At 45.5% G+C, this 72,089-nt stretch overlaps 1 protein-coding gene, 2 long non-coding RNA genes and 2 pseudogenes across 3 annotated transcripts; 3 read left to right on the top strand and 2 right to left on the bottom strand.

Moving 5' to 3' along the window:
• The first annotated feature begins 42,167 nt into the window (after positions 1 to 42,167).
• Positions 42,168 to 46,781, top strand: LOC135049845 (serine/arginine repetitive matrix protein 1-like). Its single transcript, XM_063955777.1, has 7 exons — positions 42,168 to 42,305; positions 43,636 to 43,814; positions 43,984 to 44,503; positions 44,581 to 45,087; positions 45,175 to 45,300; positions 45,376 to 46,457; positions 46,740 to 46,781. Exons 2-6 carry the CDS (start codon positions 43,638 to 43,640, stop codon positions 46,059 to 46,061), a joined length of 2,016 nt encoding a protein of 671 aa, XP_063811847.1. The 5' UTR covers positions 42,168 to 42,305; positions 43,636 to 43,637; the 3' UTR covers positions 46,062 to 46,457; positions 46,740 to 46,781.
• Positions 46,782 to 46,833: 52 nt separating this feature from the next.
• On the bottom strand, positions 46,834 to 47,962 carry LOC135051300 (uncharacterized). The gene is made up of 3 exons (XR_010242171.1): positions 47,663 to 47,962; positions 47,255 to 47,380; positions 46,834 to 46,974 (listed from the first exon to the last, which is right to left on the bottom strand). It is a non-coding gene; the product is annotated as an uncharacterized LOC135051300 (long non-coding RNA).
• Positions 47,963 to 48,449: 487 nt separating this feature from the next.
• Positions 48,450 to 50,606, bottom strand: LOC135051301 (uncharacterized). Its single transcript, XR_010242172.1, has 3 exons — positions 50,399 to 50,606; positions 48,887 to 49,012; positions 48,450 to 48,604 (listed from the first exon to the last, which is right to left on the bottom strand). It is a non-coding gene; the product is annotated as an uncharacterized LOC135051301 (long non-coding RNA).
• A 14,195-nt stretch (positions 50,607 to 64,801) lies between these two features.
• Positions 64,802 to 64,919, top strand: LOC135053924 (5S ribosomal RNA; annotated as a pseudogene).
• Positions 64,920 to 65,088: 169 nt separating this feature from the next.
• On the top strand, positions 65,089 to 65,206 carry LOC135052740 (5S ribosomal RNA; annotated as a pseudogene).
• The last annotated feature ends 6,883 nt before the right edge of the window (positions 65,207 to 72,089 follow it).

The following is a 72,089-nucleotide window of genomic DNA, read 5'->3' as shown; positions in this document are numbered from 1 at the left end:
ATAGAATCCGAGTCTCGCGATAGAATCCGAGCCTCGCGAGAATCTGACAGCGGGATGATGACGTTCGGGCGCGCTCGGGTTAACCGAGCAAGGCGGGAAGATCCGAGTCGCTCGGACCCGTGTAAAAAAACATGAAGTTCGGGCGGGTTCGGATTCAGAGGAACCGAACCCGCTCATCCCTAATAACTATATACACACACAGTATATGTCAACTTATACACCAACGTTTCGGGGCTTCCCGTGCTGCCCCACCACCACCCTCAGTCCTTCTCCACACAGCCTCTTCCTCCGCACCATGCCGACCACAGCCTCCGCATCCACTGCACCGCAGACCACAGCATCCTCAGCACTGCCGCTACTAAAGAGGTAATCTTACTCTGCTGCCTTTCTCTCTCCCTAGTCCCTACTGTATGCCCTTGCTGTCCCTCTCTCTGTCACTCTCCCTGTCCATATGTCCCTGCTGTTACTTTCCCTGTCCCTCTGTCACTCTCCCTGTCCCTGCTGTCACTTTCCCTGTCCCTCTGTCACACGCCCTGTCCCTGTGTCCCTGCTGTCACTTTCCCTGTCCCTCTGTCACACGCCCTGTCCCTGTGTCCCTGCTGTCACTTTCCCTGTCCCTCTGTCACTTTCCCTGTCCCTGCTGTCACTCTCACTGTCGCTATGTCCCTGCTGTCACTTTCCCTGTCCCTCTGTCACTCTCCCTGTCCCTGTGTCCCTGCTGTCACTTTCCCTGTCCCTCTGTCACCCTCCCTGTCCCTGCTGTCACTTTCCCTGTCCCTATGTCCCTGCTGTCACTTTCCCTGTCCCTCTGGCACTCTCCCTGTTCCTGCTGTCACTCTCACTGTCCCTATGTCCCTGCTGTCTCTTTCCCTGTCCCTCTGTCACTCTTCCTGTGTCCCTGCTGTCACTTTCCCTGTCCCTCTGTCACCCTCCCTGTCCCTGCTGTCACTTTCCCTGTCCCTATGTCCATGCTGTCACTCTCCCTGAATTTTGCCTCATTCCATGTGGCATAATGTGAATTCCGGCTCATTCAGTGTGCTATAATGTGAATTTCGGCTCATACAGTGTGCTATAATGTGAATTTTAGCTCATTCAGTGTGCTATAATGTGAATTTCGGCTCATACAGTGTGCTATAATGTGAATTTTAGCTCATTCAGTGTGCTATAATGTGAATTTCGGCTCATACAGTGTGCTATAATGTGAATTTCGGCTCATACTGTGTGCTATAATGTGAATTTCGGCTCATACTTCAAATTTACCACCCAATTGTAATTTTCTTTGCAGTAATTAAAGACGTTATGATTTTAATTTGAGATTTTAGGGCCCCACTCTCTTAAGTACCCTGGGCCCCCCGAAGCCTTAATCCAGCTCTGGGTGACCTTGCCCTGTGCTGGGTGCCCCCCCCCCCCCTCCCCCTCCTCCCTCATGCTAGACAGAGAAGTTGTAGTTATGCGAATTAGGCCTTAATTTCATGAAACAGCAATAACATTTTCTGTAACTGTTCTGTATCTCACGATAATCAACTTTAACCATTTCCAGGTACAGTACATGGGCCATGCACAAATGTCTCTACTAGCTAGGAAAACATATGAACTGTTGACAAGCAGTTTTGAATCCTAATCTTTTAAAATGAGAAAATAAAGCCTACTGTACCTACAAACCCACCTCACTCCCGTCTTGCCTGATAGTTTGACACTAATTTTTCAGCTTCTAATATGTCAGGCCAGATGTAAAGATGCTTGACTTCTGCTGCCATGCGAGATGCCGGACGAACACAGACTTTTTTTTAAAGGGGCAATAATTTACAAGTCAAAAACGTCCACCGAACTCGGGCGTCATTACATCTGACCCGTCTACTCCTTTTCCACCTCTACACTAACACCTTAACAGGGTTAGACTATCCCACAGGGGGTACATGGGACCCCCCCGGTGGGCTCCACTGCCTGAGGACCCACCTCCTCCTCTAGGGATTAGGTTCCAGACTAATTATACATGTTACATATGTTACACTGCACAGGACTATGGTGTATTCACTACATTGCATTAATCTGATAAACTATCATGCATTGAATAGAATTTATTTATAAAAATTAGCCAAGTCTCTGTGTTGGCTGGCCACTCCACCTCTGGAGTCTGGCCACACCCCTAAGCATGAGTCCCTACCACTGCATTCCGCCAGTGGACCCTTTATGCCCCAGCCCGGCACTGCACCTAAAGATATATCAAGTTTCTTTGTGCATTTGACTGATAAATGAGGATTTGTTCCTTATGTGGATATACTCATACAGGCTATATAATACTTATAAACATGTGACAGTTTTTCCATATATATCTTGGGTCCTGTATGGCTTATTTCCACAGCATAACCTTCATAGCGCACCCAATATGGCTGCATCCTTCTAACATTTTCTCATTCAGTCACTACAACCACCAATTTTGTGTAATTTCTTCCGGGCATGACCTATTCCACCCAGGGTACTCCTCCGTAGTGCGCGTAACATGAATGGGTTCACTACGGCTGGCCGGCGGTCGGGCTCCCGGTGACCAGCATCCCGGCGCCGGGAGCCCGACCGCCGGCTTACCGACAGCTTGGCGAGCGCAAATGAGCCCCTTGCGGGCTCGCTGCGCTCGCCACGCTACGGGCACGGTGGCGCGCTACGCGCGCCACACTATTTTATTCTCCCTCTATGGGGGTCGTGGACCCCCACGAGGGAAAATAATTGTCGGTATTCCGGCTGTCGGGCTCCCGGCGCCGGTATACTGAGCGCCGGGAGCCCGACCGCCGGCAAACAGAAGACCACCCACATGAATGCCTCATCTCATACATTACCTTTCATGGGTGGAATATATAATCCTTAAAAATTATTACCCAAAATGTTATGCACCTACCGTGCATTATGCCTATTTGTGCTCTCTGGGTTTAGGTGGTCTTAATTAGTTCTAGTGATGTGCGCCAACCCCCGTGTTTTGGTTTTGGATCTTAATCTCCTTCGTGTTGTGGATCTGTATTTGGTATTGACAAAATCACCCTTGTGGGTTTTGGTTTTGATTTTGGATCTGTAGATACAGCTAAAATCAAATAATGTTGACCTGTTTTTGTTCCTACAGTATTAATAACATCAATAACATTAATTTTCAGTCATTTCCATTCAAGTTTTATCCCCTCACAGCTCACAATATTGTTTTCATCCAGTTTAGGACAAAATGTTGCACCAAAGGGGCGGCACAAACGGTATCCGGACTCCAGGTCGACAACAAAAAGGTCGACACACCTTAGGTCGACACCAATTGGTCGACACACCTTAGGTCGACATGGACAAAATGTCTACAGGAACAAGGTCGACATGGAAAAAGGTCGACATGAGTTTTTCACAATTTTTTTCTTTTTTGGAACCTTTTCATACTTAACGATCCACGTGGACTACGATTGGAACGGTAATCTGTGCCGAGCGAAGCGAAGGCACCATGCCCGAAGCATAGCGAGTGAAGCGAGCCATGCGAGGGGACGCGGTGCACTAATTGGGGTTCCCGGTCACTCTACGAAGAAAACTACACAAAAAAAAACATAAAAAACTAATGTCAACCTTTTTCCATGTCGACCTTGTTCCTGTCGACCTTTTGTCCATGTCGACATAAGGTGTGTCGACCTTTTTAGTGTCGACCTGGAGTCCCAGACCCGGCACAAACATATGGCACATAAACTTCCAACATGGCACTTCTAGGAAACACCTAGTGGCACTTCAGTGGCAGACAAGGTGTCAGTTTAATAAACTATAAAAAAGTTTGTTGTATACACAAGAAGACCGTCAGCAATTCTCCAAACAGTGCATAATGCAAAGAAAAGAGGTGCAAGATGGAATTGTCCTTGGGCCCTCTCACACACCCTTATGTTGTATATATTTAACAGGACATATTTAACGAACCAATCACTTCAGCGACAGGGACTGCCACTTGTGGCTGAAATGATTGGTTTGTTTGGGCCCCTACAAAACAAGCTACCAATGGGCAGTGGACATTGCTGGCAATGATCTATATACGTGCACAGACTGGCTCTACATAGGCAAGATGTTATCATTGTGATCATCATCTTTTTCTTCACCCTCATCAGTGTGTACATCATCTTCTTCACAAAATATTAATTAATCCGCACTGGAAACCACCATTACTGGTGCCTCTGTATTTTTTTCATGGGATTGCCGGTAAAGGCCTTCCTTGTGGAATTTGTAATTAATTTTGATGAACATGCTCTTTTCCACAACTAACCTCCTATGGTGATAGCTGATAAGGTTCCTGACTGCCCTGAAAACTCTTTCTGAGTACACACTGGAGGGTGGGCAACTTAAGTAAAGCAAAGCCAGTTTGTGCAAGAGCCTCTAAATTGCCTTTTTATCCTGCCAGTAGTGAAATGGACTGTCTGACATGCCTATTTGGATGCTATCACTAAAGTAATCGTCAACCATGAATATTGAGGTATGGCATGCAGCATGAAAGTAATTTTATGCATATTACACTGGTGTATGGCCTGCAGCATCACAGTAGTTGTATGGATATTACACTGCAGTATGGCCTACAGTGTCACAATACTTGTATACAATTGGGGTACGTTCTGCAGCATCACAAAACTTGTATGAATATATATTACACTGCAGTACAACCTACCACTTCACAATACTTGAATGAAATTGGGGTACGAGCTACAGCGTCACAATATGTGTATGAATATTACATTGCGGTCTGACCTGCAGCATCACAATAAATGTATGAATATTACACTGTGGTACGACCTAAAGTGTCACAATATTTGTATGAAATTGGGATATGCCCTGCAGCATCACAATACTTGTATGAATATTACACTGCGGTATGACCTGCAGCGTCACAATACTTGTATGAAATTGGGGTACAACCTACAGCATCACAATACATGTATGAATATTACACTGTGTTACAACCTGCAGCGTCACCATACTTGTATGCATATTACACTACAGCGCCAACTACATCATCACAATACTTGTATGAAATAGGGGCATGGCCTACAGCATCACAGTATGTGTATTAGTATTAAGCTGTGGTCTGACCTACAGCATCACAATACATATAGATACAATACTGTACAGTATATGAATATTAAGCAGCCCCTGGATGGACACAGTCAGCAGCCCCTGAATGGGCACAGCAGCCCCTGGATGGACACAGCACCCCTGGATAGATACCACCCCTGGATGGACACAGCACCCGTGGAAGTACTGCACTGTTGAAGCTCCACAGCCGGAGTAAAGTTGCACGTCAATCACCAGGGACCATTATGCAATCCAAAAACCCATGAGAATCTGAGAGCAGGAGGATGATGACGTTTTGCCTTATTGTGGGATCTGAGACAGGCAGGAAACCCCGAACCAGACTTCGATTCCGTCTCGGAATGGTAAGTTAGGGTGGGTACGGTTCTCTGAGAACCAGACCTGCACATCTCTAATTATTTCTATATGGTTATTAACTTGCTGTAATTCTTATGCGTTTGTACAGTGTAAATAAGCTTGGATAAAAGATTTGGCGACAAAAAATCAAACTCCTCTTGATTATTAGTGCTTGAAATACAAGCTCTGATACTAAATATTTAGTTCATTCCTGTCAAACTCAGATTGGATCCAGAGACATCACTAGGCGGGGTGCGAGCTGCTCCCAGATGTCACCATCCTTGTTACACCAAAATGTCAGCTTCTCCTCAGTGACAGGAGCTGGCTGCTGCAATGTAACATTATGTGCAGCACTCGTCTGATATAACAGTGGGAAGTGGGGGCAGCCCATCATCTCCCGGACATCCGGTGTGATGAAAATTGGGGTCAGGCCGAGAGGTCACATCCTCATCCTTCAAGGACACACCCCATATTTTACTAACCTTTCAGCGCATGCACAGGGAACTTACAGCACTCTGCATGTCACAGGGCATAGGGATGCCCCTGACTGGATCTCACACAAGGGCAGATTGAAAACTTTAAGGTCTACTAGAAAAAAGTATGAAAGTGGCATCATATAGGCAGGACTTAGGGGTCTATTTACTAAGCTTAGGATGGAGGTAAAGTTAATGGATATAAAGCACCAGCCAATCGGCTCCTAACTGTCATTTTTCAAGCACAGCCCGTGGCATGGCAGTTAGGAGCCAATTGGCTGGTACTTTATCTCCGTCGACTTTATCTCAATCTAAGGCTTAGTAAATAGAGCCCTAAATCAATTGTACTTTTGGACAAAACAAAAGGTGTATATACTGTATATATACGAAAGCCCTCCCTCACTCCCTCTCTCACTGACTCATCACTTCTCTTACTTCCTGATTTGTTGGGAAGCTGAGGTTTAACATAAGAATTCTTCAGGTGGGAAATAGGAAAACTACGTAATTTGAATTTTAATAAACCTCCCTTAAGGGGATGAATAGGGGGTTGACATAACGACATCATCACCATTGCATGGCCTGCGTTGCATAAACGATAATGCCCAAACGGACAATTGGATCAAAATTTGGATTGCACCTCCAGTCTGTAGAATTTAATACATTTACCTACAAAAATGGTCCTGTCACTTTTTACTGTATCTGCTACGGGTGCTCCTCGTGTAACGCCAAGAACCATGGATTAATAATTACTTACATTAAAACGTCTCAGATTTACAGCTCTACAGATTTACCAAATTTTTAACATTTTATTTACAACCGTGAAAATCAGAAACTCCTGGGTGAAGAATGGGTAGAACAGCTAGTCATAGATAAAGTACATTTTTCCTTACTACTGAAGAAGAAAAAAATAATAATAACTTTCTCTCCCTACCTGTACTCAAAAATGACAGCATGCTAGTGATAATACAGATAGCATTCTAGTGACCAATACACAATACAGAGAAAATTCTATTAATTAATTCACAATACTTGCATCTTTGTGACCTCCATGCAATACTGAAAGCAACCGGGTGAATGATACACAAAACAGAGAGCATCCCAGTGATCACTGTACAATACAGAGGACATCTCTGAAACAAACCTATATTAAATTCCTCATAATTAATTAACCCCTCAACAGAATTGTTGACTCATTCAGTGGCATCATCTTTATTATTTACTACTCCCCACATGAACAATTAATTGTTTTCATATTCATTAATCCAGTCATTACCTTCCTTAATCAAAACACTGTAAGGAGTGCCCAATGTATCAGGTCCTGTAAATGTGTACCCATCATTTCTGTCTCTATCAACGTGTGCCCAAGGTGCATGTTCCTAAATGTGTCTCACAATGCCAAATCCCTATAAATGTGTGCTTGGCATGTCTGTCCCTATAAGTGTGTGTCCAAAGCAGGGCCAAAGCCAGTACTTTGTGGGCCCTATAGCAACATTTTGAAGGGGCCCCCATCCCAATGCTTCTTGAGAGATACCTCTCTGCAGCAGTTAATTTTATGCAGATAATATTATTATTATTACCAATTATTTATATAGCGCACACACATTCCGCAGCACTTTACAGAGAATATTTGCCCATTCACATCAGTCCCTGCCCCAGTGGGCTTACAATCCATATTCCCCATCACATGTACACACAGACACATTCACGCTAGGGTTAATTTTTGTTGGGAGCCAATTAACCTACTAGTATATTTCTGAACCATAGTAGCGCCCTATTTCACATTATGTTACACAGTAAAGCTGCCAACACACATAATGCAACACAGTAAGAACAGTAAGGATTTGGAATTCTCTGCCAGATAAGGTAGTCAATCAATAAGTTTAAAAATGGATTAGATAAATTCCTAGCTAGCTGATAGTTATACTAGTGACCACCAGTTTTATTTATTATTTAAAATCCGTTCTCTGCCTGAAAAAAAACGATACACAGTCACATACCATATCTGTGCTCAGCCTCAGTGTGCTGCATGATAATATCATCTATGTATATCTGACTGTGCTGAGTGCTCACTGCTCACACAGCTTAATTGTGGGGGAGACTGGGGAGCAGTTATAGCAGGAGTACATAACAGTGCACACTTTTGCTGCCAGTGTGACTGACCAGTGACCACCAGTATATTGTCTGCCTGAAAAAGTTAAACACTCGTGTGGTGTTTTTTTTTTTTATTCTATAAACGCATTCTGCTGACAGACAGTGTCCAGCAGGTCCGTCATTCATTATATTATAATATATACCTGCAGTAGTGATATATATATATTTTTTATATCATTATCATCCAGTCTATACTAGCAGACGCAGTACGGTAGTCCACGGCTGTAGCTACCTCTGTGTCGGCAGTGCTCGTCCATAATTGTATACCTACCTGTGGTGTTTTTTTTTTTTTTTCTATCTTCTTCATACTAGTAGTTTAGGAGTCTGCTGCTGACAGTGTCCAGCAGGTCCGTTATTATATAATATATACCTGTCCAGCAGTAGTGATATATATATATTTTTTATATCATTATCATCCAGTCTATACTAGCAGACGCAGTACGGTAGTCCACGGCTGTAGCTACCTCTGTGTCGGCAGTGCTCGTCCATAATTGTATACCTACCTGTGGTGGTTTTTTTTTTTCTATCTTCTTCATACTAGTAGTTTAGGAGTCTGCTGCTGACAGTGTCCAGCAGGTCCGTCATTATATAATATATACCTGTCCTGCAGTAGTGATATATATATATATATTTTTTATATCATTATCATCCAGTCTATACTAGCAGACACAGTACGGTAGTCCACGGCTGTAGCTACCTCTGTGTCGGCAGTGCTCGTCCATAATTGTATACCTACCTGTGGTGGCTTTTTTTTTTCTATCTTCTTCATACTAGTAGTTTAGGAGTCTGCTGCTGACAGTGTCCAGCAGGTCCGTCATTATATAATATATACCTGTCCTGCAGTAGTGATATATATATATTTTTTATATCTTTATCATTCAGTCTATACGAGCAGACGCAGTATGGTAGTCCATGGCTGTAGCTACCTCTGTGTCGGCAGTCACTCGTCATCCATAAATATACTAGTATCCATCCATCTCCATTGTTTACCTGAGGTGCCTTTCAGTTGTGCCTATTAAAATATGGAGAACAAAAATGTTGAGGTTCCAAAAATAGGGAAAGATCAAGATTGACTTCCACCTCGTGCTGAAGCTGCTGCCACTAGTCATGGCCGAGACGATGAAATGCCATCAACGTCGTCTGCCAAGGCCGATGCCCAATGTCATAGTACAGAGCATGTAAAATCCAAAACACCAAATATCAGTAAAAAAAGGACTCAAAAATCTAAAATAAAATCGTCGGAGAAGCGTAAACTTGCCAATATGCCATTTACCACACGGAGTGGCAAGGAACGGCTGAGGCCCTGGCCTATGTTCATGGCTAGTGGTTCAGCTTCACATGAGGATGGAAGCACTCAGCCTCTTGCTAGAAAAATGAAAAGACTTAAGCTGGCAAAAGCACAGCAAAGAACTGTGCGTTCTTCAAAATCACAAATCCACAGGGAGAGTCCAATTGTGTCGGTTGCGATGCCTGACCTTCCCGACACTGGACGTGAAGAGCATGCGCCTTCCACCATTTGCACGCCCCCTGCAAGTGCTGGAAGGAGCACCCGCAGTCCAGTTCCTGATAGTCAGATTGAAGATGTCAGTGTTGAAGTACACCAGGATGAGGAGGATATGGGTGTTGCTGGCGCTGGGGAGGAAATTGACCAGGAGGATTCTGATGGTGAGGTGGTTTGTTTAAGTCAGGCACCCGGGGAGACACCTATTGTCATTGGGAGGAATATGGCCATTGACATGCCTGGTGAAAATACCAAAAAAATCAGCTCTTCGGTGTGGAAGTATTTAAACAGAAATGCGGACAACATTTGTCAAGCCGTGTGTTGCCTTTGTCAAGCTGTAATAAGTAGGGGTAAGGACGTTAACCACCTCGGAACATCCTCCCTTATACGTCACCTGCAGCGCATTCATCATAAGTCAGTGACAAGTTCAAAAACTTTGGGCGACAGCGGAAGCAGTCCACTGACCAGTAAATCCCTTCCTCTTGTAACCAAGCTCACGCAAACCACCCCACCAACTCCCTCAGTGTCAATTTCCTCCTTCCCCAGGAATGCCAATAGTCCTGCAGGCCATGTCACTGGCAATTCTGATGAGTCCTCTCCTGCCTGGGATTCCTCCGATGCATCCATGCGTGTAACGCCTACTGCTGCTGGCGCTGCTGTTGTTGCTGCTGGGAGTCGATGGTCATCCCAGAGGGGAAGTCGTAAGACCACTTTTACTACTTCCACCAAGCAATTGACTGTCCAACAGTCCTTTGCGAGGAAGATGAAATATCACAGCAGTCATCCTGCTGCAAAGCAGATAACTGAGGCCTTGGCATCCTGGGCGGTGAGAAACGTGGTTCCGGTATCCATCATTACTGCAGAGCCAACTATAGACTTGTTTGAGGTACTGTGTCCCCGGTACCAAATACCATCTAGGTTCCATTTCTCTAGGCAGGCGATACCGAAAATGTACACAGACCTCAGAAAAAGACTCACCAGTGTCCTAAAAAATGCAGTTGTACCCAATGTCCACTTAACCACGGACATGTGGACAAGTGGAGCAGGGCAGACTCAGGACTATATGACTGTGACAGCCCACTGGGTAGATGTATGGACTCCCGCCGCAAGAACAGCAGCCGCGGCACCAGTAGCAGCATCTCGCAAACGCCAACTCTTTCCTAGGCAGGCTACGCTTTGTATCACCGCTTTCCAGAATACGCACACAGCTAAAAACCTCTTACGGCAACTGAGGAAGATCATCGCAGAATGGCTTACCCCAATTGGACTCTCCTGTGGATTTGTGGCATCGGACAACGCCAGCAATATTGTGTGTGCATTAAATCTGGGCAAATTCCAGCACGTCCCATGTTTTGCACATACCTTGAATTTGGTGGTGCAGAATTATTTAAAAAACGAGAGGGGCGTGCAAGAGATGCTGTCGGTGGCCAGAAGAATTGCGGGACACTTTCGGCGTACAGGCACCACGTACAGAAGACTGGAGCAACACCAAAAACGCCTGAACCTGCCCTGCCATCATCTGAAGCAAGAAGTGGTAACGAGGTGGAATTCAACCCTCTATATGCTTCAGAGGTTGGAGGAGCAGCAAAAGGCCATTCAAGCCTATACAACTGAGCACGATATAGGAGGTGGAATGCACCTGTCTCAAGCGCAGTGGAGAATGATTTCAACGTTGTGCAAGGTTCTGCAACCTTTTGAACTTGCCACACGTGAAGTCAGTTCAGACACTGCCAGCCTGAGTCAGGTCATTCCCCTCATCAGGCTTTTGCAGAAGAAGCTGGAGACATTGAAGGAGGAGCTAACACAGAGCGATTCCGCTAGGCATGTGGGACTTGTGGATGGAGCCCTTAATTCGCTTAACAAGGATTCACGGGTGGTCAATCTGTTGAAATCAGAGCACTACATTTTGGCCACCGTGCTCGATCCTAGATTTAAAACCTACCTTGGATCTCTCTTTCCGGCAGACACAAGTCTGCAGGGGTTCAAAGAACTGCTGGTGAGAAAATTGTCAAGTCAAGCGGAACGCGACCTGTCAACATCTCCTCCTTCACATTCTCCCGCAACTGGGGGTGCGAGGAAAAGGCTCAGAATTCCGAGCCCACCCGCTGGCGGTGATGCAGGGCAGTCTGGAGCGACTGCTGATGCTGACATCTGGTCCGGACTGAAGGACCTGCCAACGATTACGGACATGTCGTCTACTGTCACTGCATATGATTCTCTCCCCATTGAAAGAATGGTGGAGGATTATATGAGTGACCGCATCCAAGTAGGCACGTCAGACAGTCCGTACGTATACTGGCAGGAAAAAGAGGCAATTTGGAGGCCCTTGCACAAACTGGCTTTATTCTACCTAAGTTGCCCTCCCACAAGTGTGTACTCCGAAAGAGTGTTTAGTGCCGCCGCTCACCTTGTCAGCAATCGGCGTACGAGGTTACTTCCAGAAAATGTGGAGAAGATGATGTTCATTAAAATGAATTATAATCAATTCCTCCATGGAGACATTCACCAGCAGCAATTGCCTCCACAAAGTACACAGGGAGCTGTGATGGTGGATTCCAGTGGGGACGAATTGATAATCTGTGAGGAGGGGGATGTACACGGTGATGAATCGGAGGATGATGATGAGGTGGACATCTTGCCTCTGTAGAGCCAGTTTGTGCAAGGAGAGATTAATTGCTTCTTTTTTGGTGGGGGTCCAAACCAACCCGTCATTTCAGTCACAGTCGTGTGGCAGACCCTGTCACTGAAATGATGGGTTGGTTAAAGTGTGCATGTCCTGTTTATACAACATAAGGGTGGGTGAGAGGGCCCAAGGACAATTCCATCTTGCACCTCTTTTTTCTTTCATTTTTCTTTGCGTCATGTGCTGTTTGGGGAGTGTTTTTTGGAAGGGCCAGCCTGCGTGACACTTTAGTGCCACTCCTAGATGGGCCAGGTGTTTGTGTCGGCCACTAGGGTCGCTTAGCTTACTCACACAGCTACCTCATTGCGCCTCTTTTTTTCTTTGCGTCATGTGCTGTTTGGGGAGTATTTTTTTGAAGGGCCATCCTGCCTGACACTGCAGTGCCACTCCTAGATGGGCGAGGTGTTTGTGTCGGCCACTTGGGTCGCTGAGCTTAGTCACACAGCTACCTCATTGTGCCTCTTTTTTTCTTTGCGTCATGTGCTGTTTGGGGAGTGTTTTTTTGAAGGGCCATCCTGCGTGACACTGCAGTGCCACTCCTAGATGGGCCAGGTGTTTGTGTCGGCCACTAGGGTCGCTTAGCTTACTCACACAGCTACCTCATTGTGCCTCTTTTTTTCTTTGCGTCATGTGCTGTTTGGGGAGTGTTTTTTTGAAGGGCCATCCTGCGTGACACTGCAGTGCCACTCCTAGATGGGCCAGGTGTTTGTGTCGGCCACTAGGGTCGCTGAGCTTACTCACACAGCTACCTCATTGCGCCTCTTTTTTTCTTTGCGTCATGTGCTGTTTGGGGAGTGTTTTTTGGAAGGGCCATCCTGCCTGACACTGCAGTGCCACTCCTAGATGGGCCAGGTGTTTGTGGTGGCCACTAGGGTCGCTGAGCTTACTCACACAGCTACCTCATTGCGCCTCTTTTTTTTCTTCTTTGCGTCATGTGCTGTTTGGGGAGTATTTTTTGGAAGGGCCATCCTGCCTGACACTGCAGTGCCACTCCTTGATGGGCCAGGTGTTTGTGTCGGCCACTTGGGTCGCTGAGCTTAGTCACACAGCTACCTCATTGCGCCTCTTTTTTTCTTTGCGTCATGTGCTGTTTTTTGAGTGTTTTTTGGAAGGGCCATCCTGCGTGACACTGCAGTGCCACTCCTAGATGGGCCAGGTGTTTGTGTCGGCCACTTGGGTCGCTGAGCTTAGTCATCCAGCGACCTCGGTGCAAATTTTAGGACTAAAAATAATATTATGAGGTGTGAGGTGTTCAGAATAGACTGAAATTGAGTGGAAATTATGGTTATTGAGGTTAATAATACTTTGGGATCAAAATGACCCCCAAATTCTATGATTTAAGCTGTTTTTTAGGGTTTTTTGAAAAAAACACCCGAATCCAAAACACACCCGAATCCGACAAAAAAAATTCGGTGAGGTTTTGCCAAAACGCGTTCGAACCCAAAACACGGCCGCGGAACCGAACCCAAAACCAAAACACAAAACCCGAAAAATTTCCGGTGCACATCTCTACCAGACATTAGAGGTAAATTATCATGTAAATATGGATGGCAACTGGAACTCCTTCTCTGGAAATAAAGGACTCCTCTGCAAGTAGGCAATTCCTCAAGTCTCCAGTATAATGCCATCATAACTGTCCACCAATGTGTTTTGACTGTAGCAGTCTTTTTCAAGGTGTAGGTACTTGGTGGAACGCCTCTATATTTATACCCCGCTCTTCCAATAATACAATAGATGGGTGGGTCACATAAATGACACAATTATCAAAATATAAAATAAATCACACAACTTCCCTATATGCATGTCCTCAAACAAAAAGTATATAGTACTGTATATCTGTTTTGTTCAATATCTACCAAGTTTAGTGTACAGCTATGTCCAAAACTCACTTTCTTTAAAGATTACTTCACCTTCAGCATTAAATTACCACTGCTCATTCTTATGTTCATAATTCAGCTTTCTGTGTTCTGAACGAGAACGCACGTGCTCCTGTCATGCTAATCTTCTCTGAAAGTGGGACAGGTCTCTGTAGCGTTTCACCTTGGAGTACAAGAGGACTCATTTGGTATATCTAACACATAAAAACTAAAATGTGGAACATACAGTATTCTGTATGTGCCCTTTCTTATTCAATTGCCCTCTACCTTCTTGATCCCTATTACCTTATTAATGTCCTTAAATGTACATTGATGTTGGTCCTTAATTAAAGTGATTTGGAAGTGAATGTTTCTTAAAACCCATTTGAATGTTTCTTTTGTGCTCAACCATCTTTCTCTGCTCATTCTAGTAGTTTTCCCTATATATTGCAATCCGGGATGCATTCAATATGCTGGCTGTCGGGATTCCGGCAGTTGGAATCCCAATGCCCGTCAAAATGCCAACGGTGGAATCCCGACAGGGTCTGGAGGCTGATGTCGGAATCTCGACAACCGGCATCCCAAATGTAAGTATAGAGCGTGGGTTAGGGCCTGGAGGGGAAAGGTTTAGCCGCCTCCCAGGGAAGGTGAGGGTTAGGCTGTGGGGCAGAGAGGGTTAGGTTTAGGCACCACCGTGGGGGGGAGGTTAGGGTTAGGCCCTAAGGCGGAGGTTAGAGTTAAGCTGCTAGAAGAGAGGATCAGGGGGTAGGGGAGAGGGGGAAACATACTTAACTCACCCCAGTCGGGATTTCATACTTCAAGATTCTGGTGTCAGTATTGTGACCACCGGCATCCTGTCCTGCGGTCAACCATACTGAGCCCTTGCAATCCACATATGCATTCTATAAGGTATATATTGTACAATTCTTACTACTGCAATTATTAAATGTATTAATATTAAATTTGCACTTAGTGGCTATAGAGATTAAGGGGGTTATTCAGAAATGAACACAGATGGCTGCATACGCAGTCAGACCTGCGTTCATCTCTGCACATGCTGAGGGTCGGCAAACACAGGGCAAGGCCTGTCTATGTTGGCCTATTATATCCTGTCCATTATAGGCTTTTTGTTTAGTATAACTTAGTATCTCTTTCCTAGTAGTTTCTCAGAAGGCGGATAGGGGTCTATTCATGAAGCAGTGAAAAGAGTGGAGAAGTGATCTAGTGGAGAAGTTGCCCATGGCAACCAATCAGCGGCTCTGTATAGTTTATAGTATGCAAATTATAAATGTTACATCAATGCTGATTGGTCCCCATGGGCAACTTCTCCACCGGCTCACTTCTCCGCACTTTTCACTGATTCAAGAATAGACCATTACCTTTTACTACAAATGTGTCCTCATACATCTTTGCTGCAATTGCGCCAAACAGCCCCTCCTGGCACTCTAGGTCTGTGAGACTTTGCTTGCATCTTAGTCGCAACAAGGTGCACCACGAGACTGTGCTGATTAGTTTGATTTGCAACACATGTATATCTGTGTGTGACAGAGTCTCTAAATCTTTATATGAGTGCTACAATGCAGCAGCCGCAGCGTTTTTACGTGCCAAGTTCCATTCTGCTTTGAATACAGACTCAGTCACACATAGATATACAAATGTTGTATATTAAAGTAATCAGCACAGTCTCCTTGTGTCCTAGTTGGTATATAGCAAATGGTCAATGTCAATGGCATAGATAATGTAGTCAGGAACAAACAATGGTCAAAAGCAACAACCTGGAAAGGTGAACACTGGAGTGTGTGCACAGAGCTATTTTTTATATTCTGGGGGATTGAAATTTGAAGCCACAGAGCTCCGGGTAGTCAACGCAGATGAAGTGGGTGAGGGTTGAATATGGCAGTTTTGCATTGATCTACTAATGATTTTTATTTGATCATTCTGGCAACTTGAATATCACTTAGTATGATTTTCTTAAATCACTACTTGATATATTGATCCCCTTGGGCCCTGATTGTGAGTCACACGCAAAAGAAAACTCAGCAGTGTCTATTGGTGGTCAGCCATCTACAAGTTTATGTAAATGGAATGTAAACTCCTTTCCTTCTGCACATTCGTGTATGTTGTAATACCAATTGGTGCATCATTATACAACACAATCGTTCGCACCATCAGAACTTTCACAAGCCCCTTGGTAGGTGCAATTTCTTTATCTGACCACAACCTCCTATGCCTGCAGCTGTGCGCCTGTGAACATAGCCGCTTGCATTTACATATCCGTAAAACACTCCCATAATACGCCTACTGAATGGACCATTTTTGTGTGCACTACTAGTCAATCACTTTTCAACCACCCTTCTGATACCATCTGAATTGATCACAACAGCACTTTTGTGCATCCAGTGTGTAATGCATGTGTCATAGGAATAATAAGAACTTTTCAAGCATGCATAAAACGTCACATTATTATGACCACCTCGTACATTTGATGTCGGTAGCGCTTAGTCTATGAAATACGTCACGCGTCGGGTGCTGGCTTAGTGGGTATATTAGGCCATCTGAACACATATCACTCATTGCTGTCATGGGTAAAAGGGTCGATTTATTAGAGTTGCAAAAAGGGATGATTATCGGCTTTTGGGCAAAGGGTAGTATTTCTGAAACAGCGCAGTTTGCGAACTGTTCAAGTGCTGCTGTGGTGAAGGTGTATCGTGACTGGACAAATGGCACCATTGCAAGGCTAATCTTCCTTGCTAGACGTTCATTGGGGGTCATTCCGAGTTGATCGTTAGCAGCATTCGTTCGCTGTGCAGCGATGAGGCAAAAAAACGGTACTTCTGCGCATGCATATGCGGCGCAATGCAATGTACTATTACAAGTAACGATGTAGTTTCACACATGGTCTAGTGAAGCTTTTCAGTCGCACTGCTGGCCGCAGAGTGATTGACATGAAGTGGGCGTTTCTGGGTGTCTACTGACCGTTTTCAGGGAGTGCTCGAAAAAAATGCAGGCGTGCCAGGAAAAACGCAGGTGTGGCTGGGCGAACGCAGGGCATGTTTGTGACGTCAAAACAGGAAATGAACAGTCTGAAGTCATCACAAGCGCTGAGTAGGTATTGAGCTACTCTAAAACTGCACAAAAAACTTTGCTGCCGCTCTGCAATCCTTTCGTTCGCACTTCTGCTAAGCTAAAATACACTCCCAGTGGGAGGCGGCATAGCGTTTGCACGGCTGCTAAAAACAGCTAGCGAGTGAACAACTCAGAATGACCACAATTGTCTGCAGATCCGCTCAGTCTCTCCATTGGTTACCGGTATTCTACCATATTAAATATAAAATACTTTTACTTACATACAAGGCTATTAACCAAACTGCACCAACATACATCTCTTCACTCATCTCAAAATATCTCCCTACCTGACCTCTCCGCTCTGCACAAGATCTGCGTCTCATCCACATGTATTACTCTGAGGAATACCCTCCCACACACAATAAAACTCACCTCTAGTCTCCAAACCTTTAAACGTTCCCTGAAAACTCACCTCTTCAGATAAGCCAGTCAAATTCCAGACCCAACTACATAACCTTCAGTGCTTCCCTATCTAATTATATCCTCTCTGTACCAGGGACGTGCAGTCAGGGGAGGCAGGGGCCTCCCCTGTCATTAATGATTCAAATAATAGAAAGAAGATACTTATGACACATATTCTGTGTCATAAGTATCTTCTTTTTATTATGGGAATCATTTTAGAGTGTAAATACCTGGGTAAATGTGGTTGTGCGGCACCGAGAACTATGCCTCCCGCTGCCCATTGAAATCGGCCGGAGGCAGGGGGCGTGACCAAGCTGAGGGCTGTAAAAGCCCATTCCAAAAATCAATGGAAGCGGCACCTGTCCAAGTGCCGCAGAGCAGCAGGGACGTGCTTTCAGCCTATCTGAAAGCACGTCCCTGTGCCTTTGAGTGACTGCATCCGGCTGTACAGTCAGGGCCGGATTAAGCCTTCAGGGGGACCCTCATGCCTCCAGCTCCGGGTGCTGTTGCCACTCGGCTCTTCCCGGTTCCAGGCGCTGCTGCTCGGCTCTCCCCGGCTCCAGGCGCTGCTGCTGCTGCTCGACTTTCCCTGGCTCCAGGCGTTGTTGCTGCCGCTCGGCTCTTCCCAGTTCCAGGTGCTGCTGCTGCCGTTCGGCTCTCTCCGGCTCCGTGCGCTGCTGCTGACGCTCGATCTCCCCGGCTCCGTGCGCTGCTGCTGCCGTTCGGCTCTCTCCGGCTCCGTGCGCTGCTGCTGCCGCTCGATCTCCCCGGCTCCGTGCGCTGCTGCTGCCGTTCGGCTCTCTCCGATTCCTAGCGCTGCTGCTGCCACCACTCACCAGTGTGGGTTGATGCACCTGTCTGAGGTGAGTGCATGTTTAAAGAAGGATGGAAATGTGCCAATAGAGAGTTTGAAGTGCACTGCATGTAGAGCATTTGGAAAGGAATAGGGTTGAGGGGGCAAGTTGTAGTGTGAGATAAGAGACAAGTGCAGATTATATAGGGTAACTGAAATATGTGGTAAGTTACAGGCAGCTCCTAAATTATTAATACAATTTAGATGTACACAACACCTTCCTGCCCAACCTAGAGCTAAACACTTCAATAAGGATCAAGAAAAGATGTCACCTAACGTGTATATTTGAATAAAAGCTTGTGTGGTCGGCAGTCTATCTCACCCTCCCCGTCACCCTCTCCCTGGCATCACCCTCCCAGTCACCCTCTCACTGGCATCACCCTCCCAGTCACCCTCTCCCTGGCATCACCCTCCCCGTCACCCTCTCCCTGGCATCACCCTCCCAGTCACCCTCTCCCTGGCATCACCCTCCCCGTCACCCTCTCCCTGGCATCACCCCCCAGTCACCCTCTCCCTGGCATCACCCTCCCCGTCACCTTCTCCCTGGCATCACCCACTGCTGTCACCCTCTCCCTGGCGACCCTCTCCCTGTCGTCACGCTCTTCCTGGCATCACGCTCTTCCTGTCACCCTCTCCCTGGCGTCACCCACTCCGTCACCCACTGCTGGCTATTTTGTTGTCCAGGACTTCCATTAACTTAATAGTGCTGCATCCACGGTGCTATTAAGTTAATGGAAGCCCTGGACAATAAAATTGCATTCATGTCCTCCTCCCACTCCCTCCCCAGTCCCAAACACTATTTTTTTTCCCTATAAAAATGTACAATATATCACAAGTATGATGAGCAGGCAGGCAGCTGGCATTGGTGGCATCTGGCTGAGATGCAAATGAGTGGCAGAGGGCTGGGTCAGTTGATGGTGGGCAAGTTTGTAAGACATTGGCGGTGGCAGCGGGCATCGGCTCATGGATGCCGGCCTCCCAGAACACGACCTCCACGTACGATCAATTATTGACAAAGAACCGCCTCTGGGCACACTGCTTAGACTCACACTGAGGGGAAAGGAAATCCCTTCAGATAAAGACTGACTCTTATATATCTGGAACAAAGATACTCCTTTTCTCACAAGACTTTTCTTTAGGATATTCATCACGCGGCAATACCATATTTTATTTCATCTTGTGTTTATTTTCCCTATACATCGGATGTTCACACAATATGCATGTTACTATAGCAAATAAGGGCATTTATGTGTAATCACAATATCATTGATTATATATGAATTATTGTACCATCTGTTATACTAAGCATTGTGACTTATAAAGGTATTTACAGATCATAGAGATACATTATTTCTCACATACAAACACCAAATAGAGGGTGAGCGCAGGTATCCAAAACCTGTACAATAACATCGGCTCAGGGGCAGTAGCGGGCATTAGTTAGGGGTCATCGGCAGGATTCGGCGAACATTATGGCTGCAGTGCCTCACCAGCCACTGACCTCACCGCACGCCACTGCTCTGTACAGTACATATAACATCACAAATCTTGTCTTTCTTTACTCTCACACCCTCCTGACCCTTGGCCAACATTGCTGGGTGATCATATCATACAACCCATTAAGAATCTAGCAATCTGGTGGACCATTATGCAATAATTGGTAGCATCTATGCTTGTGTATCAATGTCTATTTCCCTGTAGATTGTAAGCTTGCGAGCAGGGCCTTCCTACCTCTATGTCTGTCTGTTTTTACCCAGTTTTGTTCTATTATTGTTGTTCTAATTGTAAAGCGCAACGGAATGTGCTGCGCTATATAAGAAACTGTTAATAAATAAATAAAGTGTGAATAACCGAATTGGAAACTGCGGAGCACCACATGCCACTGATGTGAGAGGTTAACGTCAGCTACAAAGGTGCGTGAGGGAAGACCGACACACTACAGTGGAGCAGCTGACTATCAAAATGAACCTGGGGCTACCAGGCGTGTGTCTAAAACTACAGTTCAGTCCGTCTGGCTGCTGCTCATGCGCCACACAGTGGTTACTCTGGCTATTAGCTGGTGGTCATAATAATGTAACTTAACTGTGTACTGTATGTGAACAGCTCAGAAGCAGGCACTTAATGTCAATCGATGGGACAGAATACAGTATTGCCAGGCGCTTATATTCATGTAAAGGGGTTCCAAGATTCTGTCCATTCTGACTATCCAAGCCCTGATCTTTTGGAATTTACTGTGCATATTCCGGCCCCCAAGCATGATCACAAAAGCAGAGTGGTAGCCTTGGGAGGGCAACTTGGCATTGCCGGTCCACACTTTTCTCTGTAGCAGTTGCACCCACTCCGGGGGTAAATTTACTAAGGTGGAAGTTTTTTTAGAACTGGCCCAAAGCAACCAATCTAATTCTGCTTAACATTTATCTAGCTGCTTCTAGAAAATAATAGATAGATTCTGATTGGTTGCTATTGGCAACATCACCAGTTCAAAAAAAAACACCCACCTTAGTAAGTTTACCCCAATGATGGTAGTTCTGTCACTGTCAATCAGCTCTGTTATGAAAATTATTTGCTTTCAACAGTAAGTAACTTCATATGAAAAATGTAATTCTCACCTCTTCAGTAGCATTCTGTGAAACGGTTAGTATCCTGTTTACAATCTTAATGGCATTAGAAATGTCATCTGTCTGTAACGTTTCAGGCTCAGAGGTGAGGATCTGTGTGGTGGCAGCAATTTCCTTGACATTTTCTGCATTTACATCATCAGTCTAAATGAAGAAGACAACATAGAGCAAAGAGAAATGTGTTATTCTAAAATCATATGTTGTTGAATGCACTTCCATTAACAAGAGATAACCAAAACATGCTTACGATTTTAATGGGCTTATTCTGAGTCGTACACAATGCCAATATTCATTAAAATGGTCAATATTTTTTAACTATGCATATGTATAAAGCTGGGCATACACTATACAATTACCTGGAAGATCATCTGCCAGATCTGGCTGCTTGGAATAAAAATCTGGTAATGGATGAGAGCAAATGACAATCGACCATTTGCTCCCAAACACTAGAAAATGGACAAAACCTGTTGTTCAGACAAATAGAGTTTTGTATGGACAACAGTTTTAATTGATTAGAAATTGAGCGATAAACCTATGGGCATTCCTGGGTGGTGACTGGTAGGTGCAAGAAGTGAAAACAAAATAAGGTTGGGTACACATCTAAGCGACAAGCAATCAGGCCAATGGTAAGGACCATTTCACTTCATCCTGGACCATGCCAGATTGTCCGCACACACTGCCGATGTAATGAATGACAGAACAACATCTTCTTCCATCCTTCATTAAGGCTGGGTACACAACTAGAGATGAGCGGGTTCGGTTTCTCTGAATCCGAACCCGCCCGAACTTCATGGTTTTTTTCACGGGTCCGAGCAGACTCGGATCCTCCCGCCTTGCTCGGTTAACCCGAGCGCGCCCGAACGTCATCATGACGCTGTCGGATTCTCGCGAGACTCGGATTCTATATAAGGAGCCGCGCGTCGCCGCCATTTTCACACGTGCATTGAGATTGATAGGGAGAGGACGTGGCTGGCGTCCTCTCCATTTAGATTAGAAGAGAGAGAGAGAGAGAGAGATTGACCTGATTTACTGGAGCTTAGGAGTACTGTAGAAGTGTAGAGAGTGCAGAGTTTACTAGTGACTGACCACAGTGACCACCAGACAGTGCAGTTTTAGTTAATATATCCGTTCTCTGCCTGAAAAAAACGATACACACAGTGACTCAGTCACATACCATATCTGTGTGCACTGCTCAGCCCAGTGTGCTGCATCATCTATGTATATATATCTGACTGTGCTCAGCTCACACAGCTTATAATTCTGGGGGAGACTGGGGAGCACTGCAGTGCCAGTTATAGGTTATAGCAGGAGCCAGGAGTACATATTATATTAAAATTAAACAGTGCACACTTTTGCTGCAGGAGTGCCACTGCCAGTGTGACTGACCAGTGACCTGACCACACTGACCACCAGTATAGTTAGTAGTATACTATATTGTGATTGCCTGAAAAAGTTAAACACTCGTCGTGTGACTTCACTTGTGTGGTGTTTTTTTTTTATTCTATAAAAAACTCATTCTGCTGACAGACAGTGTCCAGCAGGTCCGTCATTATATAATATATACCTGTCCGGCTGCAGTAGTGATATATATATATTTTTTATATCATTATTTATCATCCAGTCGCAGCAGACACAGTACGGTAGTTCACGGCTGTAGCTACCTCTGTGTCGGCACTCGGCAGTCCATCCATAATTGTATACCACCTACCCGTGGTTTTTTTTTCTTTCTTCTTTATACATACATACTACTACATCTCTTTATCAACCAGTCTATATTAGCAGCAGACACAGTACAGTACGGTAGTCCACGGCTGTAGCTACCTCTGTGTCGGCACTCGGCAGTCCGTCCATAATTGTATACCACCTACCCGTGGTTTTTTTTTCTTTCTTCTTTATACATACATACTACTACATCTCTTTATCAACCAGTCTATATTAGCAGCAGACACAGTACAGTACGGTAGTTCACGGCTGTAGCTACCTCTGTGTCGGCACTCGGCAGTCCATCCATAATTGTATATCACCTACCCGTGGTTTTTTTTTCTTTCTTCTTTATACATACATACTACTACATCTCTTTATCAACCAGTCTATATTAGCAGCAGACACAGTACAGTACGGTAGTCCACGGCTGTAGCTACCTCTGTGTCGGCACTCGGCAGTCCGTCCATAATTGTATACCACCTACCCGTTGTTTTTTTTTCTTTCTTCTTTATACATACATACTACTACATCTCTTTATCAACCAGTCTATATTAGCAGCAGACACAGTACAGTACGGTAGTTCACGGCTGTAGCTACCTCTGTGTCGGCACTCGGCAGTCCGTCCATAATTGTATACCACCTACCCGTGGTTTTTTTTTCTTTCTTCTTTATACATACATACTACTACATCTCTTTATCAACCAGTCTATATTAGCAGCAGACACAGTACAGTACGGTAGTTCACGGCTGTAGCTACCTCTGTGTCGGCACTCGGCAGTCCGTCCATAATTGTATACCACCTACCCGTAGTTTTTTTTTCTTTCTTCTTTATACATACATACTACTACATCTCTTTATCAACCAGTCTATATTAGCAGCAGACACAGTACAGTACGGTAGTCCACGGCTGTAGCTACCTCTGTGTCGGCACTCGGCAGTCCGTCCATAATTGTATACTAGTATCCATCCATCTCCATTGTTTACCTGAGGTGCCTTTTAGTTGTGCCTATTAAAATATGGAGAACAAAAATGTTGAGGTTCCAAAATTAGGGAAAGATCAAGATCCACTTCCACCTCGTGCTGAAGCTGCTGCCACTAGTCATGGCCGAGACGATGAAATGCCAGCAACGTCGTCTGCCAAGGCCGATGCCCAATGTCATAGTACAGAGCATGTCAAATCCAAAACACCAAATATCAGTAAAAAAAGGACTCCAAAACCTAAAATAAAATTGTCGGAGGAGAAGCGTAAACTTGCCAATATGCCATTTACCACACGGAGTGGCAAGGAACGGCTGAGGCCCTGGCCTATGTTCATGGCTAGTGGTTCAGCTTCACATGAGGATGGAGGCACTCAGCCTCTCGCTAGAAAAATGAAAAGACTCAAGCTGGCAAAAGCAGTAGCACCGCAAAGAACTGTGCGTTCTTCGAAATCCCAAATCCACAAGGAGAGTCCAATTGTGTCGGTTGCGATGCCTGACCTTCCCAACACTGGACGTGAAGAGCATGCGCCTTCCACCATTTGCACGCCCCCTGCAAGTGCTGGAAGGAGCACCCGCAGTCCAGTTCCTGATAGTCAGATTGAAGATGTCAGTGTTGAAGTACACCAGGATGAGGAGGATATGGGTGTTGCTGGCGCTGGGGAGGAAATTGACCAGGAGGATTCTGATGGTGAGGTGGTTTGTTTAAGTCAGGCACCCGGGGAGACACCTGTTGTCCGTGGGAGGAATATGGCCGTTGACATGCCTGGTGAAAATACCCCAAAAATCAGCTCTTCGGTGTGGAGGTATTTCAACAGAAATGCGGACAACAGGTGTCAAGCCGTGTGTTCCCTTTGTCAAGCTGTAATAAGTAGGGGTAAGGACGTTAACCACCTCGGAACATCCTCCCTTATACGTCACCTGCAGCGCATTCATAATAAGTCAGTGACAAGTTCAAAAACTTTGGGTGACAGCGGAAGCAGTCCACTGACCAGTAAATCCCTTCCTCTTGTAACCAAGCTCACGCAAACCACCCCACCAACTCCCTCAGTGTCAATTTCCTCCTTCCCCAGGAATGCCAATAGTCCTGCAGGCCATGCCACTGGCAATTCTGATGATTCCTCTCCTGCCTGGGATTCCTCCGATGCATCCTTGCGTGTAACGCCTACTGCTGCTGGCGCTGCTGTTGTTGCTGCTGGGAGTCGATGGTCATCCCAGAGGGGAAGTCGTAAGACCACTTTTACTACTTCCACCAAGCAATTGACTGTCCAACAATCCTTTGCGAGGAAGATGAAATATCACAGCAGTCATCCTACTGCAAAGCGGATAACTGAGGCCTTGGCATCCTGGGTGGTGAGAAACGTGGTTCCGGTATCCATCATTACTGCAGAGCCAACTAGAGACTTGTTGGAGGTACTGTGTCCCCGGTACCAAATACCATCTAGGTTCCATTTCTCTAGGCAGGCGATACCGAAAATGTACACAGACCTCAGAAAAAGAGTCACCAGTGTCCTAAAAAATGCAGCTGTACCCAATGTCCACTTAACCACGGACATGTGGACAAGTGGAGCAGGGCAGGGTCAGGACTATATGACTGTGACAGCCCACTGGGTAGATGTATGGACTCCCGCCGCAAGAACAGCAGCGGCGGCACCAGTAGCAGCATCTCGCAAACGCCAACTCTTTCCTAGGCAGGCTACGCTTTGTATCACCGCTTTCCAGAATACGCACACAGCTGAAAACCTCTTACGGCAACTGAGGAAGATCATCGCGGAATGGCTTACCCCAATTGGACTCTCCTGTGGATTTGTGGCATCGGACAACGCCAGCAATATTGTGTGTGCATTAAATATGGGCAAATTCCAGCACGTCCCATGTTTTGCACATACCTTGAATTTGGTGGTGCAGAATTATTTAAAAAACGACAGGGGCGTGCAAGAGATGCTGTCGGTGGCCAGAAGAATTGCGGGACACTTTCGGCGTACAGGCACCACGTACAGAAGACTGGAGCACCACCAAAAACTACTGAACCTGCCCTGCCATCATCTGAAGCAAGAAGTGGTAACGAGGTGGAATTCAACCCTCTATATGCTTCAGAGGTTGGAGGAGCAGCAAAAGGCCATTCAAGCCTATACAATTGAGCACGATATAGGAGGTGGAATGCACCTGTCTCAAGCGCAGTGGAGAATGATTTCAACGTTGTGCAAGGTTCTGCTGCCCTGTGAACTTGCCACACGTGAAGTCAGTTCAGACACTGCCAGCCTGAGTCAGGTCATTCCCCTCATCAGGCTTTTGCAGAAGAAGCTGGAGACATTGAAGGAGGAGCTAACACGGAGCGATTCCGCTAGGCATGTGGGACTTGTGGATGGAGCCCTTAATTCGCTTAACAAGGATTCACGGGTGGTCAATCTGTTGAAATCAGAGCACTACATTTTGGCCACCATGCTCGATCCTAGATTTAAAGCCTACCTTGGATCTCTCTTTCCGGCAGACACAAGTCTGCTGGGGTTGAAAGACCTGCTGGTGAGAAAATTGTCAAGTCAAGCGGAACGCGACCTGTCAACATCTCCTCCTTCACATTCTCCCGCAACTGGGGGTGCGAGGAAAAGGCTCAGAATTCCGAGCCCACCCGCTGGCGGTGATGCAGGGCAGTCTGGAGCGACTGCTGATGCTGACATCTGGTCCGGACTGAAGGACCTGACAACGATTACGGACATGTCGTCTACTGTCACTGCATATGATTCTCTCACCATTGAAAGAATGGTGGAGGATTATATGAGTGACCGCATCCAAGTAGGCACGTCACACAGTCCATACTTATACTGGCAGGAAAAAGAGGCAATTTGGAGGCCCTTGCACAAACTGGCTTTATTCTACCTAAGTTGCCCTCCCACAAGTGTGTACTCCGAAAGAGTGTTTAGTGCCGCCGCTCACCTTGTCAGCAATCGGCGTACGAGGTTACATCCAGAAAATGTGGAGAAGATGATGTTCATTAAAATGAATTATAATCAATTCCTCCGCGGAGACATTGACCAGCAGCAATTGCCTCCACAAAGTACACAGGGAGCTGAGATGGTGGATTCCAGTGGGGACGAATTGATAATCTGTGAGGAGGGGGATGTACACGGTGATATATCGGAGGATGATGATGAGGTGGACATCTTGCCTCTGTAGAGCCAGTTTGTGCAAGGAGAGATTAATTGCTTCTTTTTTGGGGGGGGTCCAAACCAACCCGTCATATCAGTCACAGTCGTGTGGCAGACCCTGTCACTGAAATTATGGGTTGGTTAAAGTGTGCATGTCCTGTTTTGTTTATACAACATAAGGGTGGGTGGGAGGGCCCAAGGACAATTCCATCTTGCACCTCTTTTTTCTTTTATTTTTCTTTGCGTCATGTGCTGTTTGGGGAGGGTTTTTTGGAAGGGACATCCTGCGTGACACTGCAGTGCCACTCCTAAATGGGCCCGGTGTTTGTGTCGGCCACTAGGGTCGCTTATCTTACTCACACAGTCAGCTACCTCATTGCGCCTCTTTTTTTCTTTGCGTCATGTGCTGTTTGGGGAGGGTTTTTTGGAAGGGCCATCCTGCGTGACACTGCAGTGCCACTCCTAGATGGGCCCAGTGTTTGTGTCGGCCACTAGGGTCGCTAATCTTACTCACACAGCTACCTCATTGCGCCTCTTTTTTTCTTTGCGTCATGTGCTGTTTGGGGAGGGTTTTTTGGAAGGGACATCCTGCGTGACACTGCAGTGCCACTCCTAAATGGGCCCGGTGTTTGTGTCGGCCACTAGGGTCGCTTATCTTACTCACACAGTCAGCTACCTCATTGCGCCTCTTTTTTTCTTTGCGTCATGTGCTGTTTGGGGAGGGTTTTTTGGAAGGGCCATCCTGCGTGACACTGCAGTGCCACTCCTAGATGGGCCCAGTGTTTGTGTCGGCCACTAGGGTCGCTAATCTTACTCACACAGCTACCTCATTGCGCCTCTTTTTTTCTTTGCGTCATGTGCTGTTTGGGGAGGGTTTTTTGGAAGGGACATCCTGCGTGACACTGCAGTGCCACTCCTAAATGGGCCCGGTGTTTGTGTCGGCCACTACGGTCGCTAATCTTACTCACACAGCTACCTCATTGCGCCTCTTTTTTTCTTTGCGTCATGTGCTGTTTGGGGAGGGTTTTTTGGAAGGGACATCCTGCGTGACACTGCAGTGCCACTCCTAAATGGGCCCGGTGTTTGTGTCGGCCACTACGGTCGCTAATCTTACTCACACAGCTACCTCATTGCGCCTCTTTTTTTCTTTGCGTCATGTGCTGTTTGGGGAGGGTTTTTTGGAAGGGCCATCCTGCGTGACACTGCAGTGCCACTCCTAGATGAGCCCGGTGTTTGTGTCGGCCACTAGGGTCGCTAATCTTACTCACACAGCTACCTCATTGCGCCTCTTTTTTTCTTTGCGTCATGTGCTGTTTGGGGAGGGTTTTTTGGAAGGGACATCCTGCGTGACACTGCAGTGCCACTCCTAAATGGGCCCGGTGTTTGTGTCGGCCACTACGGTCGCTAATCTTACTCACACAGCTACCTCATTGCGCCTCTTTTTTTCTTTGCGTCATGTGCTGTTTGGGGAGGGTTTTTTGGAAGGGACATCCTACGTGACACTGCAGTGCCACTCCTAGATGGGCCCGGTGTTTGTGTCGGCCACTAGGGTCACTAATCTTACTCACACAGCTACCTCATTGCGCCTCTTTTTTTCTTTGCGTCATGTGCTGTTTGGGGAGGGTTTTTTGGAAGGGACATCCTGCGTGACACTGCAGTGCCACTCCTAAATGGGCCCGGTGTTTGTGTCGGCCACTACGGTCGCTAATCTTACTCACACAGCTACCTCATTGCGCCTCTTTTTTTCTTTGCGTCATGTGCTGTTTGGGGAGGGTTTTTTGGAAGGGACATCCTGCGTGACACTGCAGTGCCACTCCTAAATGGGCCCGGTGTTTGTGTCGGCCACTAGGGTCGCTTATCTTACTCACACAGTCAGCTACCTCATTGCGCCTCTTTTTTTCTTTGCGTCATGTGCTGTTTGGGGAGTGTTTTTTGGAAGGGCCATCCTGCGTGACACTGCAGTGACACTCCTAGATGGGCCCGGTGTTTGTGTCGGCCACTAGGGTCGCTAATCTTACTCACACAGCTACCTCATTGCGCCTCTTTTTTTCTTTGCGTCATGTGCTGTTTGGGGAGGGTTTTTTGGAAGGGACATCATGCGTGACACTTCAGTGCCACTCCTAAATGGGCCCGGTGTTTGTGTCGGCCACTAGGGTCGCTAATCTTACTCACACAGCTACCTCATTGCGCCTCTTTTTTTCTTTGCGTCATGTGCTGTTTGGGGAGGGTTTTTTGGAAGGGACATCCTGCGTGACACTGCAGTGCCACTCCTAGATGGGCCAGGTGTTTGTGTCGGCCACTAGGGTCGCTTAGCTTAGTCATCCAGCGACCTCGTTGCAAATTTTAGGACTAAAAATAATATTGTGAGGTGTGAGGTATTCAGAATAGACTGAAAATGAGTGGAAATTATGGTTTTTGAGGTTAATAATAATATGGGATCAAAATGACCCCCAAATTCTATGATTTAAGCTGTTTTTTAGGGTTTTTTGAAAAAAACACCCGAATCCAAAACACACCCGAATCCGACAAAAAAAATTCGGTGAGGTTTTGCCAAAACGCGGTCGAACCCAAAACACGGCCGCGGAACCGATCCCAAAACCAAAACACAAAACCCGAAAAATTTCAGGCGCTCATCACTATACACAACTAAACAATATTGGCATGTTTTGTCATATTAAAAAGATCAAATGCTGTGCAGTGCATGTTAATGAAGGTCAGAACGAGATGTGTTTCTGTCGTTTATTACATCGGGCTGGGTATATGGGCAATCTGGCATGGTCTGGGGCAAAGTAAAATTGCCTCGACCATCAGCTGGCACCTCATGGCTTGTACATTCAGGTTCATGCTAATACGTAAGGGGAAAGCTGAAACTAGTATTTGTAGATTATCACACTCGCTACTCCGGCAACTGATGTTAGAGCGCAGGCAGCAGCTTTCACTTCTAAATCAGACACATCCATTTCTCCTGTCCTGCTATTCTTTCCTCATCACTAATTTCCTTTTTACTCTTTCTCCTTCATTTTATTTTATTTCCTCTAACTTAATTTCCTCTTTTTTGCCTTTGTGCTGTTATTTCATTCCATCACTTTTTTTTTTCTGCTGTATTCACCATTCCCAGTTATGTAAATTGCATTTAACTAGAGATGAGCGTGTTTGGTTCCCAGAGAAAAGAACCCCCAAACCCCCCCCACCCAACATCCCACTCCGAATCCAGCTTGGGACTTCCAGGCAGACTTGAAAGCCATAACGAGGCAAAACGTCATCATCCCGCTGTGAGATTCTCGTGGGTTTTGGATTCCATATAAACAGCCGCGCATCACCGCTATTTTCACTCCCGATTTGGAGAGTGAGGAAGACAGACCTCTGTCGCTCTGTGGGTGCTGGTGTCAGGTGATGTCAGTGTGTGCTCTGTAATGGTGTTGTTGCTGTCATTGTGGTGTACCTGTGCTGTTAGGGGTGCTGTCCTGGCTGTCACTGGTGTTTCATGTGCTGTTAGGGGTGCTGCAGCTGTACATGGGTGTTACTGTCCTGGCTGTCACTGTGTTGTACAGGGGGCACTGTCCTCCTGTATGCTGTAAAAATATGGGGGTGCTGGCTGTAAATAATCTGTGTTGCAGTGAAAATAAATGTACACTGGCCCTGTCTTGTATGCTGTTAAAAATCTGGGTTGCAGTGAAAATAAATGTACACTGGCCCTGTCTTGTATGCTATAAAAAAATCTGGGGAGCAGTGAAAATAAATGTACACTGTCCCTGTCTTGTATTCTGTAAAAAATCTGGGGAGCAGTGAAAATAAATGTACACTGGCTCTGTCTTGTATTCTGTAAAAAAAATCTATGGAGCAGTGAAAATAAATGTACACTGGGCCTGTCTTGTATGCTGAAAAAAATCTGGGGAGCAGTAAAATAAATGTACACTGGCTCCGTCTTGTTTGCTGTGAAAATTATGTGATGCAGTAAAATAAATGTACACTGGCCCTGTCTTATATGCTGTAAAAATTCTGGGGTGCAGTAAAATAAATGTACACTGGCCCTGTCTTGTATGCTGTAAAAATTCAGGGGTGCTGTTGTTAAAATAAAAATACACTGGCCCTGTCTTGATGCTGTAAAAAACTTGGGATGCAGTGAAAAGCAATGTACACTGGTCCTGTCTTGTATGCTGTAAAACGTCTGGGTAGCTGTTGTTAAAATAAAAGTACACTGGCCCTATCTTGATGCTGTAAAAAACTTGGGATGCAGTGAAAAGCAATGTACACTGGCCCTGTCTTGTATGCTCTAAAAATTCTGGAGTGCAGTGAAAATAAATGTACACTGGTCCTCTATGCTATAAAAATACATGGGTGCTGCTGTTAAAATAAAAGTACACTGGTCCTGTATGCTGTAAAAATACAGGGGTGCTGTTGTTAAAATAAAAGTACACTGGCCCTGTATGCAGTAAAATACAGGGGTGCAGTGAAAATTAATGTACACTGGCCTTGTCTTGTATGCTGTAAAATTACAGCGTTGTTGTGAAAATGCAGGGGTGTTGGCACTGTCCGGGGTTGCGATGTCTAGGCCTGACCTTCACAACTCTGTATGGAAAGAGAAGGTTCCGACAACCATTTGCACGCCCTCTGCAAGTGTTGTGAGGAGCACCGCCAGTCCAGTTGCTGATTTTGAGATTGAGGATGTCACTGTAGAAGTAGACCAGGATAAGGAGGATATGGGTGTAGATGGCACTGCGGAGGAAGTTGACAATAAGGATTCTGATGATGATGTGGTTTGTTTGAATAAGGCACCAGTGGATACAGTTTTTGTCCATGGGATGAAAAAGCCCATTGTCATGCCTGGGCAAAATACCCAAAAAGCCACCTCTTCGGTGTGGAATTATTTCTCCACAAATCCTGACAACAGGTGTTAAGTCATCTGTTGCCTTTGTCAATCCATAATAAGTAGGGATAAGGACTTTAACCACCTAGGAACATCCTTCCTTATACATCACCTGCAGTGCATTCATCATAAGTCATTGTCAAGTTCAGAAACTTTGGGTAATAGCGTAAGCAGTTTAGTAACTCCTAAATGATGTGGTTTGTTTGAATATTATTTCTCTGAGAGGATGATGATGTAAACACTGAATGAGGGGGAGAATCTAAGGATGAGGTCGACACTGTAGAGCCAGTTTGTGCAAGGAGAGATTAATTGCTTATTTTTTGGTGGGGGCCCAAACAAACCAATCATTTCAGCCACAGTCGTGTGGCAGACCCTGTCACTGAAATAATTGGTTTGTTAAAGTGTGCATGTCCTGTTTCTACAATATAAGGGTGGGCGGGAGGGCCCAAGGACAATTCCATCTTGCACGTCTTTTCTTTTCCACATCTTTCCAGGGGTGCTGCCATATATGGGGTGCTGCCCCTCTGCTCTATCAGTCCAGGGGGGCTTCCCCACTGCTGTTTAAGTCCAGCGGTGCTATTTCCTGTCTGCTGTGTAATTCTCCAAGGGTGCTGCCTATGCTGTATAAATCCAGGGATGTTGCCGTATAATTCTGGGGGTGCTGCTGTAGTTGATCCTAGGTTTAAATGAAAGCTAGAGCAGACATGAAACAAGCTTCAACATCCCAAACAGATTTGTGAAAACTTAGCCGCAAAGGTGAAAATGGAAATTGGTATTTTGATGAAGTGTTTTTAAATAAAGTGGGGAGAGACCATGTTTGTGGCCAAAGTCAGTGTGACTCAGAAGAGACTGAATCATAATCCAGCGCAACTGCCGGAGAGGTAAAAGTGATATATTGTGCCGGAGCATTAAAGAGATGTTCTTCTCAAATATTTTATGTTAGGGACTCACTCAAATGAATGGCTCCAATTAGTCAACCTTAATTTTGATTTATTATTGACGTGAAGATACTGGGTTCCAAATCACTCAGGCACGGTGGTAGATGAAAAACCAACAGTGGTTTATTGAACAGAATGGGTTATAAACAGATCAGCACACTTCCATAATCCAATTCCACACGACAATTCCCACCACAAACTCCTGACAGAACATTTCTTAGTCTTGGAGAAGAGCATCTCTTCCAGCAACACAGAATCCCAGATAAATCCAATATAATGTATTTCACAGCAGGTCCCTGGCAGAACATTACTTCTTAGCCTAGGGACAAAAAATAAATAAATCTCCCTTCAGCTCTCTGGGTAGCTTTACTTAAACCTCCAGAAGCTTCATATTGCAGGGGTGTGTGTGACCTCTGTGTCTTAGGATCTTACAGCATTGGTATACAATACATATTCTAATCAAGGTGATTACATCAGCCAGAGAGCCACCCTGTCTGGTGGTCAGCTCACTTTTGGACAATAGAGAGTAAACAAAAAGGGACAATGGTACCTTATATGACTCAACCTTTGAGTGTCCACTGTGGTGTATGAAAACAATAGGAAACTAAGTCTAACATAAATACATTATCTAAAGGGTAACAAATAACATAACACAATTGCTTATATTAACTAGTGATGTGCACCGGAAATTTTTCGGGTTTTGTGTTTTGGTTTTGGATTCGGACGCGTTTTGGCAAAACCTCCCTGAAATTTTTTTGTCGGATTCGGGTGTGTTTTGGATTCGGGTGTTTCTTTACAAAAAAACCCCTCAAAAACAGCTTAAATCATAGAATTTGGGGGTCATTTTGATCCCATGGTATTATTAACCTCAATAACCATAATTTAGACTCATTTTCAGTCTATTCTGAACACCTCACACCTCTCAATATTATTTTTAGTCCTAAAATTTGCACCGAGGTCGCTGGATGACTAATGTAAGCGAACCCAAGTGGCCGACACAAACACCTGGCCCATCTAGGAGTGGCACTGCAGTGTCAGACAGGATGGCACTTAAAAAAAATAGTCCCCAAACAGCACATGATGCAAAGAAAAAAAGAGGCGCAATGAGGTAGCTGTGTGACTAAGCTAAGCGACCCAAGTGGCCGACACAAACACCTGGCCCATCTAGGAGTGGCACTGCAGTGTCAGACAGGATGGCAGATTTAAAAAATAGTCCCCAAACAGCACATGATGCAAAGAAAAAAAGAGGTGCACCAAGGTCGCTGGATGGCTAAGCTAAGCGACCCAAGTGGCCGACACAAACACCTGGCCCATCTAGGAGTGGCACTGCAGTGTCAGACAGGATGGCCGATTTAAAAAATAGTCCCCAAACAGCACATGATACAAAGAAAAAAGGAGGTGCAATGAGGTAGCTGTGTGACTAAGCTAAGCGAACCCAAGTGGCCGACACAAACACCTGGCCCATCTAAGAGTGGCACTGCAGTGTCAGACAGGATGGCACTTCAAAAAAATAGTCCCCAAACAGCACATGATGCAAAGAAAAAAAGAGGCACAATGAGGTAGCTGTGTGACTAAGCTAAGCGACCCAAGTGGCCGACACAAACACCTGGACCATCTAGGAGTGGCACTGCAGTGTCAGACAGGATGGCAGATTTAAAAAATAGTCCCCAAACAGCACATGATGCAAAGAAAAAAAGAGGTGCACCAAGGTCGCTGGATGGCTAAGCTAAGCGACCCAAGTGGCCGACACAAACACCTGGCCCATCTAGGAGTGGCACTGCAGTGTCAGACAGGATGGCATATTTAAAAAATAGTACCCAAACAGCACATGATGCAAAGAAAAAAAGAGGTGCACCAAGGTCGCTGGATGGCTAAGCTAAGCGACACAAGTGGCCGACACAAACACCTGGCCCATCTAGGATAGGCACTGCAGTGTCAGACAGGATGGCAGATTTAAAAAATAGTCCCCAAACAGCACATGATGCAAAGAAAAAAAGAGGTGCACCAAGGTCGCTGGATGGCTAAGCTAAGCGACACAAGTGGCCGACACAAACACCTGGCCCATCTAGGAGTGGCACTGCAGTGTCAGACAGGATGGCACTTCAAAAAAATAGTCCCCAAACAGCACATGATGCAAAGAAAAAAAGAGGTGCACCAAGGTCGATGGCTAAGCTAAGCGACCCAAGTGGCCGACACAAACACCTGGCCCATCTAGGAGTGGCACTGCAGTGTCAGACAGGATGGCAGATTTAAAAAATAGTACCCAAACAGCACATGATGCAAAGAAAAAAAGAGGTGCACCAAGGTCGCTGTATGGCTAAGCTAAGCGACACAAGTGGCCGACACAAACACCTGGCCCATCTAGGAGAGGCACTGCAGTGTCAGACAGGATGGCAGATTTAAAAAATAGTCCCCAAACAGCACATGATGCAAAGAAAAAAAGAGGTGCACCAAGGTCGCTGGATGGCTAAGCTAAGCGACACAAGTGGCCGACACAAACACCTGGCCCATCTAGGAGTGGCACTGCAGTGTCAGACAAGATGGCAGATTTAAAAAATAGTCCCCAAACAGCACATGATGCAAAGAAAAAAAGAGGTGCACCAAGGCCGCTGGATGGCTAAGCTAAGTGACATAAGTGGCCAACACAAACACCTGGCCCATCTTGGAGTGGCACTGCAGTGTCAGAGAGGATGGCACTTCAAAAAAATAGTCCCCAAACAGCACATGATGCAAAGAAAAAAAAAAAGAGGCGCAATGAGGTAGCTGTGTGACTAAGCTAAGCGACCCAAGTGGCCGACACAAACACCTGGCCCATCTAGGAGTGGCACTGCAGTGTCAGACAGGATGGCAGATTTAAAAAATAGTCCCCAAACAGCACATGATGCAAAGAAAAAAAGAGGTGCACCAAGGTGCGCTGGATGGCTAAGCTAAGTGACTCAAGTGGCCGACATAAACACCTGGCCCATCTAGGAGAGGCACTGCAGTGTCAGACAGGATGGCAGATTTAAAAAATAGTCCCCAAACAGCACATGATGCAAAGAAAAAAAGAGGTGCACCAAGGTCGCTGGATGGCTAAGCTAAGCGACACAAGTGGCCGACACAAACACCTGGCCCCTCTAGGAGTGGCACTGCAGTGTCAGACAAGATGGCAGATTTAAAAAATAGTCCCCAAACAGCACATGATGCAAAGAAAAAAAGAGGTGCACCAAGGCCGCTGGATGGCTAAGCTAAGCGACATAAGTGGCCAACACAAACACCTGGCCCATCTTGGAGTGGCACTGCAGTGTCAGACAGGATGGCACTTCAAAAAAATAGTCCCCAAACAGCACATGATGCAAAGAAAAAAAAGAGGCGCAATGAGGTAGCTGTGTGACTAAGCTAAGCGACCCAAGTGGCCGACACAAACACCTGGCCCATCTAGGAGTGGCACTGCAGTGTCAGACAGGATGGCAGATTTAAAAAATAGTCCCCAAACAGCACATGATGCAAAGAAAAAAAGAGGTGCACCAAGGTGCGCTGGATGGCTAAGCTAAGTGACTCAAGTGGCCGACATAAACACCTGGCCTATGTAGGAGTGGCACTGCAGTGTCAGACAGGATGGCAGATTTAAAAAATAGTCCCCAAACAGCACATGATGCAAAGAAAAAAAGAGGTGCACCAAGGTCGCTGTATGGCTAAGCTAAGCGACCCAAGTGGCCGACACAAACACCTGGCCCATCTAGGAGTGGCACTGCAGTGTCAGACAGGATGGCAGATTTAAAAAACAGTCTCCAAACTGCACATAATGCAAAGAAAAAAAGAGGTGCACCAAGGTCGCTGGATGGCTAAGCTAAGCGACACAAGTGGCCGACACAAACACCTGGCCCATCTAGGAGTGGCACTGCAGTGTCAGACAGGATGGCACTTTAAAAAAATAGTCCCCAAACAGCACATGATGCAAAGAAAAAAAGAGGCGCAATGAGGTAGCTGTGTGACTAAACTAAGCGACCCAAGTGGCCGACACAAACACCTGGCCCATCTAGGAGTGGCACTGCAGTGTCAGGCACGATAGCACTTCAAAAAAATAGTCCCCAAACAGCACACGATGCAAAGAAAAATGAAAGAAAAAAGAGGTGCAAGATGGAATTGTCCTTGGGCCCTCCTACCCACCCTTATGTTGTATAAACAGGACATGCACACTTTAACGAACCCATCATTTCAGAGACAGGGTCTGCCACACGACTGTGACTGAAATGACTGGTTGGTTTGGGCCCCCACCAAAAAACAAGCAATCAATCTCTCCTTGCACAAACTGGCTCTATATACTGGTGGTCAGCAAACTGTGCAAAACTGAAATGCACCACAGGTATGGATGGATAGTATACTTGATGACACAGAGGTAGGTAGAGCAGTGGCCTACTGTACCGTACTGCTATTTATTATATACTGGTTGACAGCAAACTGTGCAAAACTGAAATGCACCACAGGTATGGATGGATACTAGTATACTTGACGACACAGAGGTAGGTAGAGCAGTGGCCTACTGTACCGTACTGCTATATATTATATACTGGTGGACAGCAAACTGTGCAAAACTGAAATGCACCACGGGTATGGATGGATACTTGTATACTTGACGACACAGAGGTAGGTAGAGCAGTGGCCTACTTTACCGTACTGCTATATAGTATATATTGGTGGTCAGCAAACTGTGCAAAACTGAAATGCACCACAGGTATGGATGGATAGTATACTTGACGACACAGAGGTAGGTAGAGCTGTGGCCTTCTGTACCGTACTGCTATATAGTATATACTGGTGGTCAGCAAACTGTGCAGAACTGAAATGCACCACAGGTATGGATGGATAGTATACTTGACGACACAGAGGTAGGTAGAACAGTGGACTACTGTACCGTACTAACTAGAAACGGTTTGGCACTGCGCTAACAGATTAATATTCTTACTTTACTGTGAATGCTGCTCAGGGAAGGAATGCGGAATCACTACCTAATTCCGCTGTTAAGGATTGGAGTGCAAATAGGTTTTTTTTTCCCCCAGCGCAAGATTAGTAAAGATGAGAGACACGTGAATAAAAAAACAATTTCTTTTATTCTAAAATTTCATAAATAAGAATGTCTTATAATCGTTAATACAAGTGTAAAATTTCCTTTAAGATTGTCTAAGAGGAGTATGTAATAAAATTGCTATATGGCTAGAACTGTGTGTTCAAAATAAGGGTTTGTAGGTGGATTTGAATAAATGTGAATAATTTATAAGGAAAAACCCTCTATGAATACCTATATAGAGTAGGGGATGAAGAGTACTATACGGCAAAATGTGCAAATATGCAAATCCTCTATAGTTACCTATATACAATAGGGAATGGAGGGTGCTGTACTGCAAGAGAATTATTTGTGCAATATGGAATTAGTTGTTATGCCACCTATTACCGGTAAACATACAGACAAACTACATAAAACACATATGCTAGATATAGAGAAGGTGCACTTTCTAGCGACTTAACCTCTCTGATGTACTTCAAGTTCTGCAACTTCCGACAGGCACAAGATTTAAAGTTCATGTGTAGCTCAGTCTTAATAAATGTTGCAACGTCAGATGTCACTGTGGGTTTTGATATAAAGTATTGGTCTCAAAGTTCTGGTAGACCTTAGTGTTAGCTGTATTCCAAATCCTTGGTAGCTCAGGTGGGTTTTCCGGATGAGTTGTCCCCCTAAGGCAGGTGAAACTGGAGTCCGCCGGCGGAGATCCTGCAAAAGCCGTTTCTCAGCGCTGAACGGCAGTGTGCGGGATCGATTTGATCTGTAATCGACGCGTTTCGCCTTGGATCAAGGCTTCCTCAGGATAGCAGATAAATCCTTCCAGACCTCATCCCGTCTTTTTATGGGGGTTTGCATGTGGCGGCATTTCATCGTACTTCCGGTGTGGCGTGCGTTCCATGATGATGCTATGTCCTGTGTTTGCGTTCCAAAGCTGATGTGCATGACGTGTTTCCTGGATACCTTGTGTTCCACAGTGATTTCATATCCTGCATTTGCGTTCCAACCCGATATTTGACTTCCGGTATCAGATATGGTTTCGTACATAGCACAAATATTTAATTTTTCCATCATTCCACTTTGTGGTGAAAGTATTTGAATTATGTGGGACTTTATTAACTGATTATATCATTTCTACGAGTATTACCAGTACTCCATATGACAGACAATAACAAAGCCGAAAAACAAACACGCAAAACAAACACATAACAAACAATAGTGAATAAATAATTCTCATCTATGAATTATGATTTTTTTGAAAAATAATAATGATAAAGGGAGATCTAAACGAGAATGGGATATGCAGATAAAGTGAAAATAAAGAATTTATTGTAATATGAGTTTGGCTCTATGTGGAGGGGTATCAAGTCTAATTAATCCTTATTTTTGTATGTATATCCCTTATCATGAAATGAAAGGGGGGGGCGAGCCTTCTAAACATTTGAAAAATAAATAGATTAGAAAAATAAAAATAAAAATAAAAATAAAATAAAAAATATATAAAAAATAATAAATAAAAAATAAATAAAAAATGAAAAATCTAAAAGCTGGGGAAAAGGGATGTTCATTCGGAGGGTCTTGTTTGTTATATAATTCCATTTTATGTTAAGAACGGATTAAGGTCGAAATCAACGTTCAGCCCTTTAGGTGTCAAAGTTCCCATTCTATAAATTAATTTAGTTTCCTCTTTTATGAGACAATCTTCTAACTTTCCTCCTCTCCAGGGTGTGGCATAAAAAATTGCCACACCCTGGAGAGGAGGAAAGTTAGAAGATTGTCTCATAAAAGAGGAAACTAAATTAATTTATAGAATGGGAACTTTGACACCTAAAGGGCTGAACGTTGATTTCGACCTTAATCCGTTCTTAACATAAAATGGAAATATATAACAAACAAGACCCTCCGAATGAACATCCCCTTTCCCCAGCTTTTAGATTTTTCATTTTTTATTTATTTATTATTTATTATTTTTTATATATTTTTTATTTTATTTTTATTTTTATTTTTATTTTTCTAATCTATTTATTTTTCAAATGTTTAGAAGGCTCGCCCCCCCTTTCATTTCATGATAAGGGATATACATACAAAAATAAGGATTAATTAGACTTGATACCCCTCCACATAGAGCCAAACTCATATTACAATAAATTCTTTATTTTCACTTTATCTGCATATCCCATTTAGATCTCCCTTTATCATTACTATTTTTCAAAAAAATCATAATTCATAGATGAGAATTATTTATTCACTATTGTTTGTTATGTGTTTGTTTTGCGTGTTTGTTTTTCGGCTTTGTTATTGTCTGTCATATGGAGTACTGGTAATACTCGTAGAAATGATATAATCAGTTAATAAAGTCCCACATAATTCAAATACTTTCACCACAAAGTGGAATGATGGAAAAATTAAATATTTGTGCTATGTACGAAACCATATCTGATACCGGAAGTCAAATATCGGGTTGGAACGCAAATGCAGGATATGAAATCACTGTGGAACACAAGGTATCCAGGAAACACGTCATGCACATCAGCTTTGGAACGCAAACACAGGACATAGCATCATCATGGAACGCACGCCACACCGGAAGTACGATGAAATGCCGCCACATGCAAACCCCCATAAAAAGACGGGATGAGGTCTGGAAGGATTTATCTGCTATCCTGAGGAAGCCTTGATCCAAGGCGAAACGCGTCGATTACAGATCAAATCGATCCCGCACACTGCCGTTCAGCGCTGAGAAACGGCTTTTGCAGGATCTCCGCCGGCGGACTCCAGTTTCACCTGCCTTAGGGGGACAACTCATCCGGAAAACCCACCTGAGCTACCAAGGATTTGGAATACAGCTAACACTAAGGTATACCAGAACTTTGAGACCAATACTTTATATCAAAACCCACAGTGACATCTGACGTTGCAACATTTATTAAGACTGAGCTACACATGAACTTTAAATCTTGTGCCTGTCGGAAGTTGCAGAACTTGAAGTACATCAGAGAGGTTAAGTCGCTAGAAAGTGCACCTTCTCTATATCTAGCATATGTGTTTTATGTAGTTTGTCTGTATGTTTACCGGTAATAGGTGTCATAACAACTAATTCCATATTGCACAAATAATTCTCTTGCAGTACAGCACCCTCCATTCCCTATTGTATATAGGTAACTATAGAGGATTTGCATATTTGCACATTTTGCCGTATAGTACTCTTCATCCCCTACTCTATATAGGTATTCATAGAGGGTTTTTCCTTATAAATTATTCACATTTATTCAAATCCACCTACAAACCCTTATTTTGAACACACAGTTCTAGCCATATAGCAATTTTATTACATACTCCTCTTAGACAATCTTAAAGGAAATTTTACACTTGTATTAACGATTATAAGACATTCTTATTTATGAAATTTTAGAATAAAAGAAATTGTTTTTTATTCACGTGTCTCTCATCTTTACTAATCTTGCGCTGGGGGAAAAAAAACCTATTTGTACTGTACCGTACTGCTATATATATATAGTTATACTGGTGGTCAGCAAAATTCTGCACTGTCCTCCTACTATATACTACAATGCAGCACAGATATGGAGCGTTTTTCAGGCAGAGAACGTATAATACTGGTGGTCACTGGTCACTGGTCAGCAAAACTCTGCACTGTCCTCCTACTATATAATACTACTGGTCCCCAGTCCCCACAATAAAACAATTAGCACACTGAGCACAGGTATTTGCAGCACACTGAGCACAGTCAGATATGGAGCGTTTTTCAGGCAGAGAACGTAGATCTTTGCACTTGCAGCACACTGAGCACAGATACTTGCAGCACACTGAGCACAGATATTTGCAGCACAATTTGCAGCCCACTGAACATAGAAACTGAGAGGACGCCAGCCATGTCCTCTCACGATCATCTCCAATGCACAAGTGAAAAATGGCGGCGACGCGCGGCTCCTTATATAGAATACGAATCTCGCGAGAATTCGACCGCTGGATGATGACGTTCGGGCGCGCTCGGGTTAACCGAGCAAGGCGGGAGGATCCGAGTCTGCCTCGGACCCATGTAAAATGGGTGAAGTACTGGGGGGTTCGGATCCCGAGGATCCGAACCCGCTCATCACTAATATTAACAATATTAAGGTTGATTTAAACACTGTGGGGTATATGCAATAGCGGGCGAATCGCGGCATTAGATCCGCCTCTGTGCGATTCGCCCGCTATCGCCAGCCACAGCCCTGTCGCCGGGACCCTGGATTCACTATATTCAATGAAAAAACGATTCGCCCCTCCCGCAGGCGGATCCAGGCCAATCGGCGAGTAGTGGGCGTAATGAATTCGCCTTCCCGCCCAAAGCAGCCCTTTATTAGGGCTTGTTTGCTGCATGTGCTCTGCAGCCATTTTGTGAACCTGCAGAGAGGTGTGAGGAGGAGCAGAGCTAACAATTTGGTTGTTTGCTGTGGATATCTTTGGACACCCCAGCAGGCTTTATTCCTGGACAGTCAGGAGGATTCCTGTTACCCCGGAGCAGAGCCATTTTAGGAGCTTTTACTACATTTGTAGGTAAGTACCACATGTGTGTCTGGTGTTGCATGTATGTGTTTGTGTAGTGGGGGTTGCCATGAGGTGTACATGGGGTGTTTGTGTATGTGTGCATGTGTGCAGGTATGTGTATAGCCCCTTGCTTGTGTTGCTGCATTTTTAGGGAGACTTGTGTTTTGGGGTAGTTTTTCACGTTTTTTTTTTTTTTTTTTATTGACTTTTTTGGGTCTTCTATTAGCATTGGTGTACCTCCTGAGTGTGCAGGGATGCTTTCTGGTCATTTTGGGGTGTTTTGGAGCAAGTTTAGTCGACAGCCTGGTCGACATGTGCTGCTGACTGTTTTGCAAACATGTGTTTTTCCGCCTAATTTTGCTGTGGGGTGACTCCTGAGTGTGCAGGAATGCTTTCTGACCATTTTGGGGTGATTTGGAGCAAGTTTAGTCGACAGCCTGGTCGACATGTGCTGCTGACTGTTTTTCAAACATGTGTTTTCCCGCCTAATTTTGCTGTGGGGTGCCTCCTGAGTGTGCTGGGATGCTTTCTGGCCAATTTGGGGTGATTTGGAGCAAGTTGAGTCGACAGCCAGGTTGACATGTGCTGCTGATTGTTTTTCAAACATGTGTTTTCCCGCCTAATTTTGCTGTGGGGTGCCTCCTGAGTGTGCTGGGATGCTTTCTGGCCAATTTGGGGTGATTTGGAGCAAGTTGAGTCGACAGCCAGGTTGACATGTGCTGCTGATTGTTTTTCAAACATGTGTTTTCCCGCCTAATTTTGCTGTGGGGTGCCTCCTGAGTGTGCTGGGATGTTTTCTGGCCAATTTGGGGTGATTTGGAGCAAGTTGAGTCGACAGCCAGGTTGACATGTGCTGCTGATTGTTTTTCAAACATGTGTTTTCCCGCCTAATTTTGCTGTGGGGTGCCTCCTGAGTGTGCTGGGATGCTTTCTGGCCAATTTGGGGTGATTTGGAGCAAGTTGAGTCGACAGCCAGGTTGACATGTGCTGCTGATTGTTTTTCAAACATGTGTTTTCCCGCCTAATTTTGCTGTGGGGTGACTCCTGAGTGTGCAGGGATGCTTTCTGGCCATTTTGGGGTGATTTGGAGCAAGTTGAGTCGACAGCCAGGTTGACATGTGTGGCTGATTGTTTTTCAAACATGTGTTTTCCCGCCTAATTTTGCTGTGGGGTGCCTCCTGAGTGTGCAGGGATGCTTTCTGGCCATTTTGGGGTGATTTGGAGCAAGTTGAGTCGACAGCCTGGTCGACATTTTGTAAGGGGCAGCCATTTTGTAAGGGGCAGCCATTTTGTGAGGGTCAGCCATTTATACATGTGTGGTTTTTTTTTTTTATAACAGAGATGTCAAGGGACAAACAAACCCGATCCGCCCCTTCCCCCACCCCCTCGGATATATCCCTGCAAAGCAATGAGGAGTGGGAGCCAACCCAGGAGGCGGATGCGACCGACCAGGCATCTAGTGACCAGCCGCGGTCGTCAAGGGCCCATGAGAAGTCCAAGAAAAAGCCTAGTAAAAAGGTACTTAACCACACCTGCAGACACAAATAGCATCAAACTTTACCCACTGTAGTTTGTGCAATGCCATGCACACCTACTGTAATAGGTGCGCAATGCCAGGGATACTGACACTCACAGGTACATACCGATCTTAATAAAATGTATTTTTATTTTTTTTTAATCCCTAAAGGCAAGAAGCCAGCCAGAGGAGCAGTCGGAGGAGGAAGCCTCTGGTGAAGAAGCAGGACAGAAAAAGCCGCGTGGACCCAGATACACTGAGGCGGAAAACTGTGTCCTAGTGGATTGCGTCGACAGGTCCTACGACGTTTTGTATGGATCAAGGGCACAGAAAACAGCATTTAAGGTAAAGCGGAACATCTGGGAATCCATCGCCAGTCAAGTAACTGCAATTTCTGGAAACCGTCGGAGCACCCAAAATTGCTTGAAGCGGTACAGTGATTGCCGCAGACAGACCAAGAAGAAGATGGGGATTCAGCGCCGACATGAGACAGCTACGGGAGGTGGCCCGGCTCTCAATTTGAAGTGGCTACCCTGGGAGAACGTTATTAGAAGGCGCTTGAACCCTGTCATGGTCGAAGGAGTTCGCGGAGGTGTGGACTCCAGCCGTCCTGCTGGCTTTCTCGAGGAGGAAGAACCGCCCAGAAGACGGAGGAAGGCGGGAGACCAGCCGTCCAAAAGGAGGTCTGATGGTAAGAATACATTCACATGAGCTGTAGTTCCCTTTAAAATTTTTGTATGTGCTAATGTGTTTTTTTTTTTTTTTCAGACAGACCTGCCCAGAGGACATCACCTGCGCACAGGACATCGCCAGCGCACGGACCGTTACCTGTGCAGCAGGCATCGGCAGCAGCGCGCGGACCATCAACTGCGCCGCAAGCATCGCGAGCACACAGATCGTCACCTGTGCGCCACAGTTCGTCATCGCGCAGTTGGTCACCTGTGCACCAGACGACATCAGTGCACAGACTATCACCTGTGCACCAGACACCGTCGGCGACCACACCACAAGATGGGCGCCAAACTACAGCTCCTGCGCGCAGGCCATCACCAGATCGTCGTCTCTCCAGGAGCTCTGGGACTGTGACTGAAGAGCCTCAAGACACAACCCTTGTGGACCCATCACTCGATCTGTTTGAGTCTACAGGGTTAACTGACGAAACTTTTCTTGGGTTTGAGGACAGCCGTGCAGATGTATCCAGCCAGACCCTTGAAAAGTCTTCCGAAACGAGGACAAGTGGAGCTCCTGGAGCAGCGGCATCACAGGATGGAGAAGGTTTGTTTGTTTTTTTGTGTGTGGGGGGGGGGGGGGCAGTAGTTGTGTAAAGTTTATCAACTTTTCCAAAATTTATTTTGCAAACAGTGGTGCCACGAACCAGCAGCGGACTAGCTTCGGGGGTTGGTTCGTACTTCAGGCCGGATCTCCTACAGGAGTCGTCAGAGGATGACGAGGTGGAAGTGCAGGAGGCTCCAGTTACTACATCCCTGCGTGAGTAAATTGAATTGTGAACCTTCCAAAAAATGTTTGTTGAATTTGGATAATATTGTCTAATTTTCTTTTCAGCTGCCCAAATGAATGTGGTGGCAGACATCCAGGAAGGGCAGAATCCCTCAACTGTTCAGAGGGTTCACACCCTGGCATCAGAGATTGGGACACGCCAGGATACATACACAAATGTTGTGGGAAGCAGACTGGACAACATTGAGAGGACAATGGAGAAAATGTCCAACAATCTGCATGAACTGCAGAAGACTATTTCCGACAGCACGGCCACAATACTACAGATCATAATTGAAGATCGTAGGGAGAATAGGAACATACTTAACATCATGTCCGATTCCTTGGTCAAGCTTGTGGAAAAAACCACATGTTTGGCAGAAAGCAATAAGAACATGTCGGATAGTCATCGACACTCCGCTTCCAGCCAACAGCTCATCGCAACCACACTGCAGATGATCTATGATAAGCTCCCAGAACCAGCTCATCAACACGCTGGTGATCCACCATATCCGCCGTCTCAAGCCACAAGGACGCATCGTACCCTTCCTCAAGTCCCATCCCAGTACAGTCAGTCACAGATGTACCAGGGATATACAGGGATGTACCCCACCCCCCAGATGCCTCCACCACCAGCCGCACATTCTTCAGCAGCATGGGCACCGAGGGCCAGTCGACATACTCCCCAGCCTCCCAGGACATCCACGCCCTATCAGGGGGAAGAAGAGGATCCGGACAGACTTCCACCATAAACCCGGTCGTATTATTTTATTTTATTTTAAATGTTTTTCATGTATCCCTGTCTTCCCCTCCCATTAGTTTGTTGTTTTTCTTACTATTGTTTTTTCTTTGTTGGGCTTCCCCACCCGTGACCGGGTACTACCAAGGAGCTTTGTGTAGGCATACATGCGCGGGCATGTATGCGGGCGCGTGTGGTAACGGATGAAAGCTCCTTGCGGCTACATGTATGATGGGCCAAAGAGCTATTCTGATACCCCCTTTTTCTTCAAAAAATCCTTTTTGTAATGATGTACTGTAGACTTTCATTGTGTGAATTTACTATTCACTAGTCTGTGTTTTTGACTTATTCATAGGATTTGTGAGGAAAAATGAAGTGGACGGAATAAGATTGTGTTGAGCGTACCAAGGTGAGTAGAACCAAATTTAATTCAAGAAACTTTGAACCGCATGCCTTTGTAGAACAACACCGCCCAGCAATGGCTCATGCTGGGCTGTGTTGTTCCACAAATGTTAGCCTGTCAAAGTGCTGACCACTGACGACACTCTTTCACTTTGAATCGCATGCCTTTGTAGAACAACACCGCCCAGCAATGTCTCATGCTGGGCTGTGTTCCACAAATTTTCATTGGAAAAAATGAACAAGTGTGTTATTACTTTAATATACTTTTTTTTTCCTCTTTTCCCCACAGATATCTATATACACAAGAAAAGAATGTAAAGAAGAACAAACTATTTTTTTTTTTTTTAATTAACTTTCAAACTTTATTAAATTTTTTATCTTCAATAAACTTTTAAAAATAGAAGTTTCCTGTGGTTTTTATTAAAATTTGTAATGCAGTTGAATTGTATGTAAGATTGCCCAGGGAACATCAGGGGATCTGTCTCTTCACGTCCACACCACTTAGGAAGGATACACCGGAAGATCTGTGGAAGAGAACAGTATGAGCTACCAGATGTGGGTAATAGTGTCACCCTGGGACAGGAAAGAAGAGGTAAATACAGACCACACAACACAAGCGGGTTGCAGCGGCCCAAATGCAACCCTCCTGCACTTGCATCACTACACATCCAAACATTCCCTGATCCAGCATTGCTGTTTCAGGGAATGTTTGGATATGTAGTGACGCAAGTGCTGTAGGGCTGCACTTTGGACATGCCAGGGTGATTTAGGACAAGTGAGTTTTGTTGGTCAATTGCATCTCACCTGAGGTGGTTGTCTGCTACATGGCGGAGGGTCAGGTCCACATCACCAGTAGGTCGCCCATGGAACATCGGGTGAAATGTCGTGTCTCCTCACATCCACGCCACTTGGGAAGATACACCGCAGTACCTGTGGAAGAGAACTGTTTAAGCTTTCAGGTATGGGTGATAGTGTCACTCTGGGGCTGAAAAAGGAGGTACATACAACAGTCCACACAACACAAGCGGGTTGCAGCAGCCCAAATGCAAACCTCTTGCACTTGCATAACTACACATCCAAACATTCCCTGATCCAGCATTGCTGTTTCAGGGAATGTTTGGATGTGTAGTGACGCAAGTGCCGTAGGGCTGCACTTTGGACATGCCAGGGTGATTTAGGACAAGTGAGTTTTGTTGGTCAATTGCATCTCACCTGAGGTGGTTGTCTGCTACATGGCGGAGGGTCAGGTCCACATCACCAGTAGGTCGCCCATGGAACATCGGGTGAAATGTCGTGTCTCCTCACATCCACGCCACTTGGGAAGATACACCGCAGTACCTGTGGAAGAGAACCGTTTAAGCTTTCAGGTATGGGTGATAGTGTCACTCTGGGGCTGAAAAAGGAGGTACATACAACAGTCCACACAACACAAGCGGGTTGCAGCAGCCCAAATGCAAACCTCCTGCACTTGCATAACTACACATCCAAACATTCCCTGATCCAGCATTGCTGTTTCAGGGAATGTTTGGATGTGTAGTGACGCAAGTGCCGTAGGGCTGCACTTTGGACATGCCAGGGTGATTTAGGACAAGTGAGTTTTGTTGGTCAATTGCATCTCACCTGAGGTGGTTGTCTGCTACATGGCGGAGGGTCAGGTCCACATCACCAGTAGGTCGCCCATGGAACATCGGGTGAAATGTCGTGTCTCCTCACATCCACGCCACTTGGGAAGATACACCGCAGTACCTGTGGAAGAGAACCGTTTAAGCTTTCAGGTATGGGTGATAGTGTCACTCTGGGGCTGAAAAAGGAGGTACATACAACAGTCCACACAACACAAGCGGGTTGCAGCAGCCCAAATGCAAACCTCCTGCACTTGCATAACTACACATCCAAACATTCCCTGATCCAGCATTGCTGTTTCAGGGAATGTTTGGATGTGTAGTGACGCAAGTGCCGTAGGGCTGCACTTTGGACATGCCAGGGTGATTTAGGACAAGTGAGTTTTGTTGGTCAATTGCATCTCACCTGAGGTGGTTGTCTGCTACATGGCGGAGGGTCAGGTCCACATCACCAGTAGGTCGCCCATGGAACATCGGGTGAAATGTCGTGTCTCCTCACATCCACGCCACTTGGGAAGATACACCGCAGTACCTGTGGAAGAGAACCGTTTAAGCTTTCAGGTATGGGTGATAGTGTCACTCTGGGGCTGAAAAAGGAGGTACATACAACAGTCCACACAACACAAGCGGGTTGCAGCAGCCCAAATGCAAACCTCCTGCACTTGCATAACTACACATCCAAACATTCCCTGATCCAGCATTGCTGTTTCAGGGAATGTTTGGATGTGTAGTGACGCAAGTGCCGTAGGGCTGCACTTTGGACATGCCAGGGTGATTTAGGACAAGTGAGTTTTGTTGGTCAATTGCATCTCACCTGAGGTGGTTGTCTGCTACATGGCGGAGGGTCAGGTCCACATCACCAGTAGGTCGCCCATGGAACATCGGGTGAAATGTCGTGTCTCCTCACATCCACGCCACTTGGGAAGATACAACGCAGGACCTGTGGAAGAGAACAGTATGAGCTACCAGATGTGGGTAATAGTGTCACCCTGGGAATGGAAAGAAGAGGTACATACAGTCCACACAACACAAGTGGGTTGCAGCGGCCCAAATGCAACCCTCCTGCACTTGCATCACTACACATCCAAACATTCCCTGACCAGCATTGCTGTTTCATGGAATGTTTGGATGTGTAGTGACGCAAGTGCCGGAGGGATGCATTTTGGACATGCCAGGGTGATTTTGGACAAAGGGAGTTCTGGGCAATCCATCTCACCTGTGTTGACACGCCGACTGCAACGATCTCCGACGAACCGAAGGTACCTGTCAAAAAAATCATACTCACCTTCCAGCGTCCAGAGGTACATCCAGGTCCAGAGAGATAATCCACGTACTTGGCAAAACAAAAAAACGCACACCGATCCAGCGGACTAATGAAAGGGGTCCAATGTTTTCACATCATACCCCTTTCTCCCAAAGGCCGGGACAAATTTTAAACATGTTTCTATTGGTGTTTTTTTTTTTGGTAATAGCAGATCTATTTATAATAGAAGGGATTAGGTACTTTTTTTTTTGGGGGGGGGAGGCACAAATATAATTTATATTTTTTAAAATAATTTTTTTATTGCTGGAACGGTAAAATCAGGGAAAAAAATGGCGTGGGGTCCCCCCTCCAAAGCATAACCAGCCTCGGGCTCATTGAGCTGGTCCTGGTTCTAAAAATGCGGGGAAAAAATTGACAGGGGATCCCCCGTATTTTTAAAACCAGCACCGGGCTCTGCGCCTGATGCTGGTGCCAAAAATACGGGGGACAAAACGAGTAGGGGTCCCCCGTATTTTTAACACCAGCATCGGGCTCCACTAGCTGGACAGATAATGCCACAGCCGGGGGTCACTTTTATGCCGTGCCCTGCGGCCGTGGCATCAAATATCCAACTAGTCACCCCTGGCCGGGGTACCCTGGGGGAGTGGGGACCCCTTCAATCAAGGGGTCCCCCCCCCAGCCACCCAAGGGCCAGGGGTGAAGCCCGAGGCTGTCCCCCCCCATCCAATGGGCTGCGGATGGGGGGGCTGATAGCCTTTGTGTTAAAAAAAAAAGATATTGTTTTTTCCATTAGTACTACAAGTCCCAGCAAGCCTCTCCCGCAAGCTGGTACTTGGAGAACCACAAGTACCAGCATGCGGGAGAAAAACGGGCCCGCTGGTACCTGTAGTACTACTGGAAAAAAAATACCCAAATAAAAACAGTACACAGACACCGTCGACAGTAAAACTTTATTTCACACTACCGACACACACATACTTACCTATGTTCACACGCCGACATCGGTCCTCTTCTCCATGTAGAATCCACGGATACCTGAAAAGCAAAGTTCAATATACTCACCTCAGGGTCCAGAGATAAATCCACGTACTTGGCAAAAAAAGAAAGCGCATTTACCCGCACCAAAAACGGACTGAAAGGGGTCCCATGTTGACACATGGGACACCTTTCCACGATTAAGATCTGTCAGTGACAGCTGTCACTGACAGGTCTCTAAGCCAATCAGGAAGCGCAACTTCGTTGCGCTCACCTGATTGGCTGATCGCTGTGACAGCGCATCGCACAGCTCCCTCCATTATATTCAATGGTGGGAACTTAGCGGCTAGCGGTGAGGTCACCCGCCGGTCAGCGGTGACCGGCGGGTGACCCCACCGCTAGCCGCTAAGTTCCCACCATTGAAAGTAATGGAGCGGCTTTGCGAGGCGCTGTCAGAGTACAGACGGCGTCCAGCCAATCAGGTGAGCGTGGCAGTAGCGCTTCCTGATTGGCTGAAGGGACATCAGTGACAGGAGTCACGTGATGTCCCGGCATTCGGGGAGAGGGGTCCCATGTGTCAGCATGGGACCCCTTTCGGTCCGCAGGTCCGGTTGTTCGTTTTCTTTTTTTGCCAAGTCCGTGGATTTATCTCTGGAGCCTGTTGAGGTGAGTATATTGATCTTTTATTTTCAGGTATCCGTGGATTCTACATGGAGAAGAGGACCGATGTCGGCGTGTGAACATAGGTAAGTATGTGTGTGTCGGCAGTGTGTAATAAAGTTTTACTGTCGACGGTGTCTGTGTCCTGTTTTTATTTGGGTATTTTTTTTCCATTAGAACTACAGGTACCAGCGGGCCCGTTTTTCTCCCGCATGCTGGTACTTGTGGTTCTCCAAGTACCAGCTTGCAGGGGAGGCTTGCTGGGACTTGTAGTACTAATGGAAAAAACAATATCTTTTTTTTTGAACACAAAGGCTATCAGCCCCCCCATCCGCAGCCCATTGGATGGGGGGGGGACAGCCTCGGGCTTCACCCCTGGCCCTTGGGTGGCTGGGGGGGGGACCCCTTGATTGAAGGGGTCCCCACTCCCCCAGGGTACCCCGGCCAGGGGTGACTAGTTGGATATTTGATGCCACGGCCGCAGGGCACGGCATAAAAGTGACCCCCGGCTGTGGCATTATCTGTCCAGCTAGTGGAGCCCGATGCTGGTGTTAAAAATACGGGGGACCCCTACTCGTTTTGTCCCCCGTATTTTTGGCACCAGCATCAGGCGCAGAGCCCGGTGCTGGTTTTAAAAATACGGGGGATCCCCTGTCAATTTTTTCCCCGCATTTTTAGAACCAGGACCAGCTCAATGAGCCCGAGGCTGGTTATGCTTTGGAGGGGGGACCCCACGCCATTTTTTTTTCTGATTTTACGTTCCAGCAATAAAAAAAAAAAAAAAAAAAAAATATATTATTTTAAAAAATATATAAATAATATTTGTGCCTCCCCCCCCCAAAAAAAAAGTACCTAATCCCTTCTAATATAAATAGATCTGCTATTCCTAAAAAAAAAAAAAAAAAAAAAAACATGTTTAAAATTTTTTAATTTGTTTTCACCCTCCAAAGTGTGGCGGAGTGAAAATCGCGAATTTGCTGTCTAAAAGCACTGCAGGCGAATTTCCAAACTTGAATTGAATATGCTGGAGGCGAATTGCAGCATCTGTACCATTGCAGAAAAGGCGAATTCGGAAAAAGGCGAATTGAGAAAACGCGAATTTTGACGGGCCGTTTTTTTGCGAAAAATGACTGCACTGCATAGGCGAATTGATTTTTGGAGGCGAAAACGGCCCGGAATTCGCCTTTTTTGCCAATTCGCCCGCTATTGCATATACCCCTGTATCGGGTGAGCAGCAATGGACATGTTATGGAGAATGAACAAACAGACGAATTGGATGTATATGGATATGGGTACAAAAAGTACATATTTGACATGGGAAATGAGGCACAGCTATATTAATTGTCACAGACCTCATTTCCTCACAATTGATGTTCCACATTTTGGGATTATTTTTTTAGAAGATGCGCATTTGTTTTACAGGGATCTTCTTTTCCTAAGGGCTGTGTAGGGTTATCGCAAGTCCTTGCAGTGTTACAAGAACAGAGTTTCAGTAATCTTGCATTGCATCAGCTTTCCATTATACTGCAGTCCTAGATACTGTAGGCCAGGAGCTCCTGTGAGGCACAAACAGTTACTGAATAAGGCCCAGTATGGAGTCTCATGGTGGCATACAGCGAGGAAGATGTCTGGCTTGCCAGGCTGAGGCATGCTGTGGGCACAGAGGTAAGCTTTGCTTCCTCCCACAGCCCTACTTATAGTATGAAATGATTTTCGACTGTAGAGTGGTAAGCTCCACTAGAGCAGGAGCTCAATAACAAAAAATTCACTGCACAGTCCTGCTTAGTACTGTACTGAACCCACCCGAACTCAACTTGTCCCATACAGGGCTGCTGTGCGTGTCACGACGGGCTGCTAAAACATCTATGGGGCTGCTTTATTTAAAAATTAAATATGAAAAAAAATAAACGAGACACACAGGTATGCTCACATGCGTGTAACTGGGGCAACGAGGTATGCTCTTGTGCGTGTAACTGGGAGCTGTGAAAAATTTGCCACAAAATATGTAAATAAACGATGCAATAAATAAAAAATGGAAAAAAAGAAACCCATGAGATTTTCACAAAATAAGTCTCCAGACTCCGTGGAGGGGAAAATATCCAATCTTTATCCTGCGGTATACCCCAGTTTATTTGTATCCCAGCATTATATCTGATATTATCTTAATCCCTGAACACGGAGATGGGGGTACAAATTTGGAGGCTTTGACCCCTAGTTTTTCAGTTTGTCCAGTAACGTGTTAATAATTAATAATTATCTATTTGCCTGGTTGTAGTCCTTTCTATTCCACACCAACATAGGAGTGGATATGAAAGGCTGTGTGTTGTTCCTGATTGTGTGTGCCTCTTAAATTTTTAATCACCTTCTTGACACTGTTCTCTTCCTCTTGCCTCTTCTCATAATGTGAAAAGTCATCAAAGTAGGAGGTGGTATGTTTGTAGCTAGCTATGATTCAGAGAACTTGGTGAGCTTTTTACAGGGGGACCACCTGTCGCTTAAATGATGGGTTTATTAACATATGGGTGGGTGGGAGGTCCTAAGACAATTCCATCTTGCACCTCATTTTTTCTTTGCATTATGTGCTCTTTGGGGCCTATTTTTTAAGACTGACATCCTGTCTACCACTGCAGTGTCACTCCGAGATGAGCCAGGTGTTTGTGCCAACCACTTGTGTCACTTAGCTTAGTCATCCAGCGACCTCGGTGCAACCTTTTGGCCTAAAAACAATATTGTGAGGTGTGAGGTGTTCAGAATAGACTGGAAATGAGTGGAAATTAATGTTATTGATGTTAATATTACAGTAGGATCAAAATTACCCCCAAATTGTGTGATTTTATCTGTTTTTATGTTTTTTAAAAAAATCATCAGATCCAACCAAAACCCGAAAGTAGATGGAATGACGTTTGGCAAGTGAAAGGTATTGGGAATTAAGGTTGACTTGTTAGCTGTGCAGTCCTGTTGTCCTGGAGTCAGATTAGTTTGGTCCAAGACCATTCCTAGGTTCATGTGGAAGTGTTCTAAGGACTCTGTAGCTTTGTATTAGGTAAGGAAGAAGATTAATATTGATGTGGAAGGTCTGGTTGCTAGATCTCTTTTGGATAGTTCTCAATGTTTTAGACCTTATGGGGTGAATCTGAATTGCCTAAAGTTAGGGCTAGACATTTTTATTAAGGGTATTTTTTCTTTCTTGGATTCATTTTCATTGGTTTGTTTTGTACAGGTGGCAGTCTGCAGTTCATTAGACATAGCAATGGCAGAAAGATGCTGCAAACCAGTGGCCATGAGTGGCGCAAGAGGTTGTTGTTGGGCACTTAGCTTTTTGAAGAATAGTATGTGTGTCCTACCTATGTAGGAGAAACAGGGCTCTTTTCTTTGCTGAAGCTATCAGACTGTCATAGTAAAGGGTGTTGAGGAGTCCATCATAGCACAGGTTACGCCTAAGAAAGGGAGGCGGGGGCGGGGGTTGGGGGTATTTTTGGGTTAGTCATCCTCTCATTTTTAGTACATTTATTTTGCTAAAACTAGCCACCCACTTAGAAATTAAAATCTGCTCATTTCAATTAATAAAATCTGTGACGTTTATCCAATGCAGTTGTATCTGCATCTTCATTTTATGTATTATCAGTTGGTTGCAAGGTTTTTTTTATTAAGGTTACTTACAATACAGTTATGGATGCCTTAATGAGAATTGCCTAAAGCAGAGGTTCTCAAACTCGGTCCTCGGGGGCACACACAGTGCATGTTTTGCAGGTAACCCAGCAGGTGCACAGGTGTATTAATTACTCACTGACACATTTTAAAAGGTCCACAGGTGGAGCTAATTATTTCACTTGCGATTCTGTGAGGAGACCTGCAAAACATGCACTGTGTGTGCCCCCGAGGACCGAGTTTGAGAACCTCTGGCCTAAAGTCTCCTTTGCCATGTAGGCACTCATAATAGTTTTTCCTGGTCTCGGTCAGGATTTTTATTGGAATTTTTTGGCGGAGTTCTATAGCAGATCAATTTAAATTCAATTAAAATTTGTTTAAAAATATTGAATTACAGTGCAGATCAGATATCAAGTACATTTGTAACAACCAGGGTGCATTAGTGCATTGCCATAGTACTGGTCAACTATTCCAGATCCTCCAGAAAATCTTTTCAGCCCAAAAGTATTTACTGAGGTTGCTTTGTAGGCAGTAGCGGATCTTGCCACGGGCAAACAGGACTTTTGCCCGGGGCGCCGTCTTCCGGAGGGCGCCGGCGCCATCCAGAGGGCGCCGCACCAGGGCAAGATCCGCTGCTGCTGTGCCCCCCGCTGCCCGCTGCTCCCCGCTGCCGCTGTGAAGGGAAACTAGAGTTTCCCTTCGTGGAGAGGTCCTTTGCTGTGCGGTGCGCGATGACGTCATCACGCACAGCACATTAAAGGACCTCTCCACGAAGGGCTTCACAGCGGCCAGCGGCAAGCGGCAGCGGGGGGCACATTTCAGAGCGCTACAGTAGTCTGTACAGGGGGCGTAAATGACCACGCCCCCTGTATGAAGCCACACCCCCATTGCCGTCCGGGGCGCGCAAAGCCCCAGAACCGGCCCTGTTTGTAGGAGATTCAAGTCTGCATGTGGTAAATTGTTTCTTTTTTCAGTAATGCAGTGGTTCTCAAACTCTTTAAGGCACCCTAACAGTGTAAGTCTTAAAGATATTTATGCTTGAGTGCAGGTGGCTTAATTAGTACCTGAGTCAATTTGACTTAAACATCTGTGCTCAAGCATGCAGATTCTTAAAACCTTGACTGTTAGGGTGTAGTGAGGCCCAAGATTGAGAACCACTGCAGAAAGGCAAGGAGAGCTAAATCTTTCATTCCTGTCCTGGATCTAAATTTTAAAACAACTAGAGATGAGCGGGTTCGGTTCTCAGAGAACCGAACCGTACTGAACTTAACAGTCTGAACCCGGTTCCGAGCCCGGCTCGGGTTTTCCCGTCTGACTCGGAAACCCGAACGAGGCAAAACGTCATCATCTCGCTGTCGGATTCTCGCAGGATTTGGATTCAATATAAGGAGCCGCGCGTCTCCGCCATTTTCACTCCGGCATTGGAGAGTGTACAGAGAGGATGTGGCTCCGTTTTCTCAGTGTCCTCAGTGTCTGTGGCTTGTGCTGAATCTGTCCAGTCACAGTGCTTGTGCCATATGCCATATGTCCAGTGCTGCTGTATAGGGTGCTCTGTTGTGCTGCATCAGTTCAGGGTGGTGTATTTTGCTACTTCAGTCCACTCACAGTGGTGGTGTCCTCTGCTGCCATATGTCCAGTGCTGCTGTTTAATAATTCCCTTACAATGTTGCTGTGTTGTCCTGCATCAGACCAGTGGTAGTGTCCTGGGCATCAGTCAGTCCAGTGACCATTCAACAGTGGTGGTGTCATCTGCTGCCATATGCCAAGTGCCGATGTATAATTATCTGTGTTGTCCTGCATCAGACCAGTGCTAGTGTCCTGTGCATCAGTCAATCCAGTGACCATTCACAGTGGTGGTGTCCTCTGCTGCCATATGTCCACTGCTGCTGTATATTAAGTCCCTTACAGTTTTGCTGTGCTGTGCTGCATCAGACCAGTGGTAGTGTCCTGGCCATCAGTCATTCCAGTGACCAGGCAGTCACAGTGGTATACGCTGCTGCTATATGTCCACTGCTGACGTATAATAACAACAACAACAACAACAAGTCCTTCACAGTGTTGCTGTGTTGTGCTGCATCAGACCAGTGGTAGTGTCCTGGCCATCAGTCATTCCAGTGACTAGGCAGTCGCAGTGGTATACGCTGCTGCTATATGTCCACTGCTGACGTATAATAATAATAATAATAATAATAATAATAATAACAACAACAACAACAACAACAACAACAACAACAACAACAAAACAAGTCCTTCACAGTGTTGCTGTGTTGTGCTGCATCAGACCAGTGGTAGAGTCCTGGCCATCAGTCATTCCAGTGACCAGGCAGTCACAGTGGTATACGCTGCTTCTATATGTCCACTGCTACAGTGTTAAAATAATAATAATAACAACCACAAGTCCCTCAGAGTGTTGCTGTGTTGTGCTGCATCAGACCAGTGCTAGTGTCCTGTGCATCAGTCAATCCAGTGACCAGGCAGTCACAGTGGTATACGCTGCTGCTATATGTCCACTGCTGACGTATAATAATAATATTAATAACAAAAAGTTCTTCACAGTGTTGCTGTGTTGTGCTGTATCAGACCAGTGGTAGTGTCCTGGCCATCAGTCATTCCAGTGACCAGGCAGTCACAGTGGTATACGCTGCTGCTATATGTCCACTGCTACAGTGTTATAATAATAATAACAACCACAAGTCCCTCACAGTGTTGCTGTGTTGTGCTGCATCAGACCAGTGGTAGTGTCCTGGCCATCAGCCATCAGTCATTCCTGTTCCGTATATTGTGTTATATAACTCCAGAAACATAATGGAGAACAAAAATTTGGAGGATAAAATAGGGAAAGATCAAGAACCACTTCCTCCTAGTGCTGAAGCTGCTACCACTAGTTATTAGAGATGAGCGCCGGAAATTTTTCGGGTTTTGTGTTTTGGTTTTGGGTTCGGTTCCGCGGCCGTGTTTTGGGTTCGACCGCGTTTTGGCAAAACCTCACCGAATTTTTTTTGTCGGATTCGGGTGTGTTTTGGATTCGGGTGTTTTTTTCCAAAAAACCTAAAAAACAGCTTAAATCATAGAATTTGGCGGTCATTTTGATCCCAAAGTATTATTAACCTCAATAACCATAATTTCCACTCATTTTCAGTCTATTCTGAATACCTCACACCTCACAATATTATTTTTAGTCCTAAAATTTGCACCGAGGTCGCTGTGTGAGTAAGATAAGCGACCCTAGTGGCCGACACAAACACCGGGCCCATCTAGGAGTGGCACTGCAGTGTCACGCAGGATGGCCCTTCCAAAAAACCCTCCCCAAACAGCACATGACGCAAAGAAAAAAAGAGGCGCAATGAGGTAGCTGTGTGAGTAAGATTAGCGACCCTAGTGGCCGACACAAACACCGGGCCCATCTAGGAGTGTCACTGCAGTGTCACGCAGGATGTCCCTTCCAAAAAACCCTCCCCAAACAGCACATGACGCAAAGAAAAAAAGAGGCGCAATGAGGTAGCTGTGTGAGTAAGATAAGCGACCCTAGTGGCCGACACAAACACCGGGCCCATCTAGGACTATTGGCATTCCTGGGGAAGGAGGAAATTGACACTGAGGGAGTTGGTGGGGTGGTTTGCGTGAGCTTGGTTACAAGAGGAAGGGATTTACTGGTCAGTGGACTGCTTCCGCTGTCACCCAAAGTTTTTGAACTTGTCACTGACTTATTATGAATGCGCTGCAGGTGACGTATAATGGAGGATGTTCCGAGGTGGTTAACGTCCTTACCCCTACTTATTACAGCTTGACAAAGGGAACACACGGCTTGACACCTGTTGTCCGCATTTCTGGTGAAATACTTCCACACCGAAGAGCTGATTTTTTTGGTATTTTCACCAGGCATGTCAACGGCCATATTCCTACCACGGACAACAGGTGTCTCCCCGGGTGCCTGACTTAAACAAACCACCTCACCATCAGAATCCTCCTGGTCAATTTCCTCCCCAGCGCCAGCAACACCCATATCCTCCTCATCCTGGTGTACTTCAACACTGACATCTTCAATCTGACTATCAGGAACTGGACTGCGGGTGCTCCTTCCATCACTTGCAGGGGGCGTGCAAATGGTGGAAGGCGCATGCTCTTCACGTCCAGTGTTGGGAAGGTCAGGCATCGCAACCGACACAATTGGAGTCGGACTCTCCTTGTGGATTTGGGATTTCGAAGAACGCACAGTTCTTTGCGGTGCTACTGCTTTTGCCAGCTTTAGTCTTTTCATTTTTCTAGCGAGAGGCTGAGTGCTTCCATCCTCATGTGAAGCTGAACCACTAGCCATGAACATAGGCCAGGGCCTCAGCCGTTCCTTGCCACTCCGTGTGGTAAATGGCATATTGGCAAGTTTACGCTTCTCCTCCGACAATTTTATTTTAGGTTTTGGAGTCCTTTTTTTACTGATATTTGGTGTTTTGGATTTGACATGCTCTGTACTATGACATTGGGCATCGGCCTTGGCAGACGACGTTGCTGGTATTTCATCGTCTCGGCCATGACTAGTGGCAGCAGCTTCAGCACGAGGTGGAAGTGGATCTTGATCTTTCCCTAATTTTGGAACCTCAACATTTTTGTTCTCCATATTTTAATAGGCAAAACTAAAAGGCACCTCAGGTAAACAATGGAGATGGATGGATTGGACACTAGTATACAATTATGGACGGGCTGCCGAGTGCCGACACAGAGGTAGCCACAGCCGTGAACTACCGCACTGTACTGTGTCTGCTGCTAATATAGACTGGTTGATAAAGAGATAGTATACTCGTAACTAGTATGTATGTATAAAGAAAGAAAAAAAAACCACGGTTAGGTGGTATATACAATTATGGACGGGCTGCCGAGTGCCGACACAGAGGTAGCCACAGCCGTGAACTACCGCACTGTACTGTGTCTGCTGCTAATATAGACTGGTTGATAAAGAGATAGTATACTCGTAACTAGTATGACTATAAAGAAAGAAAAAAAAACCACGGTTAGGTGGTATATACAATTATGGACGGGCTGCCGAGTGCCGACACAGAGGTAGCCACAGCCGTGAACTACCGCACTGTACTGTGTCTGCTGCTAATATATAGACTGGTTGATAAAGAGATAGTATACTCGTAACTAGTATGTATGTATAAAGAAAGAAAAAAAAACCACGGTTAGGTGGTATATACAATTATGGACGGGCTGCCGAGTGCCGACACAGAGGTAGCCACAGCCGTGAACTACCGCACTGTACTGTGTCTGCTGCTAATATAGACTGGTTGATAAAGAGATAGTATACTCGTAACTAGTATGACTATAAAGAAAGAAAAAAAAAACACGGTTAGGTGGTATATACAATTATGGACGGGCTGCCGAGTGCCGACACAGAGGTAGCCACAGCCGTGAACTACCGCACTGTACTGTGTCTGCTGCTAATATATAGACTGGTTGATAAAGAGATAGTATACTCGTAACTAGTATGTATGTATAAAGAAAGAAAAAAAAACCACGGTTAGGTGGTATATACAATTATGGACGGGCTGCCGAGTGCCGACACAGAGGTAGCCACAGCCGTGAACTACCGCACTGTACTGTGTCTGCTGCTAATATATAGACTGGTTGATAAAGAGATAGTATACTCGTAACTAGTATGTATGTATAAAGAATGAAAAAAAAACCACGGTTAGGTGGTATATACAATTATGGACGGGCTGCCGAGTGCCGACACAGAGGTAGCCACAGCCGTGAACTACCGCACTGTACTGTGTCTGCTGCTAATATAGACTGGTTGATAAAGAGATAGTATTCTCGTAACTAGTATGTATGTATAAAGAAAGAAAAAAAAACCACGGTTAGGTGGTATATACAATTATGGACGGGCTGCCGAGTGCCGACACAGAGGTAGCCACAGCCGTGAACTACCGCACTGTACTGTGTCTGCTGCTAATATAGACTGGTTGATAAAGAGATAGTATACTCGTAACTAGTATGTATGTATAAAGAAAGAAAAAAAAACCACGGTTAGGTGGTATATACAATTATGGACGGGCTGCCGAGTGCCGACACAGAGGTAGCCACAGCCGTGAACTACCGCACTGTACTGTGTCTGCTGCTAATATAGACTGGTTGATAAAGAGATAGTATACTCGTAACTAGTATGACTATAAAGAAAGAAAAAAAAACCACGGTTAGGTGGTATATACAATTATGGACGGGCTGCCGAGTGCCGACACAGAGGTAGCCACAGCCGTGAACTACCGCACTGTACTGTGTCTGCTGCTAATATAGACTGGTTGATAAAGAGATAGTATACTACTAATATTATATATACTGGTGGTCAGGTCACTGGTCACTAGTCACACTGGCAGTGGCACTCCTGCAGCAAAAGTGTGCACTGTTTAATTTTAATATAATATTATGTACTCCTGGCTCCTGCTATAACCTATAACTGGCACTGCAGTGCTCCCCAGTCTCCCCCACAATTATAAGCTGTGTGAGCTGAGCACAGTCAGATATATATATACATTGATGCAGCACACTGGGCTGAGCAGTGCACACAGATATGGTATGTGACTGAGTCACTGTGTGTATCGTTTTTTTCAGGCAGAGAACGGATATATTAAATAAAACAAACAACTGCACTGTCTGGTGGTCACTGTGGTCGTCAGTCACTAAACTCTGCACTCTCTTCTACAGTATCACAGCCTCAGGTCAATCTCTCTCTCTCTCTCTCAACCCTAATCTAAATGGAGAGGACGCCAGCCACGTCCTCTCCCTATCAATCTCAATGCACGTGTGAAAATGGCGGCGACGCGCGGCTCCTTATATAGAATCCGAGTCTCGCGAGAATCCGACAGCGTCATGATGACGTTCGGGCGCGCTCGGGTTAACCGAGCAAGGCGGGAGGATCCGAGTCTGCTCGGACCCGTGAAAAAAACATGAAGTTCGTGCGGGTTCAGATTCAGAGAAACCGAACCCGCTCATCTCTACTAGTTATGACATAGATGATGAAATGCCATCAACGTCGTCTGCGAAGGCCGATGCCCATTGTGATACTAGAGGGCATGTAAAATCCAAAAAGCCAAAGTTCAGTAAAAAGACCCAAAAAAAGAAATTTAAATGGTCTGACGAGAAGCATAAACTTGCCAATATGCCATTTACGACACTAATTGGCAAGGAACGGCTGAGGCCCTGGCCTATGTTCATGACTAGTGGTTCAGCTTCACATGACGATGAAAGCCCTCATAACTGAGGCCTTGACACTTATGTTGGTGTTAAACGTGCATCCGGTATCCGCCATTAGTGCAGTGGGATTTAGACAATTAATGGAGGTATTGTGTCCCTGGTACCAAATCCCAACTTGATTCCACTTCACTAGGCAGGCAATAGCGATATTTTGCCATTTAATTCCAGTGATTTGGACATATAATTATTAATTACAGTGATCTTGCCAATTAATTCCAGTGATTTGGACGTATAATTACTGTGATTTTGCCAATTAATACCAGTGATTTGGATGTATAATTATTAATTACAGTGATCTTGCCAATTAATTCCAGTGATTTGGACTATTAATTATTAATTATAGTGATTTTGCCAATTAATTCCAGTGATTTGGACGTATAATTAAAGTGATCTTGCCAATTAATTCCAGTGATTTGGACGTATAATTCCAGTGATTTTGCCAATTAATTTCAGTGATTTGGACTTATAATTCCAGTGATTTGGACGTATAATTCCAGTTGGAATTGTTTGTGTCGCTTGGCTTAGTCATAAAGCTACTGTACCTCATTGCACCTCTTCGACATCTTTGCATGAGGTGCTGTTTGGGGCCTAGTTTGAAAAGTGCCATCCTATGTGACACTGCCGTATGAGTCCAGGGGTACTGCTGTATTAGTCCTGGGGTACTGCCATATAAGTCCACCAATTGCAGATTTTTTTAAAAGTGACTGGAGCGTGCTCGAGATGCTGTCAGTGGACCGAACAATTGCGGCCCACTCTCGACATTCAGCCACTGCGTGACACTACTAGATGGGCCAGGTGGTTGTGTCGCTTAGCTTAGTCATACAGCAACCTCGGTGCACCTTTTTTTCTTCTTTGCATCATGTGCTGTTTGGGGCCTTTTTTTGATATCTGCCCTCCTGACTGCCACTGCAGTGCCACGTCTAGATAGGCCAATTGTTTGTGTCGCTTGGCTAAGTCATACAACTACCTCATTGCAATTATTTTTCTTCTTTGCATGATGTGCTGTTTGGGGCCTTTTTTTTTATATCTGCCAGGAGGGCAGATACCATGCCTAGATTGGTCAATTGTTGGTGTCACTTGGCTTAGTCGTACAACAACCTCATTTCAATTATTTTTCTTCTTTGCATGATGTGCTGTCTGGAGCCTTTTTTTAATATCTGCCCTCCTGTCTGACGCTGCAGTGCCACTCCTAGATGGGCCAGGTGTTTGTGTTGTCCACTTGTGTCGCTTAGCTTAGTCATCCAGAAACCTCGGTGCAACCTTTTGGCCTAAAAACAATATTGTGAGGTGTGAGGTGTTCAGAATAGACTGGAAATGAGTGGAAATGATTGTTATTGAGGTTAATAATTCCGTAGGAGCAAAATTACCCCCAAATTCTGTGATTTTAGTTGTTATGTTTTTTTCAAAAATCATCCAGATCCAAAACCAAAACCAAAACACGAAAAGTGCCAGCCGCACATCTCTAAAAACAACAGCTTGCGGGGCTGCTGCTGACGGAAGCGTGAGCCAGACCCAGCTCTCCCGAGGCGAGATGGCTGCTACCTATTTAGGTAAGCTGTGTCTGTTTGTCTTGTTTGTAAATGCCTTAACATATTAATGCCTGCCTTGAAAACGGTGCTTGTGGCACCGAAACGTTGGCCGTCTTAGGCATGCTTTTTATGGATGTAACCCAGTAAAAGAGTTGTTTCTACTGCATTTCTACTGCATCTGCGAGTGCCACAGTGTTCTTCATTTGCTATATATATATATATATATATATATATATATATATACACACATACACAGTGGTGGGATTCAAATAAAACAGGTCCTATATCCTAATGACAATTTTAAGTATACCAAAAGATAAACCGAAAGGTAGTTTAATAATTCATGCATTTAATACTCAAATAAGAACAATATTATTACCCTCAGGCCCAGAATATTACATGGCCAATGCAGCTGCTGTTTAGTAAGTGTGTTTACTCACAATGTAACATAATAGTTACTCACAGTGTAGCATAACAGTACTGTATTATAGCAGAATTTAGGTATGACTAGTCAGTCACAGTCAGTCAGTCACACCCACAATGATGTGAAGTGAATTCAAGTGATCTTCTTTTCTTATCTCCTCCTTAGCTGGCCTAGGAACTATGAAGAGCAGCACTGCTCCTCCACTCAGTCTCTCGCAGCACAGAACAGCCAGGACAGGGGTGGGGGCGCGCAGCATGATGTCACATCGCGCACGCTGCGAGAATGTTTGTAAGCCAGGGGTGGGGACACAGTAACTCACATAGTGCAGTGCCAGTGATGGCGGTGTGGCCCGCGACCGCAAGTATTAGCGTCGCGCGGGCCCACGATAAGCAGCAGCACCACCAGTACAGCCAAGGAGTAGAGGACCGGGACGGGCGTCAGGCAGCAGTGACCAGGGTTGCAGGCGGCATTGTGGGAGGTAGCAGGGTGCAGTCCGTGCACTTGACGTTATGACGTCCGCACCCGCTGCGCCCCCCCCCCCTTCCCCAAGGATTCTGGGCTCCAGGCTGAAGCCTGATTGGTTTATCAGGCAGGCCCTGTGTGCGGACGGAGCTCATTAGCAAATGGTTGTCAGAACCATACCTAATATTAGTAGTGATGAGCGGGTTCAGATCCTCGGAATCCGAACCCCCCCCCGAACTTCAACCTTTTTACACGGGTCCGAGGCAGATTCGAACCTTCCCGCCTTGCTCGGTTAACCCGAGCGCGCCCGAACGTCATCATCCCGCGGTCGGATTCTCGCGAGATTCGTATTCTATATAAGGAGCCGCGCGTCGCCGCCATTTTTCACTCGTGCATTGGAAATGATAGTGAGAGGACGTGGCTGGCATGGACGTGGCTGGCATGTACTTTGCATGAATCAGGACCAATGCAAAGTACAGATAACAGAGTGTGACCTCTTCTTCCTTTTCTTCTTTATGATAGGCCCACGGCCATACTACCCTGAATGCGCCCGATCTTGTCCGATCTCGGAAGCTAAGCAGGTATGGCCTGGTCAGTATTAGGAAGGGGAACCTCCTGAGAATACCAGGTGCAGTGGGCCATTTTAAAGATCAAACTTGCCCTCACTCCCAAAAATCCCAATACACTCTCCTATCTGGAAAAACCATTTCAGACCATCATGGTATCGATTTATTAGAGTACAGAAAATTGAAGTGTCGCTTTTCCTTTTTTTCTTCTCTTTTCTTTTCTTCTTTTTCCCCCCATCATTGGCCCACTACCATACTACCCTGAATACGCCCGATCCTGTCCGATCTCGGAAGCTAAGCAGGCATGGCCTGGTCAGTACTAGGACAGGAAACCTCCTGAGAATACCAGGTGTAGTGGGCCTCTGTTCAAAATCCCCCTGCCCCCCTTACCACCAAGAGAAGTCTCATTGCATTCCTTGCTCCATCCTTCTCACATATCTCTTGAGTTCCATTCCTATAAAGCCTACATTGTCTCAATTCAGATATCCCCAAATTTAAGCATGTACAGTGATTTTTTTGGATACCTTGGATCCTAAGAAACCATTTGGTATCCTTCACTATCCCCTCGATATTTTCACCTTCTCAATTATCTTATACCTCATTTGCTAAAAAGGTTAAATAAGATTTACACTAACATATAACACCACACACGAGTCCTATTTCTTTTTTGTCCAAAAGTTTTTTTATTCAAGATTCAATTAAAGGTTATGTTTTAATATTATATACATTACTTCTATCACAACAAATGAGTGCTCCCAAAAAAGGGTTTTTTGTCTTTTTCTCTTGCTTTTTCCAATTGTAGTATAACCTACAAAATTCCTGGGAGCACCGCCAATCATTAGCAGTTTAAGATTTACTTGATAACTGTATATATATTGGTTTTTTTCATTGTAATTCCTAATGTGGTACTTTAACAACATTATTTGACTAGTGCGGCTCCACACACAATACTCATTTATATAGGAGGAGTACAGTGCAGAGTTTTGCTGACCAGTGACCACCAGTATTATACGTTCTCTGCCTGAAAAACTCTCCATATCTGTGCTCAGTGTGCTGCTTATATCTGTGCTCACACTGCTTTATTGTGGGGACTGGGGACCACCAGTATTATATAGGAGGAGTACAGTGCAGAGTTTTGCTGACCAGTGACCACCAGTATTATACGTTCTCTGTCTGAAAAACGCTCCATATCTGTCCTCAGTGTGCTGCATATATCTGTGCTCACACTGCTTTATTGTGGGGACTGGGGACCACCAGTATTATATAAGAGGAGTACAGTGCAGAGTTTTGCTGACCAGTGACCACCAGTATTATACATTCTCTGCCTGAAAAACGCTCCATATCTGTGCTCAGTGTGCTGCATATATCTGTGCTCACACTGCTTTATAGTGGGGACTGGGGACCACCAGTATTATATAGGAGGAGTACAGTGCAGAGTTTTGCTGACCAGTGACTACCAGTATTATACGTTCTCTGCCTGAAAAACGCTCCATATCTGTGCTGCATTGTAGTATATAGTAGGAGTACAGTGCATAATTTTGCTGACCACCAGTATATAATATATAGCAGTACGGTACAGTAGGCCACTGCTCTACCTACCTCTGTGTCGTCAAGTATACTATCCATCCATACCTGTGGTGCATTTCAGTTTTGCACAGTTTGCTGACCACCGGTATATAATATATAGCAGTACGGTACAGAAGGCCACTGCTCTACCTACCTCTGTGTCGTCAAGTATACTATCCATCCATACCTGTGGTGCATTTCAGTTGTGCGCAGGATATATAGTAGTAGGCCATTGCTATTGATACTGGCATATAATTCCACACATTAAAAAATGGAGAACAAAAATGTGGAGGGTAAAATAGGGAAAGATCAAGATCCACTTCCACCTCGTGCTGAAGCTGCTGCCACTAGTCATGGCCGAGACGATGAAATGCCATCAACGTCGTCTGCCAAGGCCCAATGTCACAGTAGAGAGGATGTAAAATCCAAAAAAATAAAGCTCAGTAAAATGACCCAAAAATCTAAATCAAAATCGTCTGAGGAGAAGCGTAAACTTGCCAATGTGCCATTTACGACACGGAGTGGCAAGGAACGGCTGAGGCCCTGGCCTATGTTCAAGGCTAGTGGTTCAGCTTCAACTGAGGATGGAAGCACTCATCCTCCTGCTAGAAAACTTAAAAGAGTTAAGATGGCAAAAGCACAGCAAAGAACTGTGCGTTCTTCTAAATCACAAATCCCCAAGGAGAGTCCAATTGTGTTGGTTGCGATGCCTGACCTTCCCAACACTGAATGGGAAGAGGTTGCGCCTTCCACCATTTGCACGCCCCCTGCAAGTGCTGGAAGGAGCACCCGCAGTCCAGTTCCTGATAGTCAAATTGAAGATGTCACTGTTAAAGTACACCAGGATGAGGATATGGGTGTTGCTGGCGCTGTGGAGGAAATTGACAAGGAGGATTCTGATGGTGAGGTGGTTTGTTTAAGTCAGGCACCCGGGGAGACACCTGTTGTCCGTGGGACGAATATAGCCATTGACATGCCCTGTCAAAATACAAAAAAAAATTACCTCTTCGGTGTGGAATTATTAACAGAAATGCGGACAACTGGTGTCAAGCCGTGTGTTGCCTTTGTCAAGCTGTAATAAGTAGGGGTAAGGACGTTAACCACCTAGGAACATCCTCCCTTATACGTCACCTGGACCGCATTCATCAGAAGTCAGTGACAAGTTCATAAACTTTGGATGACAGCGGAAGCAGTCCACTGACCACTAAATCCCTTCCTCTTGTAACCAAGCTCCTGCAAACCACACCACCAACTCCCTCAGTGACAATTTCCTCCTTACACAGGAAAGCCAATAGTTCTGCAGGCCATGTCACTGTCACGTCTGACGAGTCCTCTCCTGTCTGGAATTCCTCTGATGCATCCTTGAGTGTAATGCCTACTGCTGCTGGCGCTGCTGTTGTTGCTGCTGGGAGTCGATCGTCATCCCAGAGGGGAAGTCGGAAGACCACTTGTACTACTTCCAGTAAGCAATTGACTGTCCAACAGTCCTTTGCGAGGAAGATGAAATATCACAGCAGTCATCCTGCTGCAAAGCGGATAACTCAGGCATTGGCAGCCTGGGTGGTGAGAAACGTGTTTCCGGTATCCACCGTTAATTCACAGGCAACTACAGACTTGATTGAGGTACTGTGTCCCCGGTACCAAATACCATCTAGGTTCCATTTCTCTAGGCAGGCGATACCGAAAATGTACACAGACCTCAGAAAAAGACTCACCAGTGTCCGAAAAAATGCAGCTGTACCCAATGTCCACTTAACCACGGACATGTGGACAAGTGGAGCAGGGCAGACTAAGGACTATATGACTGTGACAGCCCACTGGGTAGATGTATTGCCTCCCGCAGCAAGAACAGCAGCGGCGGCACCAGTAGCAGCATCTCGCAAACGCCAACTCATTTCTAGGCAGGCTACGCTTTGTATCACCGCTTTCCATAAGAGGAACACAGCTGACAACCTCTTACGGAAACTGAGGAACATCATCGCAGAATGGCTTACTCCAATTGGACTCTCCTGGGGATTTGTGACATCGGACAACGCCACCAATATTGTGCGTGCATTACATCTGGGCAAATTCCAGCACGTCCCATGTTTTGCACATACATTGAATTTGGTGGTGCAGAATTATTTAAAAAACGACAGGGGCGTGCAAGAGATGCTGTCGGTGGCCAGAAGAATTGCGGGCCACTTTCGGCATTCAGCCACCGCGTGCCGAAGACTGGAGCACCAGCAAACAGTCCTGAACCTGCCCTGCCATCATCTGAAGCAAGAGGTGGTAACGAGGTGGAATTCAACCCTCTATATGCTTTAGAGGATGGAGGAGCAGCAAAAGGCCATTCCCTCATCAGGCTTTTGCAGAAGAAGCTGGAGACATTGAAGGAGGAGCTAAAACAGAGCGATTCCGCTAGGCATGTGGGACTTGTGGATGGAGCCCTTAATTCGCTTAACCAGGATTCACGGGTGGTCAATCTGTTGAAATCAGAGCACTACATTTTGGCCACCGTGCTCGATCCTAGATTTAAAACCTACGTTGTATCTCTCTTTCCGGCAGACACAAGTCTGCAGAGGTGCAAAGACCTGCTGGTGAGAAAATTGTCAAGTCAAGCGGAACGTGACCCGTCAACAGCTCCTCCTTCACATTCTCCCGCAACTGGGAGTGCGAGGAAAAGGCTAAGAATTCCGAGCCCACCCGCTGGCGGTGATGCAGGGCAGTCTGGAGCGAGTGCGGACATCTGGTCCGGACTGAAGGACCTGCCAACGATTACTGACATGTCGTCTACTGTCACTGCATATGATTCTGTCACCATTGAAAGAATGGTGGAGGATTATATGAGTGACCGCATCCAAGTAGGCACGTCAGACAGTCCGTACGTATACTGGCAGGAAAAAGAGGCTATTTGGAGGCCCTTGCACAAACTGGCTTTATTTTACCTAAGTTGCCCCCTCTCCAGTGTGTACTCCAAAAGAGTGTTTAGTGCAGCCGCTCACCTTGTCAGCAATCGGCGTACGAGGTTACTTCCAGAAAATGTGGAGAAGATGATGTTCATCAAAATTAATTATAATCAATTCCTCCATGGAGACATTCACCAGCAGCAATTGCCTCCAGAAAGTACACAGGGACCTGAGATGGTGGATTCCAGTGGGGACGAATTAATAATCTGTGAGGAGGGGGATTTACACAGTGAAAGGGGTGAGGAATTGGACGATGAGGAGGAGGTGGACATCTTGCCTCTGTAGACCCAGTTTGTGCAAGGAGAGATTGATTGCTTCTTTTTGGTGGGGGCCCAAACCAACCAGTCATTTCAGTCACAGTCGTGTGGCAGACCCTGTCGCTGAAATGATGGGTTCGTTAAAGTGTGCATGTCCTGTTTATACAACATAAGGGTGGGTGGGAGGGCCCAAGGACAATTCCATCTTGCACCTCTTTTTTCTTTCATTTTTCTTTGCATCATGTGCTGTTTGGGGACTATTTTTTTGAAGTGCCATCCTGCCTGACACTGCAGTGCCACTCCTAGATGGGCCAGGTGTTTGTGTCGGCCACTTGTGATGCTTAGCTTAGCCATCCAGCGACCTTGGTGCACCTCTTTTTTTCTTTGCATCATGTGCTGTTTTGGGACTATTTTTTAAATCTGCCATCCTGTCTGACACTGCAGTGCCACTCCTAGATGGGCCAGGTGTTTGTGTCGGCCACTTGGGTCGCTTAGCTTAGTCACACAGCTACCTCATTGCGCCTCTTTTTTTCTTTGCATCATGTGCTGTTTGTGGACTATTTTTTTGAAGTGCCATCCTGTCTGACACTGCAGTGCCACTCCTAGATGGGCCAGGTGTTTGTGTCGGCCACTTGGGTCGCTTAGCTTAGTCATCCAGCGACCTCGGTGCAAATTTTAGGACTAAAAATAATATTGTGAGGTGTGAGGTGTTCAGAATAGACTGAAAATTAATGTAAATTATGGTTATTGAGGTTAATAATACTATGGGATCAAAATGACCCCCAAATTCTATGATTTAAGTTGTTTATGAGGTTTTTTTTTTTTTAAAACACCGAATCCAAAACACACCCGAATCCAACAAAAAATTTTCAGGGAGGTTTTGATAAAATGCGTCCGAATCCAAAACACGGCCGCGGAACCGAATCCAAAACCAGAACACAAAACCCAAAAAATTTCCGGTGCACATCTCTATATATTAGGTATCGGTTCTGCCGAACCGTTGCAAACCGCCTGAATCCCACCACTGCATATACAGTATATTAGAGTGCCTTATGTATTACAAACAAAATAACTGAGGTGCAGCCACTGGCGTATCTATAATGGGTGCAAAGTGTACGGTGTACATGGGCTCCTGTTCGGGGGGGCCCACACACAGCACAAACTGCACCCATTTAACTATACTCACCTCTCCGTCGGCTCGGCGGCTGCACAGCAGCAAATATCACTCAGAAAATGTCCACCATGGTTATTTTACTGTGATTCATGCATGCACAGGAAAGAGGACCCAGGGAACGCAGCATGAACCCCATGTTCCTGGAGACCTGTGCATGTACATCAGAGTCTGGCACAATGCCAGAGTCTACTACACTGCCAGTGAGGGCCGGTATACAGTCTGCGACTAGGCCCCCTCCTCTCTTAACCACTTAATTGATGATTTTCCTCCCAAAAAAAAACGCTTTGAAATTGCCTGGGTTTTTTCTGAGTGAATTAGGTGAGGAATATGAATTTAACCCTATTCAAAATGATTTTAGTTAAAAAAAGTAAAAGAAAAATATATTTTGATCTTTTTTATTTTCCCCCCAAACATCGAAACATTGATCGGGAACATCGCGACCATCAGAAACATTGCGACCATTCCGGCTTTCATTTTAGCCTCCAGGTACACATAGATGGGGGGGTGGGGGGGTGGGGGGCAGGCTTGGGGGTTAATTTACACTCCCCAGCAGCTGCTGTTGTATGCAGCCACTGGAGGGGGGTCCTGCCATGCTGACCGATCAGCAGTGAACGGCGGCACGGCAATCAGTAGGGGAGAGTGCAGGGCGGTCCCTCTGATAGCAGCAGCGGTAGGAAGTTTCCCTTCCCTGCCGCTGCTAATACTGTCTATCTGATCAGATAAAGCACTTGCCATGCCAGGCAAGTGGTTAAAGCGCCTCTGGGTGCAGCACAAAATTTTCGGACATATTTACAAAGCTGAGGCGTTTAAGCAGGATATAAACAGCAATACTATTCAAAGCATAAAATTACATAGGGATTTCATTAATACTCTGACTATTCTGTGTTCTGTTATTTTCTATATATTTAATCATTTTAATTTATTTGGAAATAAAGTTGTATTGCATAAATTGGAATATTTTGATAAAACTTACCTTATTTGCTAGAGTTTGAAGATTTTGATTACAATTTTGAAATATGATGGATCCTATAGCTGGGTCACCATTAATACTTCTACATTGAACAATAGCCCTTGAAGTATTAGCTGTAAACATTAGAGGAACAAATTACATTAGTGTTTTAAACATATCTTGTGCTACAGGCAAATTAGTATTTTGCTAACTGGTACCTTGTAAATATTGAGATGAATTCAAAGACGACCCTACTGAATCCTAATCATAGTTCTTTCTTCTCTATAGTTATCCTCCCAGTGATTCTGTTATCACACATTTATGAAAGTGCAGTGTACATCTACTACAGT

Source organism: Pseudophryne corroboree, chromosome 2 (assembly GCF_028390025.1).
Source record: "Pseudophryne corroboree isolate aPseCor3 chromosome 2, aPseCor3.hap2, whole genome shotgun sequence".
Classification (NCBI taxonomy): domain Eukaryota; kingdom Metazoa; phylum Chordata; class Amphibia; order Anura; family Myobatrachidae; genus Pseudophryne; species Pseudophryne corroboree.
This window is presented reverse-complemented; position numbering and strand designations above follow the sequence as displayed.

Excerpts from the sequence above, each read along its gene's own strand:
- LOC135049845 (XM_063955777.1), top strand. The coding sequence starts at position 43,638 with ATGTCAAGGGACAAACAAACCCGATCCGCCCCTTCCCCCACCCCCTCG. Across the intron at positions 43,815-43,983 it reads AGAAAAAGCCTAGTAAAAAG|GCAAGAAGCCAGCCAGAGGA; the intron begins GTACTTAACCAC and ends TAATCCCTAAAG. Across the intron at positions 45,301-45,375 it reads TCCAGTTACTACATCCCTGC|CTGCCCAAATGAATGTGGTG; the intron begins GTGAGTAAATTG and ends TTTTCTTTTCAG.